Source organism: Camellia sinensis, chromosome 2 (assembly GCF_055761805.1).
Source record: "Camellia sinensis isolate YWXY chromosome 2, ASM5576180v1, whole genome shotgun sequence".
NCBI lineage: Eukaryota > Viridiplantae > Streptophyta > Magnoliopsida > Ericales > Theaceae > Camellia > Camellia sinensis.
Window position 1 is genome coordinate 143,945,958 of NC_138962.1, and position 72,089 is coordinate 144,018,046.

Genomic DNA, 72,089 nt, shown 5'->3' on the forward strand with positions numbered 1-72,089 from the left:
TTACTCACTTAATCAAATTGCAAATCGTATGAAATCAAAACCATAAAGAAGCAAACAATTATGCCCCACTTTTTTGCACTCCTCTTTCAGTTATCCATAAAGAAATTGAAGAAAAAAAATTCAATCAACACTACATAAACAAACCTGCTAAATGGTAGCTAAAATGACATATGACAAATAATAGGGAACTAATAATTAGACCAAGCAACCAAATGACATAACAAATGTTCTGCAATAAGAAATGAGTAAATATGTTTTTATCATTTATCATTTTCAGTAACTCAGAAATGACAATGTTAAATTTTAAAAAAAAAATTGTAAACTAAAACAAATTGAACAATTTTATTCCCAATGAAAGCCAAGCATCCTATTAAAGAATTATGATACCTTTAATGGGTTAACATGGTGTACTGAAATGCTATGGACAGCAACTGCAAAAAAAAAAAAAAAAAAAAATTCAAATAGCTCCAACTATTCAAATCCTCCTATAAGCAAAATATGAACCAACCCTTTTGGATCCATTTGGTTTGCTCATGGGAAGCAGCCAACGCACTGCCACAACAAAAAACAAAATTTGGAATAAAAAAAAAAATAGAAGTAAAAATTAGGCCACAATATTGATATTGATATTGTGCACTATTTGGACACCGAAATTGCTTAAGAGGTTGACACACCACGGTTATGTAGTGAAGAAACAACTCATTTTAAGGGAAAAAGAGAACTGCTCATCAATTGATGAAGTGAAGAAACAACTCATTTTAAGGGAAAAGAGAACTGCTCATCAATTGATGAAGACATTGTTAAAATATTGATGAAATTGTTTATCAAATCAATTGACAGAACCCAAGACATGAAAGAAAGCATAGCATACCCACAAAAACACAAAAACATGAAAGAGAGAGAGAGAGAGAGAGAGAGAGAGAGAGAGAGAGAGAGAGAGAGTATCCAAATGGAACTTAATTTAACAATACTAAGAATGGGAATAAAGGAAAGACTTACTGGAAAAGAGTTGTTGGAAAAGAGAAAACTTGCAGCTCTTAACCTTGGTCCTCGATGGACTTTGGGGGCCTACACCTCGAAAAATAAAATTAAAAGCATCAGAGAGAGAGAGAAAGAGGCAGTGGAAGTTTTAAATTTTTAATCTCAGGCAAATGAAAGTTTCAAATGATCTTAATAAGTAAATATAAGATTAGAAAGTTTCAATCTCAGGCCTATGCCATTCCAAAGATTAGAAAATATAAGTAAGCAAGCTACATCATCCCTTGTCCAAAATTTGCCACTGTTTATTATTAAAAATAACATCCAACTCCCACTGTTTGTATCACCAATTTGAATATACCTCTATTTTTGCTAAACCTTATCACCAATTTAAATTCACTCACTATTTTACAAAAAAGTAGAATTATATAAGCAGCTAGCATTAAAAATTAAACTATTTTCATTGAGGCATTTTACTGAACATGGTGTATGCATGAAGACACACATAAAATATAGAACGGTACAGAGACAGATTTTAATTGAGGCAATATAAATAAGAAACAAATCACATAATATAAATGAGAAACACAATCAAACCCAAATGAGAAACAAATCACATAAAATTTAGACACCCAACGAAAATCCAAATAAAAATTTTGAGGCATTCTGGAGACCCATTTTAGAAAAATATTTCAGAGATTTTATCATTTATCATTTTCAGTAACTTAGAAATGACAATATTAAATTTAAAAAAAATTCGTAAACTAAAAATAGATTGAACAATTTTATTCCCAATGGAAGCCAAGCATCCTATTAAAGACTATACCTTTAATGGGTTAACATGGTGCATTGAAATGCTATAGACAACAGCTGCAAAAATCAAAAACAAAAAAATAAAATATTCAAATAGCTCTAACTATTCAATCCTCCCATAAGCAAAATATGAACCAACCCTTTTGGATCCATTTGTTTTGCTCATGGGAAGCAGCCAACGCACTGCCACAACAAAAAACAAAATTTGGATTCCACAAAAAAAAAAAAAAAAAAGAGTAAAAATTAGGCCACAATATTGATATTGATATTGTGCACTGTTTGAACACCGAAATTGCTTAAGAGGTTGACACACCACGGCTATGTAGTGAAGAAACAATTCATTTTAAAGGAAAAAGAGAACCGCTCATCAATTGATATTGTTAAAATATTGATGAAATTGTTTACCAAATCATAACATATCCACAAAAACACAAAAGCATGAGAGAGAGAGAGAGAGAGAGAGAGAGAGAGTACCCAAATGGGGGCCTACAACTCGAAAAATAAAATTAAAAGCATTAGAGAGAGAGAGAAAGAGGCAATGGAAGTTTTAAATCTTTAATTTCAGGCAAATGAAAGGAAAGAAAAATTTATATAATATTTTAAAACAGGTAAAACAATTCACACCTTAATTAAAAAATAGAAAATAAATAAACCTCTATTATTAAAATAGGTAAAACAATCAAACAATAGATCATTGAAAAAGAAAACTCTTTTATCATTAAAACAAACATTGCAAAATCAATAAAACATTGTGAAGAAGAAAGAAAAATTTATATAATATCTCTTCTCTATGACATGAAAATATTACTTCAAACCCCAATGACAACATTTTGAGATTAATGTTGGGATGACAGTTGCTATAAAATTGATGTTGGGATTAATCCCAAGATTAATCCCAATAGCTCCAAACATTTTGTCCCAAGATTAATCCAAAGATTAATGTTGGGATGATAGTGTATTCCCGTAATAAAATTGGACAGGAGAAGATTGGACAGGAGAAAATTAATCCCAAGATTATTTCTCCTTTATTTTGTACTCTTGTAAGAAGCCATCAATTACATTAACTAAGACAATTTTAAAAATGAAATTGTTGCCCTAAAAATTGGCCAAAGTTAAAAGGATTTGAAAGTCGTTCAATAGCCATTCTAATATCGATACCAGAAATTAAAAAAAATAAAAATTAAATTTGAAAATAATAATAAAGTTAGATTAGATGGATTAAAGCAAAAATGTCTAATGTTCAGTATTTTCAAATCAATGTCACATAGTATGTAATAAACTTTCGAATTGTCTAACACCACTTGCCATCACACACAGTCCAACTCACTTTCTTCGCATATTTCCTTGTCTAGTTTTACGACCTTTATTATGTACTTGACAAAAAATGAAAACACTTGTTTTCCTTTACTAACTAAACCAGGTAAGAAGAACAATGGGACAACAAAAACTCTACACCACGATTTTGTTGTCCTCATATTCCAAGAGGTTAAAAAAGAGAAGACAAAACTAGAGAGGAAAAAAGAACCTACAACTTTAGTTTTCTCTTAAATAAAATGTAAATTTATAAATCCTGAAAAACCAATTTAAAAGACAATTAGACATCAATTTTTATTTTGACAATGGGGGATTCCAAAACTTAGCACAAAGTTATTTCCAAAGTAATTCAAAATTTACCAACGTATATTGTCTTAACAAAGGCATTTTGTTACTAAGATTAGTCTGTGTTCACCAAAAAAAAAAAAAGAAAAGAGATTTATCTATGTTTATCTTCCTTTTTCTTTTCTTTTTTCAATCCTCATTATGCACATTTTCTTTTTGGTTTAAATTTTCAACACATACTCCCAACAATCACCAAATGAAAACACTTGTTTGCCACCTGAGATTAAAAATGAAAACACTTGTTTTCCTGTACTTGCCATCCTTGTCTAGATTAATCCCAAGATTGGACAGGAGAAGATTAATTTCAAGTAAAATGCCTCAATCTCAGGCCTATGTCATTCCAAAGATTAGAAAATATAAGTAAGCAAACTCCATTAAAGATTAAAAATAACATCCAACTCCCACTGTTTGTATCACCAATTTGAATATACCTCTATTTTGCTAAACCTTCCTTGGCCTGTTATAATAAGTTCACTCACTATTTTAACAACAAAAATGTAGAATTATATAAGCAGCTAGCATTAAAAAGAGAGGCATTTTAATCTTGGAACATTTTAGCTTGTAATGTTATAAATTCGCTCACTATTTTAATTGAGTGAAATGGAGAAGGGTTCAGCAATCAACCATGGCTTAGATCAGCGGACATTAGAAGGAAAAACATAATACATTTTATCTATTCAGCGGACATTTTATAAATTCACTCACTATTTTAATTGAGGCATTTTACCGAACATGGTGTATGCATGAAGACACACACAAAACATAGAGGGGTAAAGAGACAGATTTTAATTGAGGCAATATAAATGAGAAACACAATCAAACCCAAATGAGAAACATATCACATAAAAATTTTGAGGCATACAAAGAGACCCAATCATACAAAAATATTTCAGAGACCTAATCATTTATCATTTTTAGGACATAGTGAAAATATTTCAGACCCTAACTGTTAAATATTTCAGAGACCCAATCATACAAAGTGACACACATAAAAAATTTGAACCGAGAAACATAGATCTACCTTGAATTTGATCAAACAGTGCACTCAAATCTCAAAAAAGTTGCCATAAAACCAAGAACGAAGAGTGGGTAGAAGAGATAGAGAGAGAGAGAGAGAAAAACCAGAGAGAAGAGATTAAAATTTGAAAACCAGAGAGAGGAGGACGACTGTGAGAGAGAGATAGGGAGGTGTGTTTGGTACTCATTAGGAGGAATCCAAAGAGGCAGACTATGCTAGATTTTGATTTTGGCCCTTAGATTTTGATTAAGATTGATCTGAACCGTTGATTATAAATGTATCTCTATGACAATTTCTTGCCACATAGGACATTTTCAAAAACGCTTCTCCCTTATCATATAGATTTTATCTTTTTTTGACGTCACAAAATCCAGAATCAATGTTCACATAATCAATATCCAAGTGTGTATACATGTATACCTGTAGGACTATAAAATTTGTATGGGTGATTCTACTTACACCACTCTTTTACCTCCTTACACCCTCCATCTCATTACACCACTTAAAAAAAAATTGAATTCTTATTACACCTAATATAGTACCAAAACAAACCCTATGATAAAAAACTCTTCAAAACCCATCTCTTTACACCAATACCTTTGGAGAGAAAAGAGAACAACACAGAGAGAACGACGCAAGGAAGAAGAGTAGACAACACCGATGTGGAGGCGTTCGGACGGCGTGGACGATTGAACTCACTCTTCTCATTTGCCAAAGGTAAGTGAGAAAACTCTTCTTTCTCTCTCTATATTAATAGACATAGATATGTGTATCTATCTATATATCTATATCATCTATGTCATCATTTTTTTCGAATAGACAAATAATAGCACATTCCCAACATAGCTTTGGTGGTTTAGATCTTGGAATTTAATGGGGTTTGTGATTTTTGGTGCTAGTTTTGAATGTTGAAGTTCAGATTTGGTTCTATGTTTTATCAGATTTTTGGTCCTCTGTTTTGCCCACTGTCTCTTTCTTTTTCTTTTTTTCTGAGAGTGATAGTTAAGTGAAAAGGGTTAGGGTTTTGTGGGTAAAGAGCTGCCATAGAAGGTTATCAATAGTTGTGGAAAAAAATTGAATTTCTGGGTTAGAGTTTTGTGGGTTAGTCAAGTGAGCACCATTTCTGGGTTAGTCAAGTGAGCACCATCCCTACAAAACATTCCATCATCACATTAAAAATGACTCATGTATAATAAAAATGTTACATTAAACTAAGTTCAAGATTACCATTTTTGTTTAATACTTCTCTTAATTTATGTTCAAAATTATAATCAGAATCTCTCATAGATGTCTCCTTGTTTCATAGATTTGGGTTACCCCAAACTTTTTAGTAAGTAACTTATATAAGATAATGAGCTGAGTTTTGGAAGTGGGAATGTTCTAGTGACAAGCTAAGCCAATGCCTAGTACTAGTGTTTCTTCTTCAGGACGATCTCACACTCAAGCTAGCCCAATTGACAACCCTACAGTATGTACAATGCACCAATCTCAACCACATTGCACTCCCCAATAGCACCAACCCAAACCATACACCAATAGTGGAATCCTTGAACATCTATCCACCTATTACCACAAGCTGACCATCATGACTCCCACAAATCAATAATTAGTTCACCAACTCATCAACACTAACATCAAACTCACTAGTCACCGCTGCCATTATTAATCCATTCTAAATCACATTAATCCACCTTCCAACCATATTCTCATCCCCCACTAACACAACCACCAAGGTTGCCACACCCTGTTATTTTTTAGTTTTTTCCTGGTTTACTTTCTAATTTATCTTCCTAAACTTCTTTATATTCTTGAAACACATTCTCTCTCAACTCTCCACCTTCCTTCTCTATTTCTTCTCCTAAATATCTCCACTTTCTCTACAATATCTTTTTGAAGTCAAACCTCTTTAAACCTCTATACTTTTACCAAACTGGAATATCACTTGGCTCCTACAAAATCACCAGAATATTCACCAACACCTATTTGTGAACGTCAATTTGTTCTGCCGATACAAAGGAGGCTTATTCAGAATTATCAGATCATTCATGGTGATAATTCTTTTTTATTTTTTTGATAAATATTTTCATGGTGATAATTCTGAATCAAGCAATACCTCAAAGCTGCTGAACCTGATGCTTCACCAGAAGGCCCAGAACACTTGTGGTGGTAGTGGCAGCTTCAATTGGCAGAGGAAGTTAAGGGAGGATTCGATAGAGGGTTTTGCTTAATGAAGTCACTGACCAAAAAAGTATATTTTTTTACTCTACGGAGTTGCAAGGACCCTTGTAAAAACAAGAGAATCATTGTTGATTAGCTTGTATATGCGAAGGCACCATCACGACATACTATTTATCTAGTTATTGTTGTTTTCATTTCAGTAAGCAACATATGAATGCTCGTAGTGTGCCTGTATAGCAGCGGCTATTTGAATGTGTACGGGGATACCGTGAGTGGTATGCTCGTGTTTCGCATCAGGTTGTTCAAAATCCTACACATCACTCTCAGTTTGATCTACATGTTCAACGTCCCGAGAATGATGTTACTATGGATCCTAAGTGGGTAAGCAAATTGTGAATTAACTTTTTTCACTTTTAAGTGGTTCACCATAAATCAAACACTAAGTACGATTTTTATCAATTTTTTTACTGTGTAATGATGCTTCTTTCAATGTTGGTGCTGTAGTCCATAGGCTCAATCGTGATGAGTGTGTCTTGCACCTTGACATGCTGTATGAAACCATTGGTCGCATGCTACAAGTTCTCGATGGACAGAGTTTGGGATCTACTTCGACACGTACAGAGCATCAAGTCTACTATCATAAACGTCGTAGGATGGACTGTACATGAGGATTGAGATTTGCTTTTTGTTTGATGACATAATTTTGCATAATGTCTAGCCCGTATACATTTTGGGATATAGTTTTGTGTTAACCGTACATGATATTTGGGATGTAGTTTTTTTTTATGGCATAGTTTTTGTGAAAGCCTAGCCCGTACAGAATTTGGGATCTAGTTTTTTTTTGATGACATAGTTTTTGTGAATGCCTAGGCTGTACAGAATTTGGGATATACTTTTCCCTAATGGCATAGTCTTTGTGGATGCCTTGGATCTTTTGTAAACTGGATGCGTGGTTGGACAAGTAATGAATTGTCACACTTTTGTAAGAATTTTAAATAGTTTCACATCTATTTTGTATTCAATATTTATGTCAATGGAAACTTATTTTGGCGAACATATGGATTTGTTATTGTTTGTAATGCATTGTAATGGTATTAAAGTGTTTTGGAGGGATATGATACCATTTGCTGGAAGTAACATTGTTTTTTTTAGTGTTATGGGCCAGTTTAGCGTCATACTGCTAAATAATTTGAATTATTCCGGTGTTCAGTTGTCGGAAACAATAGATCCCTCCAGCATTTAGTTGCTATATATTTCCAGAGCCACTTTATTCTAAACAATGTTTTTTTTTTATTTGTGTTGGGCCTGTTCGGTAATACATTGCTAAACAATTTGAACTACTCTAGCTCCATGTTACCGGATAAAATTTCGTTTCCCAGCATTATGTTACCGTTCAATTGGATAATTTTTGTTCGCTTCCCAACAAAGCTAGTAGAGTCCACATTGAAGTGCCTGTTCGGTCACACAATGCGAAACAAAAATTCGGTGCTATAACGCCGGAATAAATGGTTTTGTCCAGCCTTTTGTAGCTATACATTTACAGAGTCACATCCTCCCAAATGATGTGGTAATAATTTGTGTTGGGGCTGTTCGGTAATATAATGCTAGTGAATTTTAATTATTCTAGTGTTGTGTTACCAGAAAAAATAGTTTTTCCCAGCATTATGTTGCCATACAATTGGAAAATTTCAATTTGCTTCATAACAAAGTCAGTGGAGCCTACTGTGAAGTGTCTGTTCAGTCACACAATAGTAGACAAATTACATTTGTCCGGTGTTATGTTGCTGGAAAAAATATATTTGTCTGGCGTTCTATTGCTATACATTTACAGAGCCACTTTGTTATAAATAATAATTTGAGGCTGTTCGGTAATAGAATGCTAGACTTATATTTTTTTTTTGGCACTGTGATGCCGGATGTTCAATTTCGAAACACCGAACAAAAGTCGCACACCAACCCAGAAAATCGAAACAAAAACCTACCAAACTAAAAAAAAAACTCACCATTTCACTTTTTTGATGGTTTTTCACCACCGTTTCTTCATCCATTACTTTTTTTGATGATCAAATACTATGATTATCAGTTTCTCAAAAGAGATATGTAAGAAAAAAGAAAAGTTGAGAAAGGAAAAAGAGAAGTTGGAATTGAAAGGTCAGGGGGTGTAAGGAGATAATCAAATACATTTAATTTTAGTGTTTTGTCCCTTTAAGTAATTTCATGTATGGATAAAATTGGAAGAAAAAAACAATCTTATATGGAGGGTGTAAGAAGGCAAAAGAGTGGTGTAAGTAGAATCACCCTTAATGGTGTGCCTTAAGACTAAATGTGGTGTGTAAATAAAGGCACCCCTTGAGTTCATTGTCAAAGAACAATAAGAACCTTTTTTTACTATAGCCTAAACGGATTAAGTAAAGTCTCATTTAGGATAAAAAAAATTTAACTTAATTTTTTTGTTATTTTAGACTGATTAAAAAAGTTTTGTTTAGGATAACTTTTTAATTTTTTTTTTTGTAGTAGATTTAATACTTGTATGAGTAAAAGTAAAATAATTATGATTAAAATGTAATATTTTATATTACTAATGAAATTAGCCTATTTTATCTTTTAATAAATTAATTTAACTCTAACCATATGCCAACCGAGCACTAATACTTAGTTTAAACCCATGGGACTGTACCCCATGGTATGCTCTCTAGCCCTCGTAATAGAGGTTGCATATTTGAGTCCCGTATGGACGTTGGGGTAATCCTCTTTCTCGTTTCCCTAGGATTAAGCCAGTCTAGGTTTTAACAAGTGACCAAAAAAATTACTTTGTCTAATTTTAATTTAAAACTTTAATAAATTTTAAAATATTTTTAAATTTAATTTATTTATCTTTCAAAAAGTATCTTAAACAGGTATATGAGTGTGAATAACTTGGTTATTTTAAATAAAAATGAATAAAATTATTTATTTTCTAACAAAAATTAACAAAATTATTTAATTTTCAAAACAAAATTTCAAAAGATAAATGTGTAAAAGGAGATAATGTAATGTGTGAAAATAGATATCCCTTAGAACTTGAGTTTTGTGTCAAAGGACGTAAGAGCCCTTTTTAACTACGATGGTGCCACGGGTCAAGTAAGTGTCATTTGGCAACATTTATAGTTTATTGTTTTTAGTTACACAAAACATTAAATATGTTTGTTTATTTTGGGTAAAAACGAGAACAAAAAATGTGTTTGGTGCGTAAATATTTTAAAACTTTGTTTTCAAAACAAGTGAAAATAGGTGGTTGTTAATGGTTAGAGATGGTGACCGGAGGTAGTGGTCAACCACGGGAGATAGTGGTTGAACACGCGGTTGCCACCAGGGAGATGTGGTTGATGGCCATGGGATGTGGTGGTCGAAAGTGATTGACAGTGGTTGGAGATGATGTGGCCAGTCGGCCAACTAAGGTGGTAGTTGAAGGTGGTTTTCAACAAAATATGGTGGCTGAAGGTGATTACCACCAGTGAGAGGTAGTTGGTGGTGAAAACAGGTGATTAGTGGTTGAGAAAGGTGATGGCCAAAATAGGTAATTAGCGACAATAGTCGATAGTGACAAGCAATAGGTGGTGGTCAAAAAAGGTAGGAGATAAAGAAGAAATGAAAAAACAAAAAAAATTAAGTAAAAAAGTGAAACCAACTCTTGTGTTTACAAAATTCAATAAATTTTAGAAACTGTTTATAATTTTTTGAAAATAAAGACAAAAATCAAAGGAGTTTTTCTTTACAATTTTCAAAAATTCTATAAATATAAATAGAAAACTGCAAATATAAACATTACCAAATAGGCTCATAATATAGGAAAATTTACCAATAGATCCCATTTCACAAACTATTAAACCAATTAGTCCCAATTTTATTCTTTTGTTCGGATAAGTCCTATCAGTGGGGAAGTTTGTTTCTTGTTGATCCTATTTTCCATATTTAGTGTAACTGTGTGGATGATTTTACCCATTATTGTTATGTTTCCATATACTGTTGGGGCCATCAATATGATCCCTCACTTCACCATCACTTCACCATCTCCCACATTATAACTCTTCCCCCCTTCTGTCTGCAAGCCCACCCGCGCATCTCTCTCTCTAAGATTTCGTTCCCTCCAAACCCTTCCACACAACCAAAAAGAGTAAACACTTAGAAAATTGAATTATAGAGAGAGAAAATCGAGTTGGGTTTTTGATCGGAAACCCTGAGATCTTATCGCCGAGCATACTAGATTTTCCATCGCTGGTTCTGAGTCCTGTGACGCCATTGATTGAAGACCCATTTAACAAGTCTTGTTCGCCATCGATTGAGAGTTCTTCTTCGGAGGAAGAGAAAGCGATTGCAGAGAAGGGGTTTTACTTGCACCCATCGCCCAGAACTACGATGCCGAGAGGATCGGAGCCACTGCAGCTTTTGCCTCTGTTTGTGTGTGTGTGTGTGTGTGTGTGTGCGCGCGCGCGTGTATCAGTGTGTGTGTGTGTGTTATGCGCTGGGTGTGTCTTAGAGAGAGAAGACAGAGCTGGGTTTGGTGTGTGCTCTGTGTGTGTGTGTGTGTGTGTGTGTGCGCGCGCGTGTATCAGTGTGTGTGTGTTATGCGCTGGGTGTGTCTTAGAGAGAGAAGACAAAAGCCATCAGTGTGTGTGTCTGCGTGTTGAAGCCATTAGTGTGTGTGTGTGTGTGTGTATCAGTGTGTGCGTGTAGATGCATGTGTGTTGATGTCCCACTCTGTGCCGTGTATACTGTTTGTGTTGTATGTGCTGTGTGTGTGTATCAGTGTGTGTATGTGTGGGTGTGTGTTGAAGCCATCAGTGTGTGTGTGTGTGTGTGCGTGCGCGTGTATCAGTGTGTGTGTGTTATGCGCTAGGTGTGTCTTAGAGAGAGAAGAGATAGCTGGGTTTGGTGTGTGTGTGTGTGCATGGTGTCTTGTGTCTGCTAGAGAGAGAAGATATGTGTGTGGCTGGGTCTCCATGTGAGAGAGAGAGAGAGAATGCTGAGAGAGATGAGTGGTGTCTAAATGAGGGTAATTACGTCTCTCAGAATTTTCTAGGACTAAACGGTTTACTAGAATAAAAATGGGACCAATTGGTTCATAAGTTTACATTTTGGGATTTATTGGTAAATCTCCCCATAATATTTTGTATAATTTTAATTAAAATTTTAATAAATTTAAATTTAATTTATTCAACTTTCAAGCATATCTTAAACAAACATCTAAGCATGAGTAGTTTGGTTATTTTAATAAAAAATAAGCTTATTGAGCAATGAGCATTATCGAGAGCTAAGTTCGAATAATTTAGTTTTCATAGTATATAAACTTAGTAGTTTATTTAACGCTCCATTTGTTTAGGTAGAAAATATTTTTCATTTTTTTTTTATATTTGATTTGATACAATGAAAAACGAAAGTCAATGGAAAACAAGACTATTTTGGTAGAAAATATTTTCTACTTTTAAAAGGCAGAAAACGTTTTTCAGATTAAAATTTTACCAATGTTAACACACCACCACCACAACTCTCATCTCCACCACCGCATCACCATCGCCACGGCGACTGCCACCATTACCATCACCATCAACACCACTGTCACCCCATCACCATGCCACCACCTCCACCTTCTTTCCACCACCACCAACCAAACATAGAAAAATATTTTTTTGGAAAAAAAAAATCATAGAAAATGCTCTTCACCCAAAGAAACGGAGCATAAGTTTAATTTAAAAACTTAATAGATTTTAAAATATCTTCAAACTTGTTTATATTACGAGATGATCTCGAATAAATTTTTAACTAGATGAATATATGTCAAACTTAAATAGTTTGATTTGTTTTGCAATATAACGTGTGATTTGGTTCAATGATTCATCTAATTAGATAAGGGTTAGACGCTTATGGTCGGGCCATACAACATAATTTATTTTGGTTTGTAATTGTTTATTGCAAGTAGGGGAGTACAAGAATTTGGTTTACCTGAACTACTCGCTCAAATTGTTTGACCCAAACTACATGCGGGTGGTTGAGACATATGTTCGGTCAACCACAAGTTAAAGATTTTATTTTTTGTTATCTCGATATTAATTGTAACATTTTTAGTCTTAAATTAACTTTGATCATGCATTAAAATTTATTTAATTATGATTTTGGTAAAATTTTGAAATTAATTATAACGTATGGTCTTTTCATATTACATAAAAAGTATAAAATGTAGTTGTAGACATTCCATTTTGGTTGACCCTAAGATTTAGGCACTTGGATGCTTCCCGATGATGAAACCAATACATTTCCAATGGTTTGATGTACTTGGACCACTGTTGAACCTGTTGGATCATTTTTTATTCCTTGAGGCCCATTCATTTGAACGAAATTTGTATTTTCAAAACATCTTTCCAAAAAGGAAACGGGGTGTGCCAAATCAATTTTGAATTGTCAATTTTTTGAGAAAAAATTTATTTTTATAACCAAAAAAAAAAATCATTTGAAAGTCAAAATTGTTGACTAAAGCATCATGGGCACATCTTCAATCAAGCTGCAAATCCACAAATGATGGGATTATGGCCATACACAAATTCAATTTTTAGAAGATCTTGTTATCAATTTTGATGTATTGCGTTGTGCCATTATGTATATACACATTAGGGTTTGGACCTAATGTGTATATACTTGCCCTCCAAGCCTCCTAATGTGTATATACCCCTTCCCTCCTCCTTTTTTAGGATAACCAAGAAATTCTGAGTGAAATCTCTTTCTCTTTCTCTCTCTCAATCACACCTATCTCTATAGTTTTGAAAATCACACCACTTCTAATAAGCAAAATAGTGTCTCTTGCACACCATAAGTCAAACAAATCAAAATAAACAACAATTAAAGCTTGAGGGAAGCATCCAAGTCTTCAATTTCTCGCTTTTATTCACTTTTTCACCAATTTGATCACCAAACTGAGGTATTCTTCTATTTAGCTATTACTTTTAAGATATTTATCATGTTCTATGTGTTTGATAATGGTTAGGATTATATACATGCATGCTATATCATATAAAAAATATTTTGTTGATTTTATGATTACTTGTATTATATCATTAGTTTAGGTTGCATTTCATGTATTCATGAATAAAGTCCATTTAGTTGTTTTTCATTCATGCTCGTTGTTGTATTTTATTACTCTTATTTGAATTATGTGTTTAATCCATGGGTTTAATACACATGTCATGTTTAGATATCTACTAGACGCTCTTTAAGGTCATGCTTAGATATCTACTAGACACTCTTTAAGTTCATGTTTTGTATTTTGGGCATTAGAGTCTATGTTTTAGGTTATGTACAATGTATAGTAATGTGTTTTTCATGACATGGTGCTAAGGATATTGATGATTCATCTTCCTTCCTTTTGCATGTTACATGCGTTTGTATTGTTTTTAATTCCAAATAGCATGCTTAAATGTCTTGTATGCAATATCTATGTTTTATTTTGGGTATTTTTGTATTATTGCCTATGTTGGAAATATTCTTATGCTCCTTTGGAAAGTATTTGTTTTGGAAACCATTCACTTTGGAAAGTTAGCTAAAATCGTTTTTGAAAAGAAAATTATGAGAAAAGTTTTCAAAATATGTGATATTGCCTTTTTCCTGTAATTCACATAGATAGTAGGTTAGTTTAAGGGATTTAGGTAAAATAAATGAATTTGTGAAATCAAATATAGGAATAAATTTTATAAAAAGAAATTACTAGAGGTTAATCAATTGGTTGGACGAGAGGGATGCTCAAATTAATGACCTTCCTCCTCTACACCTAAACTCCCGAACCATGTTCTTTGGTTGTGATGAATCAGTGCCTTAATTGATTAGAGTTAAAACGATTTCATAGTTCCCCATGAAAATTACGTGGCGACTCTTTTGTATAATTTTATCTATTTTGACAATTTGTGTGTAGTTGCCATTATATATCTTGATGATTCATGAGTAGTGTAGGAGAGGGTTCAAGAAAGGAGTTGGAAAATTCGAAGATCTTCAAAGATCCTTGAAGAACAACTTCAAATTCTCTAGAAGAAATGTGAGAGGCTTAGATTCTTCAATGGTCTCAACTCAAGAACACAAGAGTAAAGGAGATGATGGAGATAAGAGATTGGGTGAAGAAGAAGGCAAAATAGCTAGAGAGAGAATAACGGCAAGGCTCTCCCATGGATCTCCCACTTTCACTCTCAAGGTTGATAATGGAGATGGAAAATTAGTTCTTTCCCAAGAGTCATCTCTCAAAAAATTCATCCCTTGTAAAGCTATGGGTGGGTGCTATTTATAGGCACCTCATGATTAGGATGGAGCCCAAGTGCAAGGCACATGGGGAATATTCTCTCTAACCACTTTGTCCGAGGAGGTGACTTCTCCGAGGATGAGGAAAACCTCGAAGAAGAGATCAACCTCTCGGCGAACCCTTCTTCTTAGCCACACCTAACCAATGATCCCCAATCATCCCAAAGGGTCAGGGGTAGTCCCAAAGGACGTCCTGCCGCATAAGGGTCAGGGGTAGTTCAAGAGAACGCCCTGCCGTAAATATTGCCAAGTCTCAGGGACCCCCTAGATCGTGCCACCTCGACCTGGGTATAGGCTAGTTTAACCGAAGAGTGAATTTATCTCCACTCACCGTCCTCGGGATTGGGTCCTTTGTTCGGACTCCATTACGCCCATGGTTCTGGTACGTAGACCCCGGAAAGCTCCGAGCCCGCAAGTGTTATGGGACTCATTAATGGAGCGACTTCTAGATTGCGTCTGAATCTGTTTGAAGCCAAGTGTTTCGGACCTCTAGGTTCGTGGATCCGAACCCTTTCGAGTCCGAGTGCCTCGGATCTCTAGGCTTGCTTAATACCCTTTTGAGTCCGGGCCCGAGTAAGTCTCTAGGTTCGTGGATCCGAACCCTTTCGAGTCCGAGTGCCTTGGATCTCTAGGCTTGCTTAATATCCTTTCGAGTCCGGGCCCGAGTAAGTCTCTAGGTTCGCGGATCCGAACCCTTTCGAGGCTTAGAGCCATTTAGCCCATTTGATGGTGATAAATTCGGGCCCACCAATCTTAGACTATTGGGCCTAATTAATTTAATGGGCTCAAATTAGCTCCTCTTACATTTGCCCCTTGCGTGTATGAGAAATTGTAATTTTCTTGGACATGCATAATTTCACCTTGTCAGCCATGCTTCACATTATGTCTTCGGGAATGTTTGGTCTTTACAGAGTCTATGGATAAAGCTGAGGGCTCACCGTAATTTACAGATAAAATCGATAAGTAATATTAAAAAATAATAATAATAATTTTTTTTAAAGCTTTTTTTTTTTTTTTGGAAAAAAGAAAACCAGAACTTGAATTACTCTCCACCAAGCAAACCTTGACATTTAATTCAAATAGCACCAATAAAATTGCCAAAGAAAATAAAAAAAAAAAATTTCCATTGAAAACAAACAGATCCTATATCATGACCCATTTGATTTCTCTTTCTACAAAAGTGGAAACCCACTTTTTCTTTCTTCAAATTGGAAAACCGTTATCTACTTGGGGCCTTATATATATATATATATATGTATATATGTATACATATGGAGAATATTTGAGAGGATATTCCAAGGATCACATTCTTTTTTTATTCTATTTAAAGAGAAGAATAGCAACCCTAATCAATACATTTCTCTTCTTTTTGCCTCCAGCCGCCAAGACCATCTAGCCTTTTCTCTCTCTCTCTCTCTATATATATATATATATATTGAGAGACCTAACTTCATCCCCAAGAAAGCTTCGTTTCTGCACTGCCAGAGGCCACCGCTGTGTTCTTCTTCTTCAACAAACCAACACTGCTGCCATTTGCACAGACCTCCATTGCAACTTCCAGTCCCGTCGCCGCCGTCGTCATTGAAGACCCAGCTCTGACTGTTACAGACACCACAGACCCGTCACTGACTTGTCCTGGCGTCACAACCCAGCCATCAACCTGCGCCAACTTCGACCAAGCTCCTGCTTCGTCTGTTCATCGTCATTTTGCACACCATCGGCGGCTACACCCTCGGTTATCATCGGTGTCGTGACAACGTCGTCAAGCCAACACCAGCCTCTTCCGTGGTCCTACTGCCATTGCCTTCCTCAACTGACTAGCACCGACGCCGACGCCAACGCCGCTGCTTGCTCCAGTGCCAACCACACACGTCGCCTTTTCAACGCGTCGTGTGTGGTCACCAACTCCGCTGCGACATCACCGCTGCTTTCGGCCTCGCTCATCCAACGCCGACCACGCACGTTTGCCCACTCAACGCCGTGTGTGGTCTGGCCTAACATCGCTTAGCTTCAGTTTTGTTGATCACAGTCCGTAAACCTTTTTGATTTTTAGCTTATATTTCCAACATCGGCCTCGGATATCACCCCCCTTAACTGTGGCTTTCTCTTCCTCTTGTATATACATATATTTTGTGGTAGTTTTTTTTTTGGTAGTTTTGTATATACATATATCAGAATTTATGATTCCAATGACACACATTCTTCTTTTAACAGGTTAGAGACTGAAGCCGTGTGTACGTTGATTGCTATTGTAGGGCCAAATTCAATCTGCTATTGAAGCCGTGTGTACATTGTTGGTTTCAATCTGCTGCTACTCCACTGCCAATCACTGTTGGCTTCTCTCTGCTGGTACTCCGCCATTGGCTTCAACTACTCCAACGTAGACCACGCACGTTGCCCACTCAACGTGACGTGTGTGGTTGCCGACTTCCTCTGCGACATCACTGCTGCCTCCGGCTTCGGATTGTCCGACATTGACCACACACGTCCGCCCACTCAACGCGACGTGTGTGGTCTTGCCTAGCACTGCATAGCTCGTCGTTGGCCTTGAGTGTGCTTGTTTCATATCTACGACCCGTGCTTGTGCGTCTCACACTAGCGGCCTTGCCACTGCCTCTAGCCGCAGCTTGCTCCGGCTCCGGTTTGCACCATTTCTCGGTTTCCTTGTTCATTGTTGCATTGAATCTGCTCTTGCTTTCTCTGATCTGTGGGTAAAATTTTGTTCAAACCCACTTTCCTTTCTTGCTTTGATGGACCTTTGTGCTCATGAATTTAGATCTGCTGGGTCTTAATGCTAATGTCTGTGATTTTAAATTCCACTGATGCTAAAATTTGTAAAGTTTGAGATCACAAGTTTGTGGGTGAATACTTAAACCCACTGTTTTGAACTCTACATTTGATATACATATATATATTGTGAATCTTGATTTGTTGATTGCTGCTCATTGCTAAAGAAAATAAGACTTGAGTGAACCCCTATTAAGTGCTTGGTCACTGAGAGGAGTAAAATGCCCTGATATTGAATTTTGCAATTTTGGCCTAAGATGGGTAGTACACTGTTGAACCTGCCCTGATACACTCTGAATTTGTGAACTTTGATGGTAATTTTTTGATTTTAGTCTTGAGGCTTGTAAACAGTCTTGAACTAGTGCTCTGTTGAGTCTTGATAGACTTGTTGCAATGAATCTTAATCCCGTGCGTATTGAAGACCATAGAGTTGTTGCAATTTGTTATTGTTGATGTTTGAGGAGATGAATTTGTTGAATCTTGAACTTGTGGACACTTGAGGAAATAAAATGTTGATGCCGAAATTTTGTTTGAACATTGTTGCTTTACGTCGGCTTAAGAGGAACCAGCCCGGAGAGACAAAACCTTGATTGTAGTATTTTCATGAACTTGCTCGGAGTAATAAAATTGTTGTAGCTTAAATAGATCATTATTATTTGTTGATGTTGTTCCATTCTGATAACGCTTGAATCATGATATGAAATTGATATTGCTCATCTCAGTTGTTGGCTTTGCTATTTCAGGCAAATAAATTTTTGTACGAAATCCACGACCCCGAGGCCCTCAGAATCTTCACTAATGAGAGCAAGGGCTGTCCTTCGGAAGTCTGAACGAGAGCAAAACTGTCCCTTAGGAGTTCGAAAGTAGCATACACCTTATTTCAGCAAGAAAGATCCCTCTGGAAGGCAACCGAGTCTACTAAGTCTGCACTAATAGAAGTAAAGATTGTCTCTCAAAAGTCTGAACAGAAGCAAGGTTGTTCCTCAGAAGTTCGAGCAGAAACAAGGCTGTCCCTCAGAAGTCCGAGCAGAAACAAGGCTGTCCCTCAGAAGTTCGAGCAGAAACAAGGCTGTCCCTCGGAAGTCCAAGCATAAACAAGGCTGTCTCTCGGAAGTTCGAGTGGATGCGCACTTCTACTTTGGCAGCTAATGGAAGCAAAGGCTATCCCTCGGGAGTTCGAGTAAGAGTCCACTATACTTTGAAAAGAAAGATCCTCAGAGCTCGTATTGATGAAATCAAGGGCTGTTCTTCAGACCCGCACTAATGAGAGCAAGAGTTGTCCCTCGGAAGGCTCTCCCTCAGAAGTCTGAGCAGAAACAAGTCTATCTCTCGGAAGTCCGAGTGGATGTGCACTTCTACTTCGGCAGCTAATGGAAGTAAAGGCTATCCCTCGATGCTCGCACTGACGGAAGCGAGATATGTTCTTCGAAATTCTGAGGCGGAGAACACACTCTACTTTAGCAAGAAAGATCCTTGAGGCTCGCATTGATGGAAGCGAGGTCTATTCTTCGAAATTCTGAGTGGGAGCACACACTCTACTTCAACAAGAAAGATCCTCAAAGCTCACGCTGATGAAAACAAGATTTGCTCTTCGGAAGTCAGAGTGGGAGCACACACTCTACTTCAACAAGAGAGATCCTCAAAGCTCGCCGAGTGGGAACACACACTCTGTTTCAACAAGAAAGACCCTCGAAGCTTGCACTGATAGAAGTAAGTGCTGTTCTTTAGAAGTTTGAATAGAAGCAAAGGCTGTCCCTCGGAAGTTCGAACCCACACTAATGAGAGTAAGAGATGTCCCTCGGAAGTCTGAATGAAAGCAAGAGATGTCTCTCGGAAGTCTAAATGTATGTATACTCTTTTCTTTGGTAATCAATGAAAGCAAAGGTTGTCCCTCGAAAGTCCGAGTAGGAGTATACTCTACTTCAACAAGAAAGATCCTTGAAGCTTGAACTGACAGAAGTAAGGGCTATTCTTCGGAAGTTGAAGTGGGAACACACACTCTGCTTCAATAAGAAAGTCCCTCGAAGCTTGCATTGCTGGAAGTAAGGGCTATTCTTCGGAAGTCCAAGTGGGAGCACACACTCTACTTCAGCAAGAAAGACCCTCAAAGCTTGCATTGATGGAAGCCATGGCTGCTCTTCGGAGGTCTGAGTGGAAGTACACTTCTATTGTGTCAAGAAAACTCCCTTCAGGCTGGTAACTGAGTCTACTATTCCTCTTTCTTCTTTGAGGGGCAACAAAAAATTGAAAATTGTTTCAAGCAACATAACACAATGAAGATATACAATGTAGAGAAAATAACTTCTAATGGAGATACATAATATGGAGGAAATAAATTTCTTCATAACATAAGAAAAATAGAACTTCTTGGACAATGTAGTAAATGCAAACTGTAAATGTCATAGATAGACTTCTTCCACGGAATGTTGAAATTTGCCCCTAGAGTTGCAAGATCATTTGGAAAGCTTTCACCAGCTGCTCGGGTTGTGGCCATCATGCACCATCATAGCCATGTCTTTGGATCTTTCTGTATAGCCTGATATCCACATCCTCGTAAGACTTTTCATGGATCTGTTGTAGTCAGAAGCTCGCTTCTTGTTGGCCAACACACCGGGCTAGGAATCCGGTACCCCCTCAGAAGTAAAGTTCTCCTTGAATATTTATGAATTGGGCAAGCTTGGCCATAGTTAGTTTTCCAACTTTGCTTTTGAGTTGTTCGAGGACTTCTCCTCTCTAGTCCTCCGGAAGGTCTTTGTCTTCAGGTATTATTGAAGGTTCTGTTCTCTTCTTGATAACAATTGTCTCCTCCTCCTCTGGGATATCAACTCCTGCCCCTAATGTAGCGAGGGCGTCTGAAAACTTGTTGTCGGAACGAGGCATATGCTCTATTTCGACCTTTTGAAATTTGTCAAGAAGCCTTCGGACTGTTGTTCGATATGTGGCCAAGGCAGGCTCCTTTAAGACGAATTGTCCTGAAACTTGCTTCACTATCAACTTTGAGTCCCCCCAAATCCGAATCTTCTTGATATTGTGCTTCTCAGCTGCTATCAAGCCTAACATAAGAGCCTCATACTCGGCTTCATTATTCGAACAATGGAAATCCAGTTTATAAGACAAATATAACTTTTCCCCACTTTTGCTTGTAAGGACTATCCCGGTTCCTCCTTTACCTCCGGCTGCTGCTCCGTCAAAGCTCAATGTCCAAAAGCTTTCCTCAGAAGCCATAGCTGCATGCACCTCTCCTCTTACTTCTTCATTCACTGGTTCATAGTCACCACTTGGAATTTGAGCAAGGAGGTCAACTAAGGCTTGGCTTTTAATCGCCTTGGGGGCTACACATGTGATCTCGAATTCACCCAGTGCTAACAACCATCTTGCCACATTCCCGATTATAGCAGGCCTGCTGATGAGGTATCGGATTGGATCACTCCTAGTAACAATCTGAATCTGATGTGCTAAGAAGTAATGTCTGAGCTTTTGGGCGGTGAATACCAAAGCTAAGCAATGTCTCTCTATCGGAGTATATCGGACTTCTGCTCCTCGAATCTTCTGGCTGATGTAATACACCGGGCGTTCTGCTCCATCTACATCTTGGACCAATAATACCCCTATGGACTTGGGGGTTGAAGTTAAGTACAACATTAGAGGCACCCCGGGCTGCGGGGCTATCATGGTCTGAGGCGAGGTCAAGGCCGCCTTGATTCTCTCAAAGGCCTTTTGGTGCTCCTGGTTCCACTCGAACTTGGCATCTCTTTTTAACAATGAGCCGAAAGGGGTAGAGATCTCTGCAAGTTCTGGGATAAACCTCCGAATATAAGACACCTTCCCGAGGAACTTCTTTAACTCCTTCTGAGAATGCGGGGGAGGCATTGCTCTGATAGATTTGACCTTGTCTTCATTTGCCTCGATACCATGTCTGTGTACAAGAAACCCGAGGAACTTCCCAGCCGTCACCTCGAAAGCACATTTGAGAGGATTCATCCTCATTTTGAATTTTTGGCATCTCTTGAATACTTTCTCAAGGTCTCGGAGATGGTCTTCTTCTTTCTTGGATTTCACCACTAGATCATCAACATAATCTTCCACCTCATGATGGATCATGTCATGAAAGATTGCAGTCATAGCCCTTTGGTAAGTTGCACCGGCATTCTTGAGTCCGAAAGGCATGACTATATAGAAGAAGTTTCCGAGAGGTGTTCTAAAAGCAGTCTTTTCTGCGTCCTTTTCAGCCATCTTAATCTGATTGTATCCACTGAATCCATCCATGAATGAGAACATCTGGTGTCCCGAGGTGGCATCCACGAGGGTGTCGATGTGAGGAAGCGGGAATTCATCCTTCAGGCAAGATTTGTTCAAATCTCGAAAGTCTACACATACTCTGATTCGGCCATTCTTCTTCTTTACTGGCATGATGTTTGCTAACCACGTGGGGCACTATATTGGCCGGATGAAACCAGCCTGTTGAAGTTTTTCAATCTCCTCCTTAATCTTCTCTTCGAGATCTGGATGATATTTTCGAGCAGCTTGCTTAATTGGCTTGGAGTTTGGGAACACATCAAGATAGTGGGAGACTAGGTCAGGATCTAGTCCAGGCATTTTCTCATATGACCAAGCAAACACATTTGAGTATCGGCTTATCAACTTTAACAACTGTTCCCGCTTCTCTGGGCTAAGGCTCGAACTTACGAATACCGGCCTCGGTGCATCTTGTCCATCACTCAAATCTATTTCAATAAGTTGTTCAGGCTGAGGCTTCGGCCCATCTTGCATGCATTCTGGAGCCACTTCAGGCTTTATTACTATATCATTGTTAGGAGGCTCTTCTTTTGACTCGGTGTCGGTGACTGAAGAAATTGACTCCCCCCACCTTCATAAATAGTACACCATCTTGCCTCCTTCTCGGACTTTCATCACCTTCCAAGGAATAGGCGGACTTTCTGGTCTAGACATCGCCCGCATACTTGATTCTGCCATCGGCTCTTTGTCATCTTTGATATCCTCCCAATGAGGAATTTTGACCCCTCGAGGCTTAGAGGTGGTGGGAGCTTCTTCGACAGCCAATTCAGTGAAGTAGATGGCATCAGAATAATGAGCTTCATGGATCTCGAAAGGCCTTTCTGTAGCTTGAATTGTCACCATATTTTTTCCCTATTTAGCCTTAACACACTGATGATAACTTGATGGTACAACCCCATATCTATGCATCCAGGTCCTCCCTAAAATGATGTGATAATTTGCCTCAGAATCGATAATATGGAACTTGGTGGCCGAGCGAATCTCTTCGACGGCTAAATCAACTGTCATGCATCCGATAGTTACTCTCCTTTCTCCACCGAAGCCAGTGATGACTATCGGCTGCTTCACAATGTGTTCTTCAGAGATTCCGGCCTTTTCTAGAGTGGCGTGAGTCATAATGTTGATAGACGCTCCACTATCTAGAAAGGCCCTTTTGAACTCAACCCCGTTAATAAAAGCAGTCACATAAAGCGGGCGATTGTGAGAAAAAGGATACTTCCGATCAGCCTCGGAGAAAGTAATGGCACTAGAATGCTTTTTTGCCTTCCTCGGGATAGATCCCTCAGTCGACATGCATTCCTCATGGTGTGCCTCGGCTATATTAATGATAGACTTGGTGATTTCTGTTCTTGCCTCCCTGGAAAGTCCAAGCTGGTCAAAGAACTGCTTGAACTTTACACAGTCTTGCAAGGTTTTGGCATAGTGATCCGGATCTTTTTCCACTCTTGGAGGCTCGTAGTTAACCATCTCCTCGGTCTCTTCAAAATAAGATGCCACATAAACATGGTGTCCTCCTCTTCCATAGTACTCTTCTCCTCCTTCTGGATCAAAGGGATCTTCGCCATGAGTCATAAATGTTCTGCCCTCTGGATCGAGAGCACTTCCATAGTAAAATTGCTCACCCTCTGGCTCGAGGATGTCGTCCATATAATAATCATCGTCATCGAGATTGGCGATAGCCTCGATCATCGGGCCTTCATAAGTTATCATAGCAACATTCTTGCCTTTGTCTCGGTGCTGAGGATATGGTTGTTCTCGGATATCTTGAGTCCCTTGCTTTTTGAACCTCAATTCGTCTGCCTCGACTTTATCTCTGAAGATTTTCCTGAGAGTCCAACACTTCTCTGTCGGATGTTTCAATGTACGATGGTAGACACAGAATTCAGGGCTCTCACGGTCCTTTTTTGATGGCATTTCTTCAACATAAGGCAATTTTAGCTCTCCGTCAGCCACCCATTCCTTAACTAGAGCTTTCACTTCCTCGATTCCACATGGATAACAAACATTCCCCTTTTCACCATTATATTGCTTTCTCTTCTGGCCTCTATGACCTCCTCCTTGTGACTTTCGGGTATCTGGAGTAGAGGCAGCAGCAATCATAGGTCCACGAGACGATCTGAAGCTAGTCTTGTAACTGGCCTCAAATCCGGACTCCTGAGCCTGAGGAATGCTAATGTTCCGAGCTGCTTCTATTAATGCCGAGAAGGTGGGTAGCTTGTGATTAACTAGAAACATTTTGTACCTGCTCAATGCCCCTTCTAGACAGATTTGAACCAGATAACTCTCCTCCACTGCTTCATGGCAATCCACGGCCTTGTCCTGAAACCTTTTAACGTAGTCAAGGATGTCTTCACTTTCTTGCTGCTTTTCTTTACACAATGTAAGTGTGGTCACCTTCTCCGCCACTTGAAAGAACTTAGAGTGGAATTTGTTAACCATTTCCTCCCAACTTCGGACAGAGTTTGGGGCCAAATTAACATACCAACTATATACTCGGTCGGTAAGGGACTTAGAGAATTCTCTCAGCCGGAGGACGTGGTTTGAACTATGAATACCCAGAGTCTCGATGAATCGCACAACATGTTCTCGAGCATTTCCTTGTTTTCCATCGAACTTGATGAACTTCGGCACTATATACCCCTCAGGGTATGGATAGCTCAGCATCTCAATGGGGGAAGGCGGCTTGACATCCGGATCAGGCAAAGAGGGTAAAGTCCTCTTGCCTCGTTCGAGATCGAACATGGCCTGCACATCGGCGAGAGTGAGAAACTGTTGAGGGAGAGAGTTTGATGGTGGTATTCCTGGGACTTGGCTTATGGACGCGAAGACTGAGCTAGGGGCGACTTGGCCATTCTGGTGCTGCGAATTCATCATTGGTGAGGACATTTGACGATACTGGCCATCAGCGCCTATAGACAAGCCAGTTGGTGATGGGATATTGAATTGAGGCCCGTAAAATCCACCGCATGGCGCCGCTATACCGGGTTGTGCTTGCAGATTTGTTGTCGGCACCAAAGGAGACCCGCTTGGTGCTTGGGTAACATTTATTGGTGGCGTAACAAGATTAGGTACGGGTAGAGCTCCTTTTTGCCCCATCATGCTCGTTATGTTTTCCTGGACACCAACAGTCGCCGGAGCGCCATTCATTACACCAGAAACTCCCCTAGTCACCATTGGATCTTGGCTTGGCACGCCATGGAGCCCGGGCATGGGCAAACTGCTGCTGCCTACTGTGGTTTGAGCATGTGTTACTGTGGCCGTGTTGCCATGAGCCATAGGCTGATTGGGGCCTACTTCTCCTTGGATTTGATTTTGCGCTCCGGCGGAAATAACTCCACCACCAGTTTGATTTCCGTTTGGCGCCGGTGCAAAGTTAGAACTCATCACCAACATGGTGTGAGTGAGATTCTGAAGAGTGTTAAGAATCTCTTGTTGAGTATTTTGAAGTCCTTGAATGGCTTCAAGCAAAAGTGGTTGATCTGGAGCCATGGTCCTGTCATCACCACCATTAGAGGATCCTTGTTGGTGAACTTCATTTTCTCCCGCCATCCTTGTTGGAGTTGTGTGGATTCCAGATCTCGTTGAGACCATTAACCAATCTGCCTCCCCAGCAGAGTCGCCAAAATGTAGGAGAGGGTTCAAGAAAGGAGTTGGAAAATTCGAAGATCTTTAAAGATCCTTGAAGAACAACTTCAAATTCTTTAGAAGAAATGTGAGAGGCTTAGATTCTTCAATGGTCTTAACTCAAGAACACAAGAGTAAAGGAGATGATGGAGATAAGAGATTGGGTGAAGAAGAAGGCAAAATAGCTAGAGAGAGAATAATGGCAAGGCTCTCCCATGGATCTCCCACTTTCACTCTCAAGGTTGATAATGGAGATGGGAAATTAATTCTTTCCCAAGAGTCATCTCTCCAAAAATTCATCCCTTGTAAAGCTATGGGTGGGTGCTATTTATAGGCACCTCATGATGTAGGATGGAGCCCATGTGCAAGGCACATGGGGAATATTCTCTCTAACCACTTTGTCCGAGGAGGTGACTTCTCCGAGGATGAGGAAAACCCCGAAGAAGAGATCAACCTCTCGGCGAACCCTTCTTCTTAGCCACACCTAACCAATGATCCCTAATCATCCCAAAGGGTCAGGGGTAGTCCCAGAGGACGTCCTGCCGCATAAGGGTCAGGGGTAGTTCAAGAGAACGCCCTGCCGCAAATATTGCCGAGTCTTAGGGACCCCCTAGATCGTGCCACCTCGACCTGGGTATAGGCTAGTTTAACCGAAGAGTGAATTTATCTCCACTCACCGTCCTCGGGATCGGGTCCTTTGTTCGGACTCCATTACGCCCATGGTTCTGGTACGTAGACCCCGGGAAAGCTCCAAGCCCGCAAGTGTTCTGGGACTCATTAATGGAGCGACTTCTAGATTGCGTCTGAATCCGTTTGAAGCCAAGTGTTTCAGACCTCTAGGTTCGTGGATCCGAACCCTTTCGAGTCTGAGTGCCTCGGATCTCTAGGCTTGCTTAATACCCTTTCGAGTCCGGGCCCGAGTAAGTCTCTAGGTTTGTGGATCCGAACCCTTTCGAGGCTTAGAGCCATTTAGCCCGTTTGATGGTGATAAATTCGGGCCCACCAATCTTAGACTATTGGGCCTAATTAATTTAATGGCCTCAAATTAGCTCCTCTTACAAGTAGGATCAGAGTTTGACGTATGGGTGCATCGAAAGATGTGATATACATAATAGTTTGGTGTAGCTTGTTGTAATAATATAATTACTAAAAACTTTTGGATTACGGTGTAAATTCTCCTAAAGAAAATTTTCCTCTCCTCATTTTAGTCATCAATTCCACTTTCACTGTCCCACAACGATTATCTTTTTTGTATATAAATATACTAAGTATAATAGTACATAAAAAAAATAAAAATAAAATAAAAAAGAAAAGTAAAGAAAATAAAGAAACAGAAAGAAAACTTTAGGTAGGAGAAAGGAAAAAGAGAGAGGAAAGAAAGCAAACTAAAGAAGGCAAAAAACTCATCATCATCAAACATTTGTAATTTCATTTGGGTTTGAAGTCTCTGAATTACATCGATTATGCAAACATCTACAGTTTCCTTATGATTATATAAAATAAAATGAACATATCTCTCAATGGTTCAAATTTTGAAGTGAGACCATCGCTATTTGGAAACTAGATTTTCGGGACTTCGGTTTAGACATAAAATTTATTAGAAATCGAGTTTAGGGAAGGAGATTTTGTGAATTTACTTATTAAAATCGACAAGTGATCGGAAAACGGTTACCAAATCTTCATTTTAAATCAAATTTTGACAACTTTTATGCCACACCCTGGTTTATACGCCTATGGGTTATTACTACTTATGATAATTACGGTGATTCAACCCAATACAATTTAGTTTTAGAAGAATGTGGCATTTAGGAGTTAGATAACTCCAAAATATTTTATTAGTAATGAAATCCAATTCGAGAAAAACTTAAATAAATATTATTTTTTTCCAACTCCAAATACTCTAAACTCAAATCTTATGACAATTGCTTAGGATAAAATACTAATACATAAAGATAATTAAAATTTAGTCATGAAATTACAACTTGTAAATTTAGGCTTTACAAATCATGAATGAGCTCACAACCCCAAATGCAAATTACATTAACATCGAACTAATATAAGAATGCTGTAACGACCTGATATTTTAATCCATATTATAATTATCAATCCTTTATCTTTTACCAATTTCATAATAAAGGTGAGGATTTGGGGAAAATCAATAGAATACAATGGTCCATACATTCAAAAGCACCTCTCTTTTTCATTGAACTTCCAAAGGTTACATCTATAGATTTCATCAAGTTCTTGTCAAGATTTAACAAAACATAGTTGTAGTTTTAAAAACTAGAAAAGTACAACAAAATACAATGAATATGCCCAAAGGGCTTACACATTTCAAGGCTAAAGTGGAACACTATCTAAAATAAATAAGCTCGGTTACTATGGCACATATATTATCAAACGAACCTACGTGCTCCCTCAAAATTCTCCACTGATCTTTCAATGGAGTGGGAGCATACCATCATGACCTGTAATATTTGGTTATAATAGGAATGAGCAATTTCTCCTTTAGAAGAATGACGTTTCATGCATTTTTATAATCCAAATCCAATATCAAACACGGGGCAATAAATAAAAGCTAGAATCCCGGGTAAGAGACAAAATACATATATATAGATTGTATATCTCAAATAGTCTCACATTTATCGATTTCAGGATGAAAGGGTAGTTGGGCACCTAAAAATAACACTTTTTCCACATTTACAGGCCTTACACGGAAGGACAATTAAACATTTCCCACATTCATCAGGCCACAACACATGATAGGGCAATCGAGCACCTTGACTCCTCGCGCGGAATCGCTATGCTATTTACCCTCTTTCAATACTCCAATACTTACCAAGGTAGTAAACCAACATGAAAGTAAAAACCATACAATGCAATATGATGCACGAGCTTACAAAAGTTCCAATTCCCTATGGTTTAATTCAATACTACAAGAGATAATAATACTAATAAACATAATCAAAATGGTTTTAACTTCACAAGCCTTAATTTTCAACAACAAATTCAAGATTTATTCCAATTCAATGTTTTTATGTGTTTCAACGTAATATCAATCTCAATTTCACACTAAAACACTCAGTTGTTTCATAGCTCATTTTTAAAATCAAGATTACAAACTAGGGCTTTGAGAAAATTGGGGTTTTCCTTATTTTCTTCATCAAATCAAACAATCATCAATCATTTACCATTTTTATACAATATTATTCAAGATCTTTAAAAAAATTGAGTGAAAACTTCTTCATTTTGTTACAATCTCATTTAATCAACAATCTTCAACTCACACATCATTTTAACTAAGAAAATACTATACATTCATATCAAATCATGGATATACAATGCTAAAAGTATTCCTACCTCGAAGATAAGTGCAAAAAGTTGAAGACCCAAGAGGTAACTTCAACAAAAAATCGATCCAATCAGTACAAAACATCAATCTCTTCGTGCTCTACGTTTTTGTCTTAAGAACTAGGGTGGATTTTTGGTAAAAGTAGATGAAATCTAGGGTGGAAGCTTAGGGTTTTCCAAAGAGAGAGAGAGAGAGAAGAGTGAAAGAAAAAATGAGAAGATTGGGACAAAAAGTTGATTTTAAGTTACTGATCCTGAATAGACTACTCGACTGCTCAATCTTGCGCTCGAGCAAAGATTGAAAACTCCCAATATCTCAGGTCGCGTGAGGGATAGACTACTAGAGTGGTAAAACCTGCGCTCGAGTGCAAGCTCCCAGAATCTCAGACTATACAGCAAAGTATTAGATGGTCTAAAAGACCGCTCAAGTGCTTACTCTTGCACTCAAGTGAACATGGTTTTCCAATAGTATTACATATGCTATCTAACTAATTTTACAAATTCAGAAACAAACTAGTTAGGTTTACATGACAATGCCTAGAATAATAACAAAACTCAAAAGGGCCTAGATATAATTAAGTATAGATATACATATGTAAGTCCACAAGATAATTGATTGTTAGTCATAAGCACCTAACTCTATGGCACTGAAGGTTTAGTACCTAAAATGGTAAGGGTTGAGCAAATACAACGGCTCATTATTAATCATCTAAGACATTTGAAATGAATAAATTACATGCAAGAATCACATTATCGTAATTCTTATTATCTTTGTTAAAGTGATAGTACGGATAATATCATACCACATAAGTATCTCAAAATTCATATATAAGAATTGATTGCTCAAATATTACAAAATTCAAGACAAAATCATACTATCAAAAATCAATGAAATATCTCATCAATAACCTAGTCAAACCCCCTTGAGTCCAACTAGAATACAGTCATGTCCTCAACCTATGCAACTATCCAAGTCCCTAATCTCATATGTATGGCTTACTAGACCAACGGACTATGGGAAAACTAACCTCGCACAAGTCCACGGGCTCTTACCGATGGAATAATGCGACATCTATCTTTACTACAAGGTACACAACTAACCAAACGGCCAAACTAGTCCTTGTAACAACCCCAATCTGTGATTAGCTAATGAACCATGATTAAGAATGCCTAATGAGTAATTAAGAAGAAATCCTAAGTTAATTGCATGTGCCATGTGTTATTTGTGTTTATATTTGTCTGTTGTAAGAATATCTGTTGGCACTTCTGTTTGGATCTGTGAATTGAAGGCCTTATCGGCATCTGAATATGAAATTGACTACATTTATGTGTTATTTAGAATTTTTAGAATTTTCTAGTAAGTTTAATTAGAATTCGATTCAGAACCAAATAATTAGAATAAAATAATTGTCATTGATTAGTTTAATCAAAGATTAATTAATTTAGCCTAACCAAGCTTATATAAGGCTAAATTGATACTAGAACATCTCATTACACCCTTATTTCATCATCTTTGACACTCCAAATGTGAGAAAGAAGAAGAGAGGGAGAGAAAGAAAGATCAAACAAGAAAAAAGGGAATTGCAAACTAATTGTGAAGAAATTGAAGGAATCAAGCTAGACTTGCTAGAACTCAAGAGAATTTAAGCTTCTAGGTAAGAATTCAACCTTAGATTTATGATATTGAGTTAGATAACTTATGAATTCAAGAGGTTTAAGTGTTTAAACATGAGAATTGAGCTTGGAAAGTAGAATAGAAGAGCGTTCCATGCATGCATGTCCATTTCATCACAATTTGAGTTTGATTTCAAAGAATTCTCACATGCATGTGTTCATCTTGAGTTTGTTTTGAGAAGTTGTGAAGTTTTACACCAAATTACCTCAATAGTTCATGTTTCGAAAACAAGGAATTCATATCATTACATGCATGTCATGTATTCAAAATTTCAAGCTTTGCTTTTGAACAACTGAATTACTTTTGGGCCTTGATTTTGTGAAATTGCTTTCAATTCATGAAGTTCTATGAATTTCCAAATGTTTTCTTAAGTTTTGGCCCACAAGAATGTGTTTTGATGCATTAGAATTGTGTTTTGAAACTTGTAGAGCAATCTAGAAATTCCAGAATTCAGCATGATCGCTCGAGCGACGGTTCATTCACTCGAATGTAAAATATGAGCTCTCAGAAGTTTTTGCAGAGTTTGGGGGTTGGCTTGAGCGGCAAAAGTTGAGCTCGAGCATAAAATTCAAGTTCTCAATTATTTTGCAAACAATTGCACGGTGGCTTGAGCGACTGAATGTACGCTCGAGCGAACATCTTTTTTTTTTCTCAGTACTTGGTTCGAATGACCGTCGAGCGTGAAAATCGAGCATCCAGTACTTTTGCAGGCTTTGCAGAGCGCTCGAGCGGTAGAAGTTATGCTCGAGCGAACTGCCCTGTTTTCAGAAATTTGGCTAAGTGTTCCAAAAGTTCATTTCTGCATCCTTATTCCATCTAAGGCATTCCTAGGCCATGATTAAGCTACTATAATGATAATAAGAGTTAGAAACACACTCTAAGCAAGAAGAATGATAAGTTAAACACCTTTGAGACGTATTTTCAATGTGTATCTGTCACGTATTTATGTAGGTCACGTGTTACCACTCGCCTGATCAGTCTGTTCTGTTCAAGTGATCTGTTTTGCTCATAGAGCTATTTATGAGTAACAATTCTGTAAAGCTATGTTTGATTATAAGTAGTTTCTGATTGAAATGATATAATCTATTTTCTGAAATACTATTTTATGAATCATGAATGAATGTCCATTTTTCTTAAATGTATTTGTGACATCCTTAGTTCACGTGGCCCTCGCCCCAAGGGGAAACAATATCGTGGCTTATGTTTATGTGGCCCTTGCCCGGGACAAACAATATCGTGGCCAATATACACATGGCGCTTGCCCGAGGGTAACAATACCGTGGTCTATGTTTATGTGGCTCTTACCCAGGGGTAACAATACCGATGCCTATGTTCATGTGGCCCTCGCCCCAAGGGAAACAATACCGTGGCTTATGTTCATGTGCCCTTGCCCGGGGCAAGCAATATCGTGGCCAATATACACATGGCCCTTGCCCGGGGGTAACAATACCGTGGTCTATGTTTATGTGGCCCTTACCCAGGGGTAACAATACCGATGCCTATGTTCACGTGACTCTCGCCTGGGGGTAATAATACCGTGGCTATTTGTGCACAAAGATGTTGACCTTTATGGTCATCGGTACCAACTATGCACGTGGGTCTTTATGACCAATTTGATCTGTTAGCTAATGGATGTACCATGTTGTAGACGCGCCCGCGTGGGGCCCCGCTACAGTTCGGACTCGATTTTGTTTGTGTCACGGTTCTTAATCTGAACCAAAGAGTTCAAATCCGGCAAATCGTTTTGAGAAACAGATTTTTGAAAAGAAGTGCCAAACATGGACTGCTTTGTCAGATACAGAGTCGCCACCTAAATATTTTAAAATGGGGAAATTTAGGAAACCCTGACTCGGTGCCAGAGGCCACGTGTCCGTCATCACCAAAGTTGCCTCGGCTCGGGAACTTGGGTACGATCGGGGAAGGTCAGCTATGAGCACCCCCTCTCGCCCGATCCGAAGATTGGCCTCTACTAACCATGATATCCGTTTTTGAAGACATTATGTGTTCTTATTCCATTTATTAGCCTAGAATTACTATGTTATGCGCACAACACACAAGTATAGACTAGATTGCCTAATTTGGAAATAAGCATTGCATATCCGTTTGTCTTGAAAAACACTTTGGAATTTGCTACTCGCAAGTAGGCTAAAATACGGATTTCAACGAGTTTTTCCAACTCAGACAATCCAACCTTCACCCACAGGCATCCAAACAGTTTATCACATAAGCATCTAGCCACATGGTAAGCATGCTGTCATGATAGCATTCACACGCATGCGATATGCTAAAGCATAAATGCTTACCGAGTATTCCGAGCCAAAACAATAAACTAGTTAGCCAACATGCATGGTCCTAGTTCATGTCAATTGACTAATGCAACACATACAGGATGCAATTAGAGTAGGCTCGGCTAACCTAAACATGGCATGTGAAATGCGATCAATTGATGCACGTATTCAATTTGGAATTGAAGTACAAATGCAGTTAGCATGATGTACCGAGCCCGGTGCATGCAAGACAAATGCATGGATGCACGCATGTGTAGCATAAGGTATGCTAAATTAAACATGTCCTATTACTAACCATCAAAGTAGGTAAGTAAAAGGGAGAAAGAAGTGGGGGTTGGAAGGCATGCACACACTCACCCACACTTATTACAGATTCGCCCTCGCTCGGAGGGACCAAAAGAATAATACAATTCGAATAATGAATTAACTGTCCTAGCTAATTAATTATTACAAATTACCTAATTAGTTAACAAACTAACTAAGCTAGGAAAAACAGTAAACCGCCTCGGGAAGAGAGCTTAATGCAATGCATGCTCGGTCTTGCTCGGGAATTCACTGCCATGCGCAATCTGCCTCTGTTTTCCCTGCTCTGCTTCTCTGAGGACTGTCAAAGTCTCAAAATTGCTTCTCTGGATACTGGGGAATGCCACCGGCTGGAAGGAATCATCACCGGCTGTGATCTGGTGGTCATCGGCCAAGAATGCATCCATCGGCCATTGATGGGTTGCCGGTTGGCACTCTATGCAGTCGATCGGCAGAAAGTGCCTGCAGAACCTGTTTGACAGCAGCAGATGACAGGACTTTGCATGGCAATGCAATTCAAGCAATGTATGCACCTACCAAGCCCCTTTTCATGTGTATGACTCAAAGGGACATGGTCCTTGGTTCTCGGACCATCAATCGCGCATTTCCATGCGTGATGGCCCAAGGGACCAAGTGTGCACATTTTGATGTCAAATGAAATGCAATGCACACAATCAAACCAAGGGGCTTCTACCTCCATCATGACTTGGTCAAGAGGTAGAGCATGCATGCCAATGCAATGCAACCCTAATCATGTGAGCTAGCATGCAACATGAGCATACAAGCAAGTGATGCACACTAGGTACATAAACTAAGCAAACAAGCATACAAGCATGCCACAACTATGCAAACTACTTAGAGCATGCAAGATGTGATCTAATCATGCAACATGCTAGTAATTTGACCAAGGGAATGCATGCCAAATGCAAATGATTTCAAGCATGCAACACGTGCAACCAAAGCATGCAAACATGGGATAATGTAACAACACTTGAATGGTGTACAAGGGATGGACTTACACTAATTGGACGGCTCTAAGTTAGGTCCAAAACAGTGGCCAAAGCTTAAGAAGATGGGACCAAACACACAAACACACACGCGCATGTTAAGGCCTAAACACTCAAGCATCAAGGGGCATCTTTCAAGCACACTTAAAAGGGAATAATCATGGACATGGGGCATGCATTAAGCTCTGAAAATCATGCAAGAACATGGTGTCAAACCAAGCAAACAAGATAGGCTAAACATGCAACAAATGGCCCAAGCATTCAAGGCAAGCTAATGAAGTATTGAACTACACTTAGCAAGACCAAACATGGCATGAATTTAATGACCAAAAACAGAGTTTTAGCACATAAAACAAAGCCCAAAAGACCACTTAGATGGCATCTAAATGGCTTGAATTCAAAAGTATGCACAAATGCACTTTCAAGGAGCATACCACACAAGCTCATAAGTCATCAAAGAGGCATCCAAGGCAAGCATACAAGCATGCTAAGGGGACTGAAATGATGCTATAAACGGTGCCAAATCATTAAAACAAAGCAAGTAATGCATGCTACACACTCGCACACTTAAGGCCAACAAGCCGGAATGCAAAGGGGCTATACCAAACACATCATGGCCGACCAAAATGACTAAGGACAGACCTTTAGCATGGCAAAATAAGCATAAAAGCTTCACAAAGCTAGACCTTAAACATGCTTGAACAATGGTTTACAACCTAAGGCATGTTAAGGCCTAAACATGGCATTACAAGGTAGGTATGCTAAGCATGCATGGTGTACCAAAACCAACAAAAAACAGAGGCATATTATGATATAATAAGCACAAAAATCAGCTAAGGCATGGTCAACATGAAGCTTAGCTAGGTGCTCCCTCAATAGGCCAAAAATGGTCCTTTTCAAGGACAACAAGGAGAGGGGGTGGCCCTCTCCTTCCTAGGACCTCAAGGCACCATCCTCACCTCTGAAATCTCTCAAGATTTCAGTGGTGAGGAGGCCTAAACACCAAGGTCCCAGAACTCACTCAAAATAGCACAAAATGGGGCCTCTCAAGGCCTAAGAGGGGTCAAACACCTCCAAACCACAAAACACTCTAAACAAACTATTTAGAGGGCCCAAAAACAGAACTTTTTTATATTATACACTAAGCTCAAAAACAGTTCTAAAATAGGCAAAAATAGTATGCAAGAATGGAAAATAAAAGGGGCAAGATTGTTACCCTTGAAGACCTCTTTCACAAATGAAGCTCCAGCAGCTCCTTAAGCTCCAAACTAGCTCCAAAACTCTGAAAACAATCCCTTAGAACCTCAATAGTCAAGGGAAGGTGTAATGGTGGGTGTTTGTGTGCAATACTATGAACAAATACACCTAGAACACTCAAGGGAGGGAGAGATATAGAATATGTATAAGTTCTAACCCTAGAACCAGAGCTTCTAACAATGTCTTTCTCTCTAAAATGTCTAACCCTAAAGCCAAGAGAGGAGGGCTCCTCTTATAGAGGAGCCAATCTTGTAAAGCTTACAAGGTAAGCTAATAAGAAGGTCATCCCTCCGTACACGTGTATGGAGGGGAACAAAATGCCATATAGCTGAATTAAAATATCTGCAAAAGCAGATGAACAGTAGTTGGCTGCTCAAAATTGCCATCTTGACAAAATTGGCTGCCGACCGGCAACAAAGAATGCCGACCGGCAATATACATTGCCGATGGCAACAAAACACCAGCCGGTGGCCTCTGGCCATGGCTGGTGATGTGTGGGGATGCCTCACAAGGCATTCCCTGCCCCTCTGAGGCAAAGCACAAGTGTTTGGTGCAAAACCAAACACTAAATAGTCGAGTCGAGAGATCCTGAGGCAAGGCGCGCAAGCCGAGACCTCCGGGAACTCAAGACGAACACAAACATGGATGATCACCGAGTGTTCAAACGGTGACGTCCCAGTCTTGAGGACGGTCAAAAATGGGGTGTCTACACATGTATAACTATTTATGAAATTTGTATAAGTATGTGAATCTGAATCTGTTTCTAATATAAATTACGATTTCTGAATCTGTGATGGACATTATTCATAAACCCTCTACCTTGTTGTTATTCAATGGACTCCAGCTCACTCTATTATTTATGTATGTAGGTGATCAGTTGCTGGACCAGGGCTAAGTTGCTAGCTTGGAGTACTATTTTGTCAAGCTAACCATCGTGCCTCCCGAGGAGGTTCCCAAGTGTTTTAAGTTTTGTAAAATCAACGCCAACTTTATTCTCTTTTGTTTGTTAGACAAGTTTCTATATATTTTATAAATAAGGCTAAGTTCCGTTTTGATTTATCTGTGTTTGAGTGACATAAGATTGATGTAAATATGACATCACATATATATATGTAAATCAAGTTTAAATTTTCTGTCTCATATACGTCTGCACAGCTTTATGGACATAGTATTTTGATATTGCTTCCGCTAGCCTCTTTAATTTGGTTAATCTGTTTTAGAGATCTTCAGTAATGTAGACACCCCATTTTTTACCGCCCTTAAGACTTGGGCACCTTCGATTGATCACCAAATGATGAATTTATACGCTGTGCAAACATTCAATTTCCTTAGTAGAAAGCCTCAGTTTGAGTCTCAGAAGCCTAAAAACCTTGCACCACTTTTGGACCAAAATAGAGTTTTTCCAAGCCTGACCACTTAGAGGCCTGCATGCCAACTAATGGCTGGTTGGCCAGAAATTAGTGGCCAGCCGTCCCCGTAGTGGCCGGCCGACCAGTTGTTCTGGCAGAATAGATATTTTACTGCCAGCTGTCCCCCACAGGTGCATGCACTGCACCAACCGTCTTTATATTGATATTTCTAAGATAGTAACATATTTTTCTATATATACTTGACCACCCCTCTAGATTTTAGGTTAGAAAAATTTTGTGAAGCAAAATTCTTGAAAAATATTTCTCTGTCTATCTTGTAACCTATATACACCTTGCCTAGACTCTCTAAACCAAATTTTTAGGGCTCTTTGCTGAGGTTATTGAGCTTGAATTTTAGCTCTTGAGGGTGAGAATTTGTTGGTTTGAAACTCAAAGTATTACTCCTCTTCAAGAGGTATAACTTCTATTCTTCTTTACACTACTTTTTCCTTATCATTACTTGCTATTTTTGGACTATTTTTCAACTGTTTTTATGGGCTGAAACTTGTGGCTTAAAGCTATTAAAGGTAGATGGATTAATCACCCTTCTTTGAACTTTATTTCCCAAGCTTTTGTCCTTGTGTTTCCCATCTTTTTCTCAACTTTTTACCACTGGTTTTCAGAGGTTTTAGAGGCTGAAAATATTATTTTGAGATCCCAAAAATGGAGGGGTTAGCCACCTCTCTTTATACTTGTTTACTAGCTCAATTTCTCCATTGTTTTAGCTAACTTATTCAAGCTTTTCTATGTTATTTCTAGCACTATTTTTTGTTGTTTTAAGGACTATTTTAGAGTGTTTATTTCATTTGTGCTTTGTATAGTAGGCTTGTAGTGTAGTGGTTCTCATAGGTTTGGTAGTTTAGGCTTTAGACACCAACCTATTTGAGTTGATAGCATCTATTTCATATTTTTTATACTTGTGGTCATACATAATCATCTCTACACTCTCCCTCCTTTCTTGGCTTTTTATTTCATTGAGAGTTGTTTAAACCGAGTGTTGTTTAAGTTTGAGAAAGAGACCCTTCCATGTTTAATGGTTTAATCTTTTCGGAGGTTCATTACCAAGGCATGACATCTCTCTCATGCTCAAAATAACTTTTTGTTTGACAATTCTCTCCATTTAGTAGACTTAATGCTCATTCTTGGACTAAAAGGTAATTAAAAAAGACAATAAAATTGGATTACAAAAACAAACAAGATAATAAAAATGATTTGGGTTCAATCGGACGTTAATTGAACCCATTGAGTCTTGAGTCATTTCATACTTTTAGTGATGAAAATGGTTTAAGATTCAAGGTCTACCACTTCCCTTGATCAATTCCATGATAGAGAATGGGTTTTAGTGGGTCTTTAATTATCATTTATTAAAATTTTGTCTCTTGAGTCGTAAATCATCACGCAATGTGTTTGCGTCGATTGATTATTTGCAAATCGAGCTTACCCTTCCTTTGATTTGTTTGATGATAAGGAGAGACAGGGTGGACAAATATCCCCTAAAAATACTCTGTTTGTGCTCTATTTCATGTCTGTTGCAGCAGGGTAGTGGCAAAAACCAGTGGTCGACCAACCACCTCTCTGTACGACCGACCATTTTCTCTCTGTACGACCGACCACTTTCACTGGTCGGCCGGCTACCTCATTTTAGATCCACAGTGCCATTTTCATGGCAAAATAGAACAGAGGCTGAGATTAAAACAGTTCAATTTTCTGACTGCAAAACAAGAGCATTTTGGCAGCCAAATAGAGGGCATTTTCGGGTAGAAATTCACATTCATGCATAAGTCATTCCTCGTTTCTCGGGGCCCGTTAAAATTATGTTTAATAGTAGTATGTTATACCTAAAGTAGTGGACTTGTAATAATTAATTACTTAGTTAATTAATTCCGTATTGTAACTAATTAGTTAGTTTAATTCTAATTTGTATTAATTAGTTAGAATAGGTAGTTAATTTTTGTGTTTTAATTAATTGATTAGTTAGAATAGCTAAGTTTGCATTGTACTTAATTGATTAGTTCGGATAACTAGTTGATTTTGGCGCTGTAATAATTAGTATTAGACATTTATTCGAATCCTCTTGTATGAGGACACTCTTGTAATATTTGTGTATGTCTTACAATCCCCATTTCTTTCTCCTTTTTATTTACTTGCTTATGATGGATAGTGTAGGGCATCATGTTTCTTTTAGCATTTTTCATGATTTGCATCAGTTTGTCTCGCATGCATAGGACTCGGTTCATCATTTTAACGGCATTGACATTTATTACTTCCTTGGATATGTGCGCCATCGCATACTATCAAACTGATTCACATGACATGTTAGACTACCGAACCTATTGATTGCATTTTTGTACGTGTTGCATTAGTCATCTTGCATATTAGAGCATGCATTTTTCTAACTCTTTTATTTCTTTTGACTTGCCTTGGTTGAGTACTAGCTGAGCACTTATTGCTTTAGCATATCGCATGTGTGTGATTGTTGCTATATCAAGCATATTTTCCATGAGGCTAAATCTTAAGTAATATACTTGTTTGAATGCCTGTGGATGAAAGCTAATTGCTCAAATTGGGATAATGTGATTAATGTACATTTGAGATCACTTTTTCAAGTGGTACATATTCAAACACTTTTGAAAACAAACATGAAATCAAAATGTTTCAACTTTTGCAAATTAGTCTATACTTGTGTGCAATACATAGTAAATTAGCCTAATAAATCAAAACAAGAGCATATAATGCAAATAAGAATCACATCATGATTAGTAGAGGCCGATCTTTGACTGGGTGAGTGGGGTGCTCAATTCATGACCTTCCCCTCTCATACGTAAGTTCCCGAACCAAGACACTTTGGTGATGATGGATAAGTGGCCTTTGGCACGAGTTTCGGATTTTTTAAATTTCCCAAATTTTCTAAATTTTTCAAAAATATTTAGATGGGGACTCTGAAATCTGGCGAAACAGTCTATTTTTTGGCATTTTGATTCAAAATCGATTTTTCAAAATATTTGTCGGATTTGGACTCATTTGTGGTTATCCATTTTACATTACACTTGTGAAATTAGATTTAGAACCACAAGAGTCTGAACTGTAGGGCTATCGTATCCGAAAGAAAAGAAAGCTACATGTAATCTTAGGATTACTGGCCGATTACGATACTAAACTTATAGGGACAGATTTGGGTCATGACAATCCCAAACAAAACAAACAAGCCCAAAGCCAAATCAATATTCCAAAATTTATCTAAACTCAACCAAGTTCAACTTTCATGAAATTCTCATTCCTTTACAAAGGATTTTATTTCCATCATCCATGTTTAAGTTTCATAAAAATAGATTCTTTCTTAAAAAGTTTCATTTTCAAATTACAAAAGTTTTCAAGAATTAATTACTTAGGTCAAATCATAAACTTTATTACACTCATATTTTATTATCATTTATTAGGCATATATACCCAAATCCCATAATATAACATATATTAAAATTTTAAGAATATAACCAATAATCATAAATAAATTATACATCATCTCTAAACTAACAACACCACCAAAATTTAGTCAAATTCAATGAACATAATCTCCCATCATTAATATTAAACTAACAAGAAAACTTTCTATAGAAATACTAATTATTATAAAATTCAAATGTATAGCTAGCTACATATCATTTTCTTCATCTTGGTACCCACTATATAATGCCCTCAATTTATTAAAACTCGACCTAACAGATATATTTCATATTCATTACCCATTTCTATTAGTCAATTGGATTACACATTTAGAAGCTATTAAATAGATTAACGAGGTTTAATATCCATAATCAAATAAATCTCCATCACTTGTATTGTTGGAAATAATGATTTTATATGCTTATTTCAGGCTAACTTTGAGCCCAAAATTGAGTCAGGTCCACACGTCTTTTGAGGTAGGTCCAAAGAGGTGACATGTTCCTTGCCGCATGGCAAGTCACACGGTGTAGACGGTTTGTTAAAACCATTTATGATTACATGGGAACTTGACGTTGTTTTCGGGTTCGTGAAATAAAAAAACTGAAGAAGTAAAATGTGGGTTTCCTTGAAATGGTTATCCCACATTAGAAACTTAAGAAAACTTATGTGTGTATATAAGTTCTAGGTGGTAACACTTGGGTTGGACCCCAAGAGGCACTTAAAGTTTGTAGAAGGGAGAAACTATGGACAAAGTGAACCTTGGCTCAAACCACCACACGCGCTCGTGCTGCCGCAGCCGCCGTCTGTCCTACTAGCCGGCCAAGCTGTGCCTAGCGCGGGTGTGGGTTACGGGTCGGGTTAGTTCTAACATTAATTTTTCGGACAAAATTTATTTGAATTTTTTCAAATTCTTACAGAAAAATTATTTGAATTTCAGAATGAAATTAATTTAATTTTTGCGCCAAAATTTTTCTGTCCAAATAAGCCTCCATGGGTCCAATTTCTAACATATTTGAAACTGCACAGTTCGGACAGATTCATACAGTTCCAACAGTTCAGGCAGATCAAACAATTCCAGCAGATCTGTTGAAATTTGAACTGCACCTGTTTATTTTAAAAACACACATGTTCTATTTGAAAATCAAACTTGTTCAGTCCTATAAATACCAAGGCATTTTCGCATATTTGAACAGTCCGAAAATCTATTTTCTTTCGTTCCTTTGTGCTCTTTTGCATTTATATTTTACATATTATTTTAAGAAAATTTCTAAGAGTATAGAACACAGGTTTTTGTTCGCCGTACAAATTGTTTGGAGTGCTACTACAATTTATGAAAATCATTGTATCCTGGGAGATAGACAACATTTATCCGTAAGCACCATAGCGAGGTGAATCTGTCTTAAGGACAGAGTGTCACAAACTCGACTTGATCTTTTTGTACTTTTACATTTCAGTAAAATAAATTCTGTAAGTAATTTATTTTTATTTGTTTGATTTGTTTCAAGTTATTTATTTTACATAGAAGATTGTTGCAACATGTATTTCTTTTAAATGTTCCAATTTGAGATTCATAAAATATATAATTACATGTGATTATGCATTTACAATCCCTAAGACTTGAATCTATAGCATGTAATGTAATAACTACAAAAGTAAATAACATTCAAGTATGTGTCCTAAAGGCTTACAAATCCTTCAAGGGCCTTGCCCTGTTACAGTAAAAGTGGGTTCCAATTCCAATACATTTAAGCCCTTAGCTGTACAAGAGAAAAATATAAATGAGCTTTTCGCTCCAAAAATCCTCCAAGCCTTCATCTTGACAGAGGCATGCCGTCAACACTTGAAAATGATTTTTCACATAAGGATGAGTAAAAAACCCAGTAGAGGGAATTTTAACAAAGTGCATGAGTTTTAACAGGATCATGATTATGAGATGTAATGATGTGCCATGTTCAAAATATATATTTTATTTCCAAGAGTTCATGCCATGTACATTTCTAAAATCATAAACGAATCCACAACTTTCAAATATATCAAAATATATGGTGATAAATACAACACTAAAAATTCCTAACTACGTGTCTACTAGTAGTCTCTCAAAGAACTACCAAATACCCACTTTATTGGCTATTAACTAGAAGGAAATTGGAACCTACTCCGTGTGTCTCAAGCCAACTCAATTATCAAACACAACTATACCCCCTAACCAGATTTACTAAGATATTTACCCCATTTCTCAACATTTTCAAAATTTCTCAATGAACCAATCGCAATGCATTTCTCAAGATGCAATATGAAATGAAAACATGAAATCATGGAATGTCAATGATATGTATGCCTTTGCATATGTTTCGATTTTTCTAATTCTCATGCAATTTCTCTACAAATCAATATAATCCTCCACCGATTGTCAAAATAATTATCTCTATTAAAATATTCCAATAAGGCAATATATACGGAGTATAATTCAAAACTCTCAATTCTTATGAAATAACACTTGAATTTTCAACAATTTCATCATTTCTCAATACACATATCCAATATTTATGATTTTCCAAGAATTCAATGAATTTCTTAATACACAATCAATTTCTCAACTTCCACAACTTCTAGGGTTTAGAAAATTTTGAATTTTTTGGTAAGAAATTCTAGGGTTTAGGGTTTAAAGTGGCATGTAGAATTTTTGGTAATTTTGTAGGGATACATAGAATTTTTCTTTTAACAAAGTGGGCATATTTGAACTCGTTTTCCAAAACGAAATAACTTAATTTTATTGTGTAAGAGGGGCTAATTTGAGCCCACTAAATTATTTAGGCCCAATAGCCCAAGATTAGTGGGCCCGAATTTATCGCAAGTCCAAGATTGGTGGGCCCGGATTTATCGCCATCAAACGGGCTGAATGGCTCTAAGCCTCGAAAGGGTTCGGATCCACGAACTTAGAGACATACTCGGGCCCGGACTCGAAAGGGTATTGAGTAAGCCTAGAGATCCGAGGCACTCAGACTCGAAAAGGGTTCGGATCCACGAACCTAGAGATCCGAAACACTTGACTTCGAACGGATTCAGACGTAATCTAGAAGTCGCTCCGTTAATGAGTCCCAGAACACTTGCGGGCTCGGAGCTTTCCGGGATCTACGCACCAGAACCATAGGCGTAATGGAGTCCGAATAAAGGACCCGATCCCGAGGACGGTGAGTGGAGATAAATTCACTCTTCGGTTAAACTAGCCTATACCCGGGCCGAGGTGGCACGACCCCGGGGGGTCCATGAGACTCGGCAATATTTTGCGGCAGGACGTCCTCTGGGACTACCCCTGACCCTTTGGGATGATTGGGGATCATTGGTTAGGTGTGGCTAAGAAGAAGGGTTCGCCGAGGGATTGATCTCCTCTTCGGGGTTTTCTCATCCTCGGAGAAGTCACCTCCTCGGACAAGGTGGTTAGAGAGAATATCCCCCATGTGCCTTGCACATGGGCTCCATCCTACATCATGAGGTGCCTATAAATAGCACCCACCCATAGCTTTACAAGGGATGAATTTTGGAGATTTTTTTCAACTCTTGGGAAAGAACTAATTTCCCTTCTCCATTATCAACCTTGAGAGTGAAAGTGGGAGATCCATGGGAGAGCCTTGCCATTATTCTATTCTCTAGCCATTTTGCCTTCTTCTTCACCCAATCTCTTATCTCCATCATCTCCTTTGTTGTTGTGTTCCTAAGTTGAGATTATTGAAGAATCTAAGCCTCTCATCATATTCTAGAGAATTCGATCTTCGAATTTTCCAACTCCTTTCTTGAACCCTCTCCTACATTTTGGCGACTCCGCTGGGGAGGCGGATTGTTTAATGGTCTCAACGAGATCTGGAATCCACACAACTCCAACAAGGATGGCGGGAGAAGATGAAGTTCACCAACAAGGATCCTCTAATGGTGGTGATGACAGAACCATGGCTCCAGATCAACCACTTTTGCTTGGAGCCATTCAAGGACTTCAAAATACTCAGCAAGAGATTCTTACCACTCTTCAGAATCTCACTCACACCATGTTGGTGATGAGTTCTAACTTTGCACCGGCGCCAAACGGAAATCAAACTGGTGGTGGAGTTATTCCGGCCGGAGCGCAAAATCAAATCCAAGGAGAAGTAGGCCCCAATCAGCCTATGGCTCATGGCAACACGGCCACAGTAACACATGCTCAAACCACAGTAGGCGGCAGCAGTTTGCCCATGCCCGGGCTCCATGGCGTGCCGAGCCAAGATCCAATGGTGACTAGGGGAGTTTCTGGTGTAATGAATGGCGCTCCAACGACTGCTGGTGTCCAGGAAAACATAAGGAGCATGATGGCGCAAAAGGGAGCTATGCCCGTACCTAATCTTGTTACGCCACCAGTGAATGTTACCCAAGCACCAAGCGGGCCTCCTTTGGTGCCGACAACAAATCTGCAAGCACAACCCGGTATAGCGGCGCCGTGCGGTGGACTCTATGGGCCTCAATTCAATATCCCATCACCAACTGGCTTGTCTATAGGCGCTGATGGCCAGTATCGTCAAATGTCCTCACCAATGATGAATTCGCAGCACCAGAATGGCCAAGACGCCCCTAGCTCAGTCTTCGGGTACATAAGCCAAGTCCCGGGAATACCACCATCAAACTCTCTCCCTCAACAGTTTCTCACTCTCGCCGATGTGCAGGCCATGTTCGATCTCGAACGGGGCAAGAGGACCTTACCCTCTTTGCCTGATCCAGACGTCAAGCCGCCTTACCCCATTGAGATGCTGAGCTATCCATACCCTGAGGGGTATACAGTGCCGAAGTTCATCAAGTTCGACGGCAAACAAGGAAATGCCCGAGAACATGTTGTGCGATTCATCGAGACTCTAGGTATTCATGGTTCAAACCATGTCCTCCGACTGAGAGAATTCTCTAAGTCCCTCACCGACCGAGCATATAGTTGGTATGTTAATTTGGCCCCAAACTCTGTCCGAAGTTGGGAGGAAATGGTTAACAAATTCCACTCCAAGTTCTTTCAAGTGGCGGAGAAGGTGACCACACTTACATTGTGTAAAGAGAAGCAACAAGAAAGTGAAGACATCCTTGACTACGTCAAAAGGTTTCAGGACAAGGCCGTGGATTGTCATGAAGCAGTTGAGGAGAGTTATCTGGTTCAAATTTGTCTAGAAGGGGCATTGAGCAGGTACAAAATGTTTCTAGTTAACCACAAGCTACCCACCTTCTCGGCATTAATAGAAGCAGCTCGGAACATTAGCATTCCTCAGGCTCAGGAGTCCGGATTTAAAGCCAGTTACAAGACTAGTTTCAAGTCATCTCGTGGACCTATCGTTGCTGCTGCCTCTGCCCCGGATACCCGAAATTCACAAGGAGGAGGTCATAGAGGCCAGAAAAGAAAGCAATATAATGGTGAAAAGGGGAATGTTTCTTATCCATGTGGAATCGAGGAAGTGAAAGCTCTAGTTAAGGAATGGGTGGCTGACGGAGAGCTAAAATTGCCTTATGTTGAAGAAATGCCATCAAAAAAGGACCGTGAGAGCCCTGAATTTTGTGTCTACCATCGTACATTGAAACATCCGACAGAGAAGTGTTGGACTCTCAGGAAAATCTTTAGAGATAAAGTCGAGGCAGACGAATTGAGGTTCAAAAAGCGAGGGACTCAAGACATCCGAGAACAACCATATCCTCAACACCGAGACAAGGGCAAGAATGTTGCTATGATAGCTTATGAAGGCCCAATGATCGAGGCTATCGCTAATCTCGATGACGATGACTGTTATCTGGACGACATCCTCGAGCCAGAGGGTGAGCAAGTTTACTATGGAAGTGCTCTCGATCCAGAGGGCAGAACATTTATGACTCATGGCGAAGATCCCTTTGATCCAGAAGGAGGAGAAGAATACTATGGAAGAGGAGGACACCATGTTTATGTGGCATCTTATTTTGAGGAGACCGAGGAGATGGTTAACTACGAGCCTCCAAGAGTGGAAAAAGATCCGGATCACTATGCCAAAACCCTGCAAGACTGTGTAAAGTTCAAGCAGTTCTTTGACCAGCTTGGACTTTCCAGGGAGGCAAGAACGGAAATCACCAAGTCTATCATTAATATAGCCGAGGCACACCATGAGGAATGCATGTCGACTGAGGGGTCTATCCCGAGGAAGGCAAAAGAGCAATCTAGTGCCATTACTTTCTCCGAGGCTGATCGAAAGTATCCTTTTTCTCACAATCGCCCGCTTTATGTGACTGTTTTTATTAACGGGGTTGAGTTCAAAAGGGCCTTTCTAGATAGTGGAGCCTCTATCAACATTATGACTCGCGCTACTCTAGAAAAAGCTGGAATCTCTGAAGAACGCATTGTGAAGCAGCCGATAGTCATCACTGGCTTCGGTGGAGAAAGGAGAGTTACTATCGGATGCGTAACAGTTGATTTAGCCGTTGGAGAGATTCGCTCGGCCACCAAGTTCCATATTATCGATTCTGAGGCAAATTATCACATCATTCTAGGGAGGACCTGGATGCATAGATATGGGGCTGTACCATCAAGTTATCATCAGTGTGTTAAGGCTAAATGGGGAAAGAAGACGGTGACAATTCAGGCTACAGAAAGGCCGTTCGAGATCCATGAAGCTCATTATTCTGATGCCATCTACTTCACCGAACTGGCTGTCGAAGAAGTTCCCACCACCTCTAAGCCTCGAGGGGTCAAAATTCCTCGTTGGGAGGATATCAAAGATGACAAGGAGCCGATGACAGAATCAAGTAAGCGGGTGATGTCTAGACCAGAAAGTCCGCCTATTCCTCGGAAGGTGATGAAAGTTCGAGAAGGAGGCAAGATGGTGTATTATTTATGAAGGTGCAGGGAGTCGGTTTCTTCAGTCACCGACTCCGAGTCAAAAGAAGAGCCTCCTGACAATGATATAGTAATAAAGCCTGAAGTGGCTCCAGAATGTATGCAAGATGGGCCGAAGCCTCAGCCCGAACAACTTATCGAAATAGATCTGAGTGATGGACAAGATGCACCGAGACCGGTATTCGTAAGTTCGAGCCTTAGCCCAGAAAAGCGGGAACAGTTGTTAAAGTTGATAAGCCGATACTCAGATGTGTTTGCTTGGTCATATAAGGAAATGCCCGGACTAGATCCTGACCTAGTCTCCCACTATCTTGATGTGTTCCCAAACTCCAAGCCAATTAAGCAAGCTGCTCGAAAATATCATCCAGATCTCGAAGAGAAGATTAAGGAGGAGATTGAAAAACTTCAACAGGCTGGTTTCATCCGGCCAATACAGTACCCCACGTGGTTAGCAAACATCGTGCCAGTAAAGAAGAAGAATGGCCAAATCAGAGTATGTGTAGACTTTCGAGATTTGAACAAATCTTGCCCGAAGGATGAATTCCCTCTTCCTCACATCGACACCCTCGTGGATACTACCTCGGGACACCAGATGTTCTCATTCATGGATGGATTCAGTGGATACAATCAGATTAAGATGGCTGAAGAGGACGCAGAGAAGACCGCTTTTAGAACACCTCTCGGAAACTTCTTCTATACAGTCATGCCTTTCGGACTCAAGAATGCCGGTGCAACTTACCAAAGGGCTATGACTGCAATCTTTCATGACATGATCCATCATGAGATGGAAGATTATGTTGATGATCTAGTAGTGAAATCCAAGAAAGAAGAAGACCATCTCCGAGACCTTGAGAAGGTATTCAAGAGGTGCCAGAAATTCAAAATGAGGATGAATCCTCTCAAATGTGCTTTCGGGGTGACGGCCGGGAAGTTCCTCGGGTTTCTTGTACATAGGCATGGTATCGAGGCAGATGAAGACAAGGTCAAATCTATCAGAGCAATGCCTCCCCCGCATTCTCAGAAGGAGTTAAAGAAGTTCCTCGGGAAGGTGTCTTATATTCGAAGGTTTATCCCAGCACTGGCAGAGATCTCTGCGCCTTTCGGCTCTTTGTTAAAAGGAGATGCCAAGTTCGAGTGGAACCAAGAGCACCAAAAGGCCTTTGAGAGAATCAAGGCGGCCTTGACCTCGCCTCAGACCATGATAGCCCCGCAGCCCGGGGTGCCTCTAATGTTGTACCTAACTTCAACCCCCAAGTCCATAGGGGCATTATTGGTCCAAGATGTAGATGGAGTAGAACGCCCGGTATATTACATCAGTCGGAAGATTCGAGGAGCAGAAGTCCGATATACTCCAGTAGAGAGACATTGTTTAGCTTTGGTATTCACTGCCCAAAAGCTCAGACATTACTTCCTAGCACATCAGATTCAGATTGTTACTAGAAGTGATCCAATCCGATACCTCCTCAGCAGGCCTGCTCTAACCGGGAAGGTGGCAAGATGGTTGTTAGCACTGGGTGAATTCGAGATCACATGTGTAGCCCCCAAGGCGATCAAAAGCCAAGCCTTAGCTGATCTCCTTGCCCAATTTCCAAGTGGTGACCATGAACCAGTGAATGAAGAATTAAGAGGAGAGGTGCACGCAGCTATGGCTTCCGAGGAAAGCTTCTGGACATTGAGCTTTGACGGAGCAGCAGCCGGAGGGAAGGGAGGAACCGGGATAGTCCTTACAAGCAAAAGTGGGGAAAAGTTATATTTGTCTTATAAACTGGATTTCCATTGTTCGAATAACGAAGCCGAGTATGAGGCTCTTATTTTAGGCTTGATAGCAACTGAGAAGCACAGTATCAAGAAGATTCGGATCCGGGGGGACTCAAAGCTGATAGTGAAGCAAGTTTCAGGACAGTTCGTCTTAAAGGAGCCTGCCTTGGCCACATATCGAACAACAGTCCAAAGGCTTCTTGACAAATTTCAGAAGGTCGAAATAGAGCATGTGCCTCGCTCCGACAACAAGTTTTCAGATGCCCTCGCAACATTAGGGGCAAGAGTTGACATTCCAGAGGAAGAGGCAACAATTGTTATCAAGAAGAGAACAGAACCTTCAATAATACCCGAAGACAAAGGCCTTCCGGAGGACTGGAGAGGAGAAGTCCTCGAGCAACTCAGAAGCAAAGTTGGAAAATTGACTATGGCCAAGCTTGCCCAATTCACAATTATTCAAGGTGAACTTTACTTCCGAGGAGGTACTGGATTCCTAGCCCGGTGTATTGGCCAACAAGAAGCAAGCTTCCGACTACAACAGATCCATGAAAAGTCTTGCGGGGATGGGGATATCAGTCTGTATAGAAGAATCCAAAGACAAGGTTATTATTGGCCTGAGATGGAGAAGGACTCAAATCAATTACAGAAGGAATGCCCCAAGTGTCAGTCATACATCTGGGAGGATGAGAGTTGCTTTGAAATTGATACCCCTGACTGGAGGCAAGTCTACGTTGACTATCTCAAAGAGGGAACACTACCTGAGAGCCCGAGGGACATTGCACACCTCAAGAGGAGAGCGAGGCGGTACTTTCTTGATCAGGACAAGCTGTATAGAAGAAGTATTGAGGGCACTCCCCTGAGATGTCTCTCCAAGGAGGAGTCAGATCTAGTCCTCGGAAGAGCCCACGAGATTGAACATCAAGGAGGGGCTCGGCTGTTTGAGCAACTTATACACCTTGGGTATTACTGGCCGACCATGGAGTCAGATGCATCCCATCACGTGAAGAGGTGCCAGACTTGTCAGAAACACGGAAATTTGATCCACGCTCCAGCTGTAGACCTGCATAGTATCCGAACGCCATGGCCGTTCCATACCTGGGCTTTTGATCTGATAGGGCCCATCTCCACATCTTCTAAGGGGTACAAGTGGATTCTCGCAGCCACAGAATTGAGTACAAAGTGGGTTGAAGCAATTCCTCTGAAGAACGCTACGGGGCCTGCAGTTGCGAACTTCATCAAGGAGAATATCATTTGCCGATTTGGAGTACCAAACACCATCCTCTCGGATAACGGCACTCCCTTCATAAACAAATATGTGAAGAGCCTCCTAGAGACTTACCAAGTGAAGCATCCCAAATCCACACCCTACTATCCAAAAGGGAACGGGCAAGCGGAAGCCACAAACAAGACACTGATAAGGATTCTGAGCAAGATGATGGATGAGTTTGGGGGGACTTGGTCCGAACAGTTGATAGTAGCCCTATGGGCGTATCGCACTTCGAAGAGAAAGCCAACTCAAGCAGCTCCTTACTCCCTTGTGTATGGGTCCGAGGCAGTGTTACCTATAGAGTTGGAAACGCCATCTGCTCGAATGGCTCTCGCCTCGGGGATAGTATTGGAGCCTCGAACCACTAGATTGGAAGCATTAGAGGAAAAGCATGACAGAGCTGCAAAAGTCATGGAAAGGTATCATGAGTCCATCGCCCGAGCCTATAACCAGACTGTGATACCAAGGAAGTTTGAAGAAGGTGATCTAGTATGGAAGATTGTAGACCCAATCATGCGAGGACAGCCTTTGCCCAAGTTTTCTCCAAAATGGGAAGGGCCCTACAAGGTGGTTCGGGCGAGCTCAAGCGGGTACTACAAACTTGTAAGGGTTGAAGACGGCTTCCGAACTGGCCCGCTCAATGCAAAGTTTATCAAGCATTACTACCCATAGTTGGACTCATCTATGTTGAAATTCATTTTCACTTTCTTACTTTGTCTAAAAGTTGTATTTCCCTTACGTTATGAAGAAGCTGGTTTTCTCTATGGTATATGTTTTATCCCATCACTTACAGTGAATCTATTATACTTTTGTCAAGAAAGTTGAAGAACTAATGAGAATATTTCAGCTTTTATAAACATGTGCATATGATTGTTCTTTCCATTGTATCATTCGAAATAAATATTTTATCAAGTAGAATGAGAAAACAATGCGAAAATATCCAAACAACAAAAATTTTGTCATTTCATTGCATTGTCCTAGATAAAACATTTTTATCGAAAGGGGCAAGAAAGTAATGATAAAAAAAAAAAAACTCAATCTTTCCTAAAGACACCCTCGAAGAAGCTGCTCGTCACATCTACATCTGGAGGACAAATAGTAGAGTGTGCCTCTAAAGTCTCCAAGGTCCGAGCATAACCCGACTCAAGTTCACGAAGAGTTGCCTTTATCTCATCTATAGAGGTGCGATAAGAGGCAAGCACAGACATAAGTTCCAGCCGATGACTGGCGTTCGAAGCTATATCCAGGCGCTTCCGAAGCCATGATAAGTCCACTTGGTGACGCTCCATGTCAGAGATCCCCTGATACGCCGTCTCGACTACTTTCCCATTAAGGTCACACAACCGTTGCCTGTCCAAGCTATATAAGATAGTGGCAAAAGACTCGAGAAGAGCAGTCTGAATGAGTGGACACTGGCAAGCAAATGAAGCAAAGGTCTCCGGGTAACTTGAATGCACAAGCTGTAGAACTGAAGCAAACTCAGGAGCTACCCAATAATGGAGAAATGATACTTTGCCAGAAGCTGAAGGAGGAATTGGGGCCGGAAAGCTGCTAGTCTCAGGAATCTCCCCAATGTCTATCGGGTTAGATGAACCACCCGGAGGGGTAACTCCCGGCAGAGGTCCCGAGCCTGAGAATGCCGAACGATAAGGGGAAAGACCAAAAGCATCACTATCAATGTGAAAATCACTGAGATTCAAATCCAAAATATTCGAAGGCACTGGCGATGAAGAACCTCTGGCAGTCGTTTCAAAGGCAGGTGTTCCCCCTTGAGAAGGAGAACCGTGAGGAGTTACAAAGAGAGTCGGAGTAGAGTCCGGGGCAGGTGAAGACGGGACCACGGTAGCAGCTAACATTGGAGCAAAGTCTGAGGCAGGTGAAGGCAGGACCCCGGTAGCAGCTAACACTGAAGAAAAGATAAGGAAGCCTTATTAGAGGTAGGGAACAGGAAAGCCATTTGAGTAAAGATTTCTCACAGATAGAAGTAAATGACAAACTTCAAAAAGAAAGATTACCAGAGGGAGAATCAATATGCAAAGCCGGAGCAACTGAAGGACTCCTAGCATCAGCAAGGTCACTTGGCCGTATAGAGAGCACCTGATCGATCTCAATGTCTGACAAAGCCTGAACAGTAGCAGTCATCCCTGAAGAAGGAAGGAGGGCCGGAGGATGAGAATCACCATAAGTGCCAGAGCGAGTCTCAGAGATTTCTAGCACATCCACCTCCACACCATTCCCAGAGGCGCACCTCGTCTCTACATTGCTTCTAGAAGCATGGCCTACGACATCAATTTCTGTGGCATCAGTCCCTCCAGTAATCTCAACATCAGAACGGTGAGCCCCAATAACCTCGTCACCAAGATAGCGCTCCTCCTCAGCTACGGTAGGGCAGTGACGACGCATGCGTGGAATAAGGTCACAAAAATGGTCGGAGGACTCAGCCTCATCATCGTCATCATCTATAACTGCTATACGAGAGGTGCGCATCTTCACAAGTCTTGCAGACAAAGGGAGGGTGTCGTCCAAGTCTGAGTCTGGCCTGGGGGAGGCAGCATGGCCAGGAGCCACGGTACTGAGAACGTCAACAACCGCAGGATCCTACACAACATGGACAAATAAAAGTTTTCATTTTAGAAGGTATAGTCGCAAAAAGGAAAGTAGCTTCAAATCAAAAATTTCGGGTACCTCATGAAGCCTTTTGGAAAGGCGAGAAGCGGAAGGACTGGCATCAGAAGTCCTCTTGTGAGCCATCTTCTTAAGGCGGGTCGTCCGAGGACCAGAGGCCTTATTCAAAGGGACTGGCTCCGGAGAAGTAATTGCCAAGCTAGAAGCAGATGCTCGAGCAGAAGGGTCAGTTGGAGCAGATGAGGTGAAGAAACTCTCATACATGTGGTCAGATTTTCGGCTCTCGGGTAGCCGAAGAGAAGAATCCTTCTTATAAATCGGTGGAGGCAAACATACGGTCGGTCTGCTCTGGACAAATGCAATAAACGCATCGATATTCTTCTGCCAATACCGCCTGAAAGAGGAGGTGAAACCCCCTACTCGACTCAAGCCTGGCATCGTCAAAGAGCCGGCTATGGGAAGCACGGTGTGTACAAGCCCGCGACTGAAGCGCCCGTAGCTCGCTGAAAATGATAATAAAGGAGGTGCTGGCCCCGGGGCGCATTGATCAAACCCGAATTGATATGCTACGCGGTCAGGCCTATAAACGGCACTATCAACGCCTTCCTCATGCCATACCGGTAATGAACTCGGACGGATCATAATCAGCATATCAACAAAGGGTGCAGGGATGTTCTTCGGCAAAGGAAAGGACACCGAGCGAATGACAGTTCACAGTTGGTCTTAAAAGTTCCTAATCTATTCTGAAAATTAAAAAAAAAAAATGAGGTGTTTCTATTACTTCAAGGATAGGACTAAAAGTAGGGCCCAAAGATCAGCGCCGATATTAAAAGAAGAGAGCAAATCCAATTTATCGGCAGCTGAGAGGGTGACTAAGTCCTCTTGTTCGGCAGCTTCACCACGTAGTATCCCAGAATTGTATGAAGAGAAGGCTCAGAACTTGCCAGCCTTCTCATTTTCGGAGCTCAGACAGGCAACTAATGGTTTCAATAGGATGCTTAAGATTGGGGAAGGTGGATTTGGAAGTGTGTTTAAAGGCACAATCAAGCCTGCTGATGGAAATGGTGATTCCCCAATTGTAGTTGCCATTAAAATGCTCAACAGAGATGGCTTTCAGGTATTGCTTTTGAGTATGATCTTACAATAACATCTTTGTAGAAATGTAACTAAGAATATTGTTGGATAGTGCATGATATGTTGTTGGCTTTCAAGTATTGATATTTGAGTATGATCTTTGTAGAAATGTAATTAACAATGTGTAAGAGGGGCTAATTTGAGCCCACTAAATTATTTAGGCCCAATAGCCCAAGATTAGTGGGGCCGAATTTATCGCAAGTCCAAGAATCGGTGGGCCCAGATTTATCGCCATTAAACGGGCTGAATGGCTCTAAGCCTCGAAAGGGTTCGGATCCACGAACTTAGAGACTTACTCGGGCCCGGACTCGAAAGGGTATTAGGCAAGCCTAGAGATCCGAGGCACTCGGACTCGAAAGGATTCGGACCTACGAATCTAGAGATCTGAAGCACTTGGCTTCGAACGGATTCAGATGCAATCTAGAAGCCGCTCCGTTAATGATTCCCAGAACACTTGCGGGCTCGGAGCTTTCCGGGATCTACGCACCAGAACCATGGGCGTAATGGAGTTCGAACAAAGGACCCGATCCCGAGGACGGTGAGTAGAGATAAATTCACTCTTCGGTTAAACTAGCCTATACCCGGGCCGAGGTGGCACGACCCCGGGGGGTCCATGAGACTCGGCAATATTTTGCGGCAGGACGTCCTCTAGGACTACCCCTGACCCTTTGGGATGATTGGGGATCATTGGTTAGGTGTGGCTAAGAAGAAGGGTTCGCCGAGGGATTGATCTCCTCTTCGGGGTTTTCTCATCCTCGGAGAAGTCACCTCCTCGGACAAGGTGGTTAGAGAGAATATCCCCCATGTGCCTTGCACATGGGCTCCATCCTACATCATGAGGTGCCTATAAATAGCACCCACCCATAGCTTTACAAGGGATGAATTTTGGAGATTTTTTTCAACTCTTGGGAAAGAACTAATTTCCCTTCTCCATTATCAACCTTGAGAGTGAAAGTGGGAGATCCATGGGAGAGCCTTGCCATTATTCTATTCTCTAGCCATTTTGCCTTCTTCTTCACCCAATCTCTTATCTCCATCATCTCCTTTGTTGTTGTGTTCCTAAGTTGAGATTATTGAAGAATCTAAGCCTCTCATCATATTCTAGAGAATTCGATCTTTGAATTTTCCAACTCCTTTCTTGAACCCTCTCCTACAGATTGAAAATAAACAAAGGTTGAAAGTAAAACTAAGTGTTTGTGAAGCCAAACAATAAATTTTTGATAATAAATAACGCTTAAATTAATTAGATCTTCTACTTAATTATTTTTAGAAATTAGCGCGTAACAATTTACATATCTAAAAACTTCATTTTCAAAAAAAATTCTTTCAGATAAAATAAGTTATTTTGAATTTTTTTAACATAATGCACACGTTTACTCCAAAAAATACACAAAAACATTAAATACTACTAGATTTCTTAGAGATAATTAAATGTGAATTGATACTTTTTATTTTTGGGTTTAGAGATAATTAAATTTGAAGTTATAATTTTTTTTTGTACAGAGATAATAAATGTAAAATACTGTAATACACTACTTATTATGACATTTAATTTAATTACCATATCAATTATTATTTTAATGAATTAATTTTACCATCTAATTGATGATTGTTGCCAAGGAATCCTATCCTATCATATCGTTTGGTGACCAAGAAAATATGGGTTCGAGTCTCCAGGATAATGCTCTGGGCTCGCCTTATACGCATTAATCCTGAGCCACTAAGTCCTTGCTACTATGTTTTCGATAGGATTGGGGTCAGATTATGAGATAAGTTCGTTTTGAGAGAGCATTTACAATTCCCCATGTGCAATACCCTCATCTTGTCGATCCAATTTAAGCTCCTCCTATCTAACTTTTCAAGAAAATGTTATAAATCTCAAATAATTTATCAAATTTTTTATCAAACCTACAGGACTCATACAAACCCACATGTGTATGGGTCCTATACCTAGAGATTTGGTAGAAAATTTGATAGATTATTTGGAGCCTCTAACATAACTCAACTGTTCAAACTATAACTTTTTTATTTAAAAAAAAAAAAAAAAAAACAACAACAACAACGACGACAACAACGACGACGACGACGACAACGTAGTCTTCAAATCCCATGAAAATAGCAAATTTATAAGTACTATGGGATAAGGGGTAAGGTACCAGTCTATGGCCCAATTCGATGACTTGAGTTATTATTTTTAGGTCCATGTGAAGATCACTCATGAGAAAAAGTGCTAGATTGATTGGATAATCAAAGCTATATAATTTAGTTGAATTTAAATATAAAAAAAAAGTGTGATTTAAAAATATACCATTCTTTTATTTGATGAGAATAAATATGATAAATCATATGACAATGATTATTAGATCAATCCAATTTTTATGGATGATCTACATACAAGGGCTTAAAAAATGAATGGATAGAAGTTGGGTTGGGTATTTGAACTCCACCGTGAATTCCATTATGATAATCCAGTGTATTCATTTTATAAGCTTCTACATGTAAATAATCCAAAATAAGATCAAATTGATCTAATAATTTTATTTAAATAATTTTATTAGATTTTTCTTTAGAAAATGACTATTTTCAAAACAATAATTGTTGTACAATTTTTTTCAAAGAAAAATCTAATAAAATTATTTAGTTACAATTATTTAATTAGTCTAATATTTTTAATCGATTATCTACACTTATAGGCTCAAAAAATGAATTGTGTGAATTATTAAAGGAAACCAAGGTGGAGCTCATAGGCCCAATTGTATTGAACATGACTGTTCTCCAATTGTAGAGCAGTTGATTCATCTAATAAATATATACTTGTATAAAATGCCATAATTAATTAGAAATGCAAATATGAGGGTTACTATGTCACAATCAACACAATAGGTAAAATGGATTCTCTAGTATTTTTTTATTAAAAAAAAAAAAACTCTTTTGGTTGTTAAATATTCTGGGATTTATTTTAAAGATTCTGGCCTCCATTTACTTGATTGGATGATTTAATTTAAAAATAAAAAAGGGTTGTGGTCAGTATAACAGTAGATCTCATTATAAAATCCACAGCCCATATCTCACATATTTTGCATTGGACAGGGGAGAATCTAATCATAAACATAAGTACATAGCCTTAAAGGTTGTAGTTTTATTGGATGCCAATTTTTTGTTTTCCTTTATTGTTTTGTCAATATTAAAACTTTAATGCAATATCCCTCAATAACACAAAGTTAGCAAGGCACAAGATTAAAACTTTAATGCAATATCCCTTAATAACACAAAGTTAGCAAGATACATTAATAATAATTCCTTTTTAATGAATATATTATGAACATAAAAGCTAGGGTCCTAGAATTTGAGACTTCGAATGTACCCAGAATTGGTTTGGATGGTGGAAATTGAATTGATGAAGTGTGGGATCCATAAATGAAATGAATATGAGGCTTGATGTGAAATTTTGAATAATTTCTGGGTTTTTATGTCTGGGTCCGTAATATTATGGTTTAATGAATTTGAAAATTTTGTGGAGAAATATTAGGAATAAAGAAATAACCAAAAACTGCTTACAACAAACCTATAATTTTGCTAGAATGTATATGTATATTACTAGTCAAGTATTAATTGTACCACGATGTCAAGACTCCCTTTTCCCATTTTCTATTAGGGTTCATATATGAAATGAATATGAGCCTTGATGTGAAATTCTAAATAATTTCTGGGTTTTTATGTCTGGGTTCGTAACATTATGGTTTAATGAATTTGAAAATTTTGTGGAGAAATATTAGGAATAAAGAAATAACCAAAAACTGCTTACAACAAAACTATAAGTTTGCTAGAACATATGTTTGTATTACTAGTCAAGTATTAATTGTACCACAATGTCAAAGACTCTCTTTTCCCATCTTCTATTTTTTCATGTCTATAAATGGTAAGTATGATGTTGCACATATCATCTATCCTCTTAGCAAAGCATTTTATTGAAGTACTTCTAACAGTCTTTACTATCATTTTGTGAAAAAAATGGCTCACTCAAATCATTTGTTCTTCTAGGGCTTGTGTTTGCTATCATGCTTATCATCTCTGAGGTTTCAGCCAAAGAGCTTATTGAGGAAGGCCAAACACGCGAGTTCCGCACTTTCTTGATCCTCTCACTACAGGAAATTCGTTTTTTAGCAGCGTTTTTAAAACGCCGCAAAAAGCCTGAAAAATGCCGTAATATCTTATAGTGACGTTTAATATTTTCGTCGTGGATATGGCCACTGCAATAGCTTTCCAATGTTTAAAAAATGTCGCTAAAAATATTAGATGGCGTTTTTTAAAACGCTGTAAAATCTTTAACATCCGTCCCACCTTCCGTCCCAAAATAACGTGTGATGTCACAATGACGTCATTTAGTGGCGTTTTTTGAAAAAACGCCACCTTCTTTTAAAAAAAAATTATTTGCCCTCCTGCTGCTGGAAATTAATGTGTACAATGACATCATTTTAGTGGCGTTTTTCCAAAAATGCCACCTTGTTTTTTTTTGCGGGGGGGCTGATATTTCTCGCTGCTGCTGCTGCTGCTAAACTGGCTTCACAATTTGGGATCTCATGTTTTATGTTTGCTCTATGCAACCAAATTGCTAGATTTATAAGCAACTAGGAACCCAAATTTTCCATTTCTTTGCCTTTTTTCTGGTCATCTGCAGTGACCAACCAGTTCAAAAAGTTGGGCTAAAATCCAACCAGTGAAATTTGTGCTTAAGCAATGTATAAAGCTATTGATCATGTGCCTCTTGGCACTTCTTCAAATAAATTATCAATACAAACATCTAGTAGGCAAACATAAAAAAACAAGTCAAATCCACTACAACAGTGATATCATTAGTTAGTCATGACCATGATTGTACAATGCATTATATATGGACTCAAGTTCAGAAGAGATCCTTACGTAGAGCATTATATATGGAATCAAGTTCAGATCTACAGCCATCAAATTCTTCAATCTTTTTCCACTTCTTTCTTAAAGAATCTTCAGCTTCCTTCCTTGGCCCAAACCTCAGACATCAATGTATTCAAGCTACACCTGTAAAAGAATTTTATCCACTCAAAAAGGAGCTGTTTAAGAATTAATTAAACTGAGATATGAAAATAAGTATTCATAAACAAAAACTTTTAACGCAACATATTTTTATGCAGGGGCTGCTGACAGTTATATGAAAACTTACAAGCAAGATTTGTTCATATCAGAGCTATCATGCACTATCAAGCCCATTATTGGTAAAGACACTTTTAAATGTTTTTTTTTTTGTGATTCTGGTTATTTCTTCACCATTCGCTTTTATAAAATAGAGTATATCGGTATCATCCACAACTCCAAGAACATCATGAGATTCCGACCAAATTTCGAAAGTAAATGAGCCAAGGCTGCTACCTGATTGCACAAAACAGAAGTTACAATCAGTGTTACAGATGAATGAAATGCAGAGGACCATGAAACAAGCACTCATATTCAATTGACATGTGTGTTCATCTTTAAACAATTTGGTTTCTAACAGGGCTATATCAAAAGGTGATTGAAATTTCCAGACCTAATGAGCACAATCAGTAGTGGTGCCTTAAATCTCAAGTCAATATCATAAGATATTACTACAATTTGGTGATCTGACAATTATTCGCAATTTAGTTTTGTGATGCCTTAAATCTCAGTCAATATCATAAGATATTACTGCAATTTAATCCTGGATGCATAAACATACCAGTTTTTCATTATCATTTTATGGTAGTCCTGGTATCCTGGGTAGAATTTTATCAGTAGTGGATTCATACAAGTTAACACTCTTATAGTTCACCACATATATGAGTTGTCTAACACAACTACTCAGCATATCTGATGGATAAGATGTAAATTAATTATGATCTAAAAAGCAGAATATTACTGGATACGATGTAATAAAACACCAAAAAATTAAAAAATGAAACTCTTTTAAGCCAGTGTAATGGTAAACATAACAGCTGTAAATGACGAAAGAGGCAATGTGAGTGAGAAATTTAAATCAATGATAACCACAAAACCAGAAGTAGAAACACACTTCTAACTAGGTACAACTTACAAACATAATGAGATGCCCACTCAATAATCTATAATCAGGTTGTAAGTATATAAGCTATTACAAAGATCTCAGTAAAGAGCAAAGTTTGAAAGGAACAGAATTTACCTAGCATTGAATATAATGGGTGGAAGAAGATATATAAAGAAAAGATCTTCACTGAAGACTAAAACATGTGAGCTTCTTCCCCCACTTGTAAGCAAAATCACAGACCCAGTACACAGACGCTGTCACCAACCACATTACAAATTACATTATTGAATATTTTAAAAGAACAAACGTACGAATGCTGATAGATATCATCAAGAATTTAGCTTCACATATAATTCCTTTTTTTAGCTATACAATAAGTTACGATATCATCAAAAAAATTTCACTAAACACGAAAATAACCCAAACTTTAATGGACAATGTTTCATGCTAATCCATCAAAGATGAAAATTCTCTAATGAAGATCCTAATGAAAATTATAAGCACAAAAAATATAGACCAAGCACACTTGCCAAACACATAATCAATTGCAAACATCCAAATACTCTCATACATTGTCATTCTGAGATCATGAGACCATCTATAGTATGAGCTATCTAATCCCAAACTATCTTGCAAATAAGAGAGTTAATTGATTTGAAAAACAAAGTAATGAAAAAAAAACAAAACTACCGGCAGATTTGATCGATCAAGTTCAATGATCTGATTTGATCTAATTTGAGAATGAAAAAATTAGAGAGTTAATCAACAGATTTGACAATGAGAAAGTAGAGCAACAGAGATCGATCTGGTTCAAACTCAAACACCGATTAAGAGAATGAAAAATGTACCTGAGATAAGAGCAACATAGATCAATCTGGTTCTAGAATGATATCGATTTTGGATCTGCGATTTGATGAAGAACAGATCGAGTTTGAGTTCGAGTTCAAGTTCGATGAAGAGACTGATCAAAGCTCTCCAGCAACAGATCGATGAAGAGCAACAGAGATCGAGAGTTCGATGAATATACAATGCCAAATCTACAATTGAGCGAGCAGAGAAAGTATGTGTGTCTTTGATCTGGTTCGATGAATATCAGTCGAGGGCTTTGGAAGAGAGAGAGAGAGAGAGAGAAAAAAAGAGAGACTGAGCTATGGAAGAGACACATAGAAAGTGAGAGACGGAGTATGGACGATGTCAATATATACACCCAATACGACGCCGTTCAACTGAGCTCAAAGACAACATTTTGAAAACGTTGTCTTTCATTCATCCATAATGGCATTTCCCAAAACGCCATAAAAAAAACGTTGCAGTAGGCCATTTTTCCTGTAGTGTCTCCTAAATATATGTTTCTTATTTAACTATTTTTTTTAATTATCTTGAACATACATACATTCATTAGTAGGTGCAAGATATTAAATTGTTATATCTCACATTTACAAGAGAGATCCCTTCTAGTTGAGGGCCTACTATGTAGTCAAATTATGTGTTGCTATCCAAAATCCTAATGTTTTGTTCAAATTTTAAATTTTCAAGAAAAAGAAATAAATTTAGCTTCTTTCACCTTGTCCTCTTTTGATCTTTTCATTTTCATTTTGTTTTCTATCAACAAATCTATGATCGATAGTAGTCTAAATTTTTTGTCATAGTGAACAAATGTCCTTTATAAGTTTGGAATCCTAATGTTAATAGGCCCTACTAATATTGCCAAGTGGTTAAAAAATGTGATAATATAAGAGATTTAATGCTAATTAATAAAAAAAAGTCAACTATTTATTTTTGCTCAAAAGAAAAATGAACACCATGACTCTATTTTTGTAGAGGATAGCATGAAAACAGGCGATTTACAAGAGAATAAGCAGGGTCGTAGGCACCATCATGAGCATCCAAAAAAGCATGGATATAAGCACCACCCCCACCTTAAAAACCACCACCACAAGCATTCAAAACTTAGTTACCATGGACATGGTACTGATGAGACATCCAAAGTTGAAATTCATGCTTATTAGAATTGTATGGTTGTTTGTTAATAATCATGTTTCAACATGATGAATCACTTCCTGCTGACCTGTTGCCATGGCCAGAAGAATGCATTAGTTAAATGGTCTCTAGACCTTTTTAATAAATAAATAAATAATGATATGCCTTTTCTATGTGAAAATTTTAAGATTTTGTTTGTATTTATGTTTGATTTAGCCAACAATTTCTTAACATGTGCGATAGGAGTTGAACATCTTGATTCCTCCACATTTGGAAATCATTAGAATACTATTCATAAGTTAACAAAGTAAGGAACTTGTTGGACAATCTTCACTGTATTTAAATAGATTAAATTCTGTTGTGCACTAAACAACAACAAGAATATAAAGAAATAAAGGAAATGAGAGAATTTGTTTGATTACAAAAATCAAACTAGAAATAAATAAATAAATAAATAAAAACAGATTTTATTTTGTTACAAAAACAAAATTAAAATATGATTTAAATAAACAAATAAAACAAAAAATTAATTAAACAACTTACTTGATTAATTTCTTCGAATAATAATTTGATCAAGTCCAGTGTTTGACACTGTATTCTTAAGACAGATTCATCATCTCCTCGGTGCTTTCAGAATATGGACGTCTATCTCCCAGGATGAAATGATCAACAACAAATATATGCAGCACTACAACATATTTGTACAACGAACGTACTAAGTGTTTTATACTCTCTCTGACAATAAAATAATGCAGCAAAATGAAGAGTATGAATGCAGAATTTTATGGACGAAAATTAGTTTATCTGATAACAAATGAGGGCTAGTCTATTTATAGATGGATTGGTGGCTTTCCATTTTGAATTAAACAAGTACTGTACCTGTTCAATTTGAATTAAACAGATACAAATCTATTTAAGGCACTGTTTGGTTCGAAATTTAGGTGGATTTGAATTTGAACAAAACAAATTCGGTTTTGGGTTTGAATCTGGACAGATTCGGGTCTGTCTATGAAGAGGTGCAACAATTTGAATTTAAAATTTAAATCTGGACAGAAATTCGAAATTAATTTTTGGACAAATTTTATTTCAAAAAATAAAATTTAAATTCAAATGTTTTTGGCCCAAAAAGATTAGTATTGGGCCGGTCAAGCCCAACCCAACCTCACACTCGCACCCAAGCCCAGGCCCATCCCAGCCTGCCTGGACAGACGGGCGACGGCGGCGGCCGCGCGTGTGTGGTGATTTTTGAGTCCAATGGGTCTAGCCCATTTTGCCCATAACCTCCCTCTCTAAAACACTTGAGTACCCCTTGGGGTACACCCCAAGTTCCAATCCTATGCCTTATAAACTCATTCAAAACTTCCCACTAAATCAATGTGGGACAAGCCTTATTCAAACCTTTAAGGATTTTTCACCAAAACTCCATTTCCATGAAGCATACTTTGGCTTCAATTTCCCATACACCCGGTAATGGTTTTGAGCAACCAAATATACCACGTGAATCACAACGTGGCATAGAACGCATTACCACTTTGACCCGCGAACATCGACGCACGAGGCCTACCTAAAAAATAGACCAAACTTAGGAAAAAATTCTGGTTTTACCCAGAATTTTCCAACCATATCCAACAAAACTTTTCACCACATTGTCTCTAATCTTTAGGAAACGAAGCCCTCGCCAAAACGACGTCGTTTTGTTTAGTGAATTTTTTTTTTCAAAATTTGAGTTTCCCTACCTCTTCTTTTCACTTTCATCTTCTTCTCTGTTTAGCCTTAACAGGGAAGAGATGCGCAGCTGGACAAAGAGAGAGAGAGAGGCGGAGAAACGATCGGCAAAAATGGAAAGACGATCGGTGAAGATGGAGAGACGATCTGCGAAGACGGGGACAGAAACGAACTGAGAGGCGACGAATTGGACGAGAGAGAGAGAGAGAGAGAGAGCGAGCGAGAGACGACGACGACGAACAGAGAGGTGACGGAGGCAAGGCAAGGCGAGGTGAGTGGACGGCGACAGAGGCAAGACAAGGCGAGACGAGGGGACAGAGAAAAGGGTTTTCTATGAAGGCTCTGATTCTTTAAATAAGACTAATAAGTACCCAAGATTTGTCCACCATTGACTACCCACTATTTGTGATCTATGGAGTTACAGAGTTATACTTAGCATTTCTTTGTAGTAATTGAATTTAGTGAGGAAGTTATTGTGAGTTGGGTATCCAAACTAATCTAGCACTTGTACATATCTGTTTCAGAAAAGTTGTTTTTTTTTTCCACCTAGTGTTTGTTTAATTTTTTATTTGTAATACGATATTTTATATTTACCAATTGTCTTACATGTGAATGATATGAAAGATTCATTTCCTTCCTACTTACAAGGATTTTCTATTGAAAAGGTTTTTCCTCCTCTTCTGGGTTCGTCCTCAATGCTTGAAATTCCAGAAATTAGAGCTAAGAGTTTCTCTGTTTTCACCAAAATCAACAAACATTAGCTCTCAATTTGTAAAGAAATAGGGAACCCAATAAAGTCCAATGCAAAGCAACAACATTACATACTCATAAAATTTATCAAAAAAAACTACTTTACACCATACACTTGCATTTCAGAGTAATTTTTCAATGATTGGGTAGAATTTTTGGGTAGAATTATGTATGTTGAGAAGTGGTATTAGAAGAAGAAGAACAAGAAGAAGAAGAAGAATAAGAGATCTTTCTCAGCTCATTTCTGTCTCCATCTTTGCAGATCGTTTCTCCGTCTTCGCCGATCAGCTCTTCGTCTTTCTCTCTCTTTTTGTCTAACTACGCTTTTCGTCTCTGTTAGGGTTAAACAGAGATGAAGATGAAAGTGAAAAGAAAAGGCAGGAAAACTCAGATTTTAAAGGGGAAGGAAAAAAACACTAAACAAAACGACGTTGTTTTTGCCAAAACGACGTCATTTTGGCGAGGACGGCAGCGAGGGCTGCAGGGAAGTGCGGCCGAGGATCCGGACTCTAATTTGAAAGGGTCATTAGATCTCATAGTGGACTATATGTTTGGTTCAATTGGAGAGAAAGCTATCCCCTTGGTAATGTTCTTAAAACTAAAAGATGTGAAATTTAATAGGGCAATTCTATTGTAAGAAGATTTTGGTTTGCCTCACCAGAATTTAAACAATTTTAGGGACAAGTTCTTAATGACATATAAAAACACTAGGGGAAACAACTTAATGACTAAAAAAAAGGGTATATTAATATTACATTGGTGAGTCCAACATTGGAAGATATAATTTGCTTGCCTATAGCTTTCAATATTGCAAATTTTCGTGATGGGTATGTCATAACATCACTTAAATTAATGGGTGCTCAAGCAATAAGTCCGTTTTATAGACTTTTAAGGATATAGATTGTGATGCCCAAAAAATTGGGAACATTAGGGGATCTAATAACAAAGAAATACAGGGTTCTTCTAAGTAAGGCTGTGCAAAATACCGCCTAATCTGCTAAAACTGCACTGATCCACATCTATCCGCACCGCTCTAACCGCTAACCGCGGTTTAAACTTAAAAATTTATAATCCGCCAATCGAACCGCTCCGCTCCGCTATAGTTAATACATATATATTTTTCAACCTCCAATGAAATATCAATGTAAAAATGAGTGGAAGAGAGATTTAAGATATAAAATTTATTATAAATTAGTGGTTATATATATGAAACATATTATTTAAAATTACATTGTGCTATATATCTAAAAAATATTATACAAATTAGTATTATATATTATGCAAATGTATGATAATTAGTTAGAATATTCTTCAATCCGCCAAAAACTGCCCAAACCGCAAATTGTCAATTCGCCAACCCGCCATTCGGTTTGTAATTTTTTTCTCAAACCGTCCGAACCGCACCGCACACACCCCTACTTCTAAGGTTACACATCCAATTATAAATAATAATATATTAGAGTTTAATATATTATAGACAACGTTGCCTTAATTTTACAAATTATAAGTAAAAATAAAATTGTAATAGTAAGATGGAAAATCTGACTTCAGTCCATGCCTATCGCAACTTCTCAAGCTCTTTCACAAAATCTTCTTCGCCGACAAGTTCTTCAGAACTTGACATCAAATGCCAGGACAAAAATTGTAAGCTGCGATGCTTAATAAGAACATCCAATCCTAACTTTCTACAACCTCCGTACAATACGAACAAATATAGACAATATGAACAAGTAAAGGTAGAGTTACAGTAATAAATATGAACAATTACAACAATGCACAGTCATAAACAACAGTCAGTTAGTAACACTTAATAGTTAGTTGGAACAATGAGATCAAGGCCACTTGAGTCCTCTAAAGAGACCAATCCTCCCAACCATTAAGATTGGACACCAGACTATTTGGAACTCCTTCTTCTGCTGCTTTACAGACCGTACAGATCTCCCATTGATAAACCTCAAAAAGGACGGCCAAAAGAAAAATGTTTTATTATCTTGAACCCAACATTATCCCTCCAAAGCAAAAAGATTTTATCCTCTTGAATGTCTCATTTGGACCCAACCTTATCTCACCAAAACAAATCACCACAGAGAGTCCAAATATGCCCGTTCCATCCTAGGGTTAACACGACAATTGCTTGTGCAAGACTTAACTCAAAGGAAACACTCCCATCATCAATTCCATTATTAAACCAATCAGTTTAACAATCTTTTCAAATCATTACAAGCAAATGCAAACCCATTATCACCCCAATTAAGTTTCCACTTCTTTAATTCATTATGTTTTCAGTTAGAACAATGGATAATCACAACAGAGTTAACCAAAGCTAATCATGAGACAACTAAGGCATGATAAAACAAGTTCACAAAATAAGTACATATGATATCGTAAAGTTGAAACACACAAGTGATATGACATAGAGGTGATAATTCACAACTAAGAATCCTTTAATTTCAGATATTTTTTGCCAAAAAATAATTTTGAGGAGTTATTTAGACTATTAAAACACATATCTTAGACTTTACCAAAAATCACACATGCTATACATACACCAAACAATGCATTTATTTAAACAGATTTTTGATTTAATAAAGGTTTGTTATTTTAATAATTTCTAAAACAGTAGGGATGTTTATCGAACAAATAAGAAATCAAGTTATAATCACCATTTTCATGTATTACATAATTATACTATCCAACCAACATATGATATCACATATATCATCATCTACAAATAGAGCAAAAAAAAAAAAAAAAAAAAAAAGACAAGGTAGACAAAAAAAGAAAAAGAAAAAAAAGAAGAAACGGTTAAAATATTCTTACTTCAGTTAGGTTGTTAACAGTTTATTATTCGACTTCTTAGTCAAACCGTCTCGATTTATGATTCTGATTGTTGGATATGTCCGTCCAAGCTCCATGATCATTCTTTTAAAATGCCATGTCACTAGAACACAATATCACCTCACCGTTGATCTTCCATTTGATTCTTTGGTAAGTTGTTAATCATCATCTTAGACTTGAAATTTGTAGAATCTAACCTCAGAAATGAATTCTACACATCAAAAACCCCTAGAGTGGTATCCTTGAAGTCATCAGACCATCCAATTAACCCAAATGCACTAGGATGCACCATAAGCCAAGAAGCGTTGGATAAAATTCAGCTTCTTCTTCATCCACCAGCAGCGCACACAATTCATTTGTTCTTCTAGTTTTTGACTTTGCTTTGACCCATTTTTCGAACTTCATAATTTTTTCAATTCTTAATGGTGTTACTCTGTTTTTTCACCCATCTATTCTTCTTAATTTGTACTTCGTCCTACGCCTTTTCACTTTCTTATTCCTTATTGTAATGGGTGGTTCTAGCATGCTGTAAGTTGATATCGAATTGGAATCTTTGTGAATAAATTGCTTTAAGCCCATTTAATTATGTTTTGATATTGATTAAGATGAATTGTCCCATTAAAAGTTAAACCTAATTTGTGTAACTTCATGGAATAAAAATTAGGGTGTTGTCGATGAAATGAGCCAAGGTTATGAGATTTAAATGATAAGGCATGGACACATTGAAAATAAAGAAAATCTTTAATGTCTTTGGAAGTGTCAACATCTTCATATTGTAATCGGATTATGAATGTTATCTCTTCTATATTGAAATTATGTGTACAGAAATATGTTTTGGCATTCAGTGAAGGATAGTAATGATTGTTGTAGAATGACCATGGAATTAGGTGAACTGAAACCATATGTTGTCACACCCCTAGATTTATTACCCGAAAATGTTACCAAGTTCCGTATTAAAATCCAATTACATAATACAATTGCGGAAACAAGAGGATAAAGAATACATAATAGTGTTTTCTCTCATATTATACAAATGATGAAATACATGAATACAGAATATTACAATACATGCCCTTAGGCTTACATTACAAAATAAATAACTATCACGAACAGAAATACATTCCCTTTCCAATACATGGGCACTTCGTCAACAATAAATCAATACATATAAACCATCGCAAAATAACTCATTGATTCTTTGTCGATGCCTCCGACTCAACACCTGAAAATTGTTAAACAACAGGGATGAACACAAAGGTCCAGTAAGGATCTATAATGATTCTAAACAATAATCCCTTATGGATAAAAATAATTATGATACTCGATGTTATAAGTATATAAGTAAGGTGTCCTTTATATATAATCAAAATACATATACTTACATATACCTTTCAAAGAGGATCTATTTTTAACGTCATCAAATAATTCATTTCTATTCTTACTCTTACTAGTCATTTCTCATATTATGATAAAAACAATTTCTCAACTCCATTAGGTTCACCAAAAACGATTTCATATATAGTTAATTATATTCTTGCTTTAAACATTAAGTCACTAATAACATACCTTCCTCTCTTACCAATATATCATTCTACAAAATCATATAACTAAACATTAACTCACTAACAACCCAAAACTTACTAATTACATTCATTCATTTTTCACCATGTGTCTATCACATTCCACATGTCATTCAACAATATAACATCTTAATATACTCTCACATTTATCGGCCTCAACAGAAAGCAATTTGGGCACTTTTCAATCTATTTCAAAATACCGACTCTGACAAGTCACCAAAACAATCCCATATTTTTATCCTCACACAAATGGGTAGTTAGGCACCTCAGACAGGCATCTTTTCTCATTTGTTGTCATCACACAATCAGGCACGTGGACACCTTAAAACATTTTCCATATTTATTATCCTCACACAATTGAGCAGATAGGCATCTTAAAACATTTCCCATTTGTCGTCCTCACACGTTCGGGTACATGGACACCTAACTTCCCGTGTAGGTACCAAGCCAATACACAGCATATGATATAATTCTTAAACCATCATCACAACATTCTAAAATACACAAATAATGTATACACATAATACTCACGGCCGATTCTATAACAATCAACACCATACTTCATCGATGGCCAAAGACTAATCTCAACATAGTAGATAACACAAACCATCAAAATCAAACAATAAAATTCTTGATATATCATCAATGTCTCCCTAACATTTCAATTCCCAACATAACTCATAATTTCTTAGAAACATTGTTAAATAATTCAAACTAGAGCTTGGATTTAATTACCATGAACATAACCCATTAGTTAGTTATAAATCCTAAATCATCAACCTTCATGATGTAATCCCACTTCATAAAAATCATTTCCTTCTTTCTCAAAGGTATTTCCTATTCACAATAATTAGTTTGATCCCATAATACAAGAGTTAACCACAGTCTCATTCTTCATATTATTAAGTCAATGAAATAATTAGGGTTGTTTATTTAAAGTATCAAAATCAAGTTTCATTAACATCAAGTTCTCAAAATCAGCTTTAAAACATAAGATTTACTCTTTGGATTCAAGACCCTAACTCACATCTATATGCCTTTCACAAATCTCCTTCTAAACCATGATTTTATGTAATAGAAAAATACCACAAGTCTATCTGTAGCAAGATATTGAAAATAATCAAGAAAATCTCTACCTCTTGAAGTGAAGAGGAAAACCTAGGATAATCAACGGTGACGAAATCACCTACTTCTTGGTTCAAGAGAAAGCCCTTAGTGAGATTTTTAATCTATTCCAAAGGATCAGGGCGAGAGGAAGACCCGAAATCAGTAGATCTAAACATCTAAGTGAAAAGCTTGAGTTTTGGAGAGGGAGAATGGAGCTCACAATTTAGAGGGGGGAAAAGAGAGAAATAAAAGAAAAAGTGAGAAAAAGAGTATATGGAGGTCTATTTATATTACTTAGGCAATAATAGAATATTAGCCCCAAAGTCAACCAAAAAAAAAGTCAAAATCCCCCAGAAGTAGGGCCCAAAATGTGGCTAAGATTTTTCTGAGTTTTCTGTCAAGTGTCGACGCTACCAAGATGGGTGTCGATACCTTGGTGGCGTGGCGTTTCAAAATATGAATAAAACAGACCAGGTGTCAACACCACCAACCTTGGTGTTAACACCAAAAAACAGTCCCTGAAATCTGTTACACAGGTTTAGCAGTGTCAACACTAGGAAATGATGGTGTCAATCCCAGAGAGCATAAACAAAAAAGAAAAAGAAATAAAACGCTGGTGTCGATCCTGGGAAGGCTCATGTTGACACTCTGGATAGAATTCCAAGGTTCTAAAACTCTTTTTAACAAAACTAAGTGCAAATGAACAATTCTATTAAAGTCTAGATTGGATTTTCACCTTACCAAAATAACAATACACCTCCCAAAGGATCTCCAAAACAAAAGAAAAGGATTCAAACACACTTTCTAATGATTTAAAAAACACAAGTGTTACACATGTGATATTTAAATTTGTTGATTGGTAAGTAAATGAAAGGGAGTGATTATGTTGTATATGTGATGAAAGTGACATAATGAGAGGTCCTGAGTTTCTTCTAGTTAGCACCTGGTAAGTGGTTTGCACTTCGAATGAGAGGTACCAATTTCCTTCCAACTAGCACTTGGTAAAATAGAATGCACATCGAATGATTTGTTCCAAGTTCCCTCTAGCTAGTGCTTAGTAAAGTAGATAGTTGTGGCTTGATGAAGTCGGACTTTCTTATGTGATGCTATTATCTAGTTTATTATGTAAATGTGACGTGTCATGAGGGTGTACCATTTGCCCTCTGTGCCAATGGCCGGTAAAACATGGGAATATGTGTTAATTATCAAGTTGGAGTTTCATTGTGATCGGTGTTCCATTTTCCCTTGCGCCTATGGCCACAAAATACGGTAGATGTTTTGAGGGTATAGTGAATTGGGGTGTAATGTGGTGGTCTTAGTGAATTGTTTGACGTGTTGGTTATTGAGAGTTATTTCAAATTCACGGGGTTTGTGTAAATTCTAAGTTGTTTTATAACCATTAAGTTCTTTTGGTTGATTGATCATAAAAAGTTGAGAATATTTTAGGATTGGCTTTCAAATATGAAAAAGTGAAGAATTTCTTGATAACTTTGAAACAAGAAGAAAACAAAATGTGGATTGTTTTTCCCGAAATAATAAGCATTGGCCTTTTAAGAAAAGAGTATCTAAAGTATATGTTGTGTGTGTCAATTTCCGACCACACTGCCAACTTCGTACTCAACTGGAGAACACCGGCAGAATAGATTAAGCCCGAACGACCTGCAACAGAAAGAAGAGTTTCCGGCGGTGGCTCGTCCACCCGGGGGCAGTCCGACAATCAAGTCAGTACTCAATATCTCTCAAAGATAACCAATAGTGTTTAACTCACTAGACAGAATATCAAAAGCATCAAAGACATACCTTAGACCCATGAGGGTGCCTCTCTTTTATAGGCAACATAATCCTAGTCCCAATAGAAGCCTAGCTCTAATGGACTTAGGATTACTGCTAATCTTGGACTCCCAGTTGAATTAGGATAAACTCGCTAAGAGTTTCATCTTTACCCAAACTGAAGTCTTCTCCCATTCTAGGACTCTTATCCCTTATCTGCTTATCTCGGATTCCGGTATCTTCAGAG

General features: G+C 38.3%; 1 protein-coding gene across 1 annotated transcript; it reads right to left on the minus strand.

The window, feature by feature from the left end:
- Positions 1–16,409: 16,409 nt before the first annotated feature.
- Positions 16,410–53,110, minus strand: LOC114310615 (uncharacterized). Its single transcript, XM_082913082.1, has 3 exons — positions 52,297–53,110; positions 52,065–52,187; positions 16,410–16,558 (listed from the first exon to the last, which is right to left on the minus strand). Exons 1-3 carry the CDS (start codon positions 52,766–52,768, stop codon positions 16,410–16,412), a joined length of 744 nt encoding a protein of 247 aa, XP_082769208.1. The 5' UTR covers positions 52,769–53,110.
- Positions 53,111–72,089: the final 18,979 nt, after the last annotated feature.

Bases quoted from the DNA above. Each gene is read 5' to 3' on its own strand.
- LOC114310615 (XM_082913082.1), bottom strand. From the start codon at position 52,768: ATGCGCACCTCTCGTATAGCAGTTATAGATGATGACGATGATGAGGCT. The intron at 52,188-52,296 runs GTAATCTTTCTT...TCTTTTCTTCAG, and splicing joins GCATATTGATTCTCCCTCTG to TGTTAGCTGCTACCGGGGTC. The intron at 16,559-52,064 runs GTTCTCCTTCTC...TGTCTGTAACAG, and splicing joins TCTCTTTGTAACTCCTCACG to TCAGAGCTGGGTCTTCAATG.